At 37.7% G+C, this 70,338-nt stretch overlaps 3 protein-coding genes and 1 pseudogene across 4 annotated transcripts; 2 read left to right on the plus strand and 2 right to left on the minus strand.

Annotated features, from left to right (window-relative positions):
• The first annotated feature begins 1,642 nt into the window (after window positions 1-1,642).
• Window positions 1,643-7,541, plus strand: LOC143547311 (protein TIME FOR COFFEE-like). The gene is made up of 12 exons (XM_077038766.1): window positions 1,643-1,845; window positions 1,937-2,374; window positions 2,466-2,596; window positions 2,676-2,949; window positions 3,059-3,437; window positions 3,545-3,605; window positions 3,685-3,765; window positions 3,872-4,136; window positions 4,231-4,285; window positions 4,366-4,432; window positions 4,537-4,896; window positions 4,971-7,541. The coding sequence occupies exons 1-12, from the start codon at window positions 1,710-1,712 to the stop codon at window positions 7,359-7,361; spliced, it is 4,638 nt and encodes a 1,545-aa protein (XP_076894881.1). The 5' UTR covers window positions 1,643-1,709; the 3' UTR covers window positions 7,362-7,541.
• An 11,815-nt stretch (window positions 7,542-19,356) lies between these two features.
• Window positions 19,357-24,076, minus strand: LOC143547296 (vacuole membrane protein KMS1-like). The gene is made up of 6 exons (XM_077038755.1): window positions 23,968-24,076; window positions 21,513-21,733; window positions 20,681-20,759; window positions 20,278-20,577; window positions 20,050-20,204; window positions 19,357-19,470 (listed from the first exon to the last, which is right to left on the minus strand). The coding sequence occupies exons 1-6, from the start codon at window positions 24,074-24,076 to the stop codon at window positions 19,357-19,359; spliced, it is 978 nt and encodes a 325-aa protein (XP_076894870.1).
• Window positions 24,077-25,294: 1,218 nt separating this feature from the next.
• On the minus strand, window positions 25,295-27,643 carry LOC143547297 (prefoldin subunit 5-like; annotated as a pseudogene). The gene is made up of 5 exons (XR_013137750.1): window positions 27,639-27,643; window positions 26,854-27,057; window positions 26,755-26,818; window positions 25,795-25,872; window positions 25,295-25,413 (listed from the first exon to the last, which is right to left on the minus strand). The product of XR_013137750.1 is annotated as a prefoldin subunit 5-like (transcript).
• An 18,331-nt stretch (window positions 27,644-45,974) lies between these two features.
• LOC143547289 (uncharacterized) lies at window positions 45,975-48,887 on the plus strand. The gene is made up of 5 exons (XM_077038750.1): window positions 45,975-46,068; window positions 46,224-46,270; window positions 46,658-46,746; window positions 47,916-48,049; window positions 48,164-48,887. Exons 1-5 carry the CDS (start codon window positions 46,024-46,026, stop codon window positions 48,833-48,835), a joined length of 987 nt encoding a protein of 328 aa, XP_076894865.1. The 5' UTR covers window positions 45,975-46,023; the 3' UTR covers window positions 48,836-48,887.
• The last annotated feature ends 21,451 nt before the right edge of the window (window positions 48,888-70,338 follow it).

The raw sequence follows: 70,338 nt of genomic DNA on the forward strand, positions 1-70,338 counted from the left end.
GTATGGTAACGAAGAGGGAATCGAACCCTACTAATATTCGAGAACTAGGGAACCGAACCCTACTAATATTCGAGGAAAGAGAGTACCGAACCCTAATAATACTCGAGGAAAGAGGGTACCGAGCCCTAATAATACTCGAGGAAGGAGGGTACCGAGCCCTAATAATACTCGAGGAATGTAGGGCGTAATGCTCTTTATAACGTAAGATATGAAAGTAAGTTAATACAAAAGAAAGTATGAAAGTATGAATGAAAGAATATAAGTTTATGTGTATTGTATAGTGTATGATTAACTAGAACTCACTCAGCGTAGCTGACTTTTAGTATGCACGCAGGTGAGTAGAATGAGACAGCTAGCTTGAGCGGGCACATGGTGGGCGAATATGAGAATGACATTTGAAGACTCAAGATATTTTAATGTAATTGACGTTTATTTTGAAAGACAAGAATGTTTAAATAAGGCAAGTTTTGGATTGTTGTAACGTTTCATGAAAGTTTTTATATTCCGCGAAAGTTTTAATGAACTCTGATTTGTAAGAACTGTGTTTATGAGTAAATCCGACGCTAAAGTAGGGCTACCGGGTTCGGGGCCTTACATAAACTTTTTCATCTATTTAAATATTTTTAGTAATACGGTCAAAAGTGTATAGCTGTCACTGATGCATATGATATTACTAACCTTTTATTTTTTTTTCTCAAAATGAAAAAAAAAAGTCAAAAGATTAACCATATCTTCGCTATAAAAACTAGAAAATTCAAAGGGATCATTATGTCTAATTTAATAAATGTCTAATCATCAACTAATAACACAAAAATGTACATACTAGTATACTACACAATAAAGTTAGAGGAAACTATTTTTAAACTTTAGTTAAAACAAGAACAATAAAACAAACATTTAAACATAATTTATTCAAAAAATCTTAAAAAATAACACGTGGCACTGTTTTTATCTTCACGTGAAATCACATTTGTTTCTACATGTAATTAAAAATCCAAAATAAAAAAAATTATTAGATGATTTTTCCTCTGTCATCTGGTTTCTGATTTGATATTAATAAAATAATAAAAATATTTCAAAAATAAAAAGTACTTTATAATATACAGAAAAAGTATAATATATATATATAATATATATATAAAGTAACGTAAATTACCTTGTTGAATAATAATGGAAACTCACACTAGTCTGATCATTTATGTCTGATAGAGAGGAAGTGCATGTCTTTACATTAATTACTTTTTTAATAATAATATTATTTTAGTTAAAAAATCATGAAAGCTTGTCGAGTAAGCAAGGACTGCCACGTGTAGTTTCAATATCGGACGGATGAAATTAGGCCATGTCGGATGGAAGGTAAAGTAGAGCCGTGAGATCTTGAAGTGGCAACCAACGGTGAAGATTAACGCACATGTGGACATTGAACAGATTGTGGCCGTCCGTTAGGCTTCGTGGAGACTGAAATACCGAAAAGATGATGAGATAGGGTACTTGTGTGTGAGAAAAAGAAGGTAGAGAGAGAAAGTGTTTAGAGAGAGAAAGTAGGAAGGTAGATAGAAGAAGAAGAAGAAGAACAAGAGATCTGTTGTTAGACTACTGAATCATTCATCATTTTATATTTCATAGTTTCATTACATAATAATAATATTATTGTTCCGGTAGGGTTCCGGCGAGTTATGATATATCTGACGGCGGAGATTAATTGATTGATGGATAGGAATAGAGAAGGAAGACGAGTTAGTAGTAGTAATAATAATAATAATAATAATAATAATAATATGGCTGCACCTCCTAACGGATTATCCAGACGGAGACATCGAAGTAGCAGTTTAAGAGATTCACCTGGTAGGTTTAATTATAATTAAAGTTATAATTATAATTAAGTCAGATCTACCGTTAATTTTCCGTTAATTCTAACGATTTGAGTTTGTTACAGAACAAGACGGAACGGTGGAGGTACCGGAACCGGGTCGGTTACGAGACCGGGGTTTGGTGAAGAAGGACCGGGAGCGGGATCGAGACCGGGAACGGGACCGGTCGAGCCGGAGTAAGAGGAGAAGAGAGAACCGGATGGTGATGAGTAATAGAGATGACGGAGATGACACGTCGGAGGAGAGTGTGAACGATGAGGATGAAGAGGATGACGTGGATGCCGGAAATGGAGGTGGTTTAAGGATGTTACCGCCGGCGTCGGCGAATCCGTCGACGTCAGGTGGTCATAATTCTCATCCGCCGCAGCTTCACCACCGGAAGAGTTTTCCGCCGGTTAATAATAATAATAAAGTGTTTAGAGCTGCGGCGGCGGCGCCGGTGCCGGCGTGGAAGGCGGCTGATGAGATGATTGGTGTATCGGTGCCCAGAAAAGCCCGGTCAGGTAACCGGTGGAAAATAATAATTTATTTTATTAATTTTCTTTACAAAAATCATATCTTTTTATTAATTAATTTTGTTTTTAATCTTTTTAGCATCTACAAAGAGGTCTCATGAATGGATATCTGGTGTTGCTAATTCGACTTCACCGTCGCCGGCGACGGTGACCACGACGGCGAATCCTCCGTCTCCGTCATCTTCAAATATTTCACTTCGAAAGAAGATGGTTTGTTTTGTGTTTTGTTTTTGTTTGCTAATTAATTTTAAAATCTTGTGTTAGTTTTTAATATTTTTTTGTGTTGTAGAAATCGATTGGAGGAGGTGGGGGATCGAATTCGAGACCGAAGCCGCCGAAGTCATCCTCTTCGAACCCGGAGGAGCTGGAAATCGAGATAGCCGAGGTTTTATACGGTCTGATGACTCAGTCACAAGCTCCATCGAAGAAAGAAGTTATATCGAACGATTCGTCGATGAAGTTCGATTCGAATAAATCGAGTAGTGAAGCGAAATCTAGAGTTTCGTCTCCTGTGTCAAATTCGACTAATGTTCCTCAAAATTCGACGTCTTTGTCAGCAGCTGGTAGGATAGATTCATCTGTCTATTACATCATTTCATCATAAATTCATCATATTAATTGTTATTAATATTATTAATATTGATTTTAATGTTTAATTTGATGAATTTGCAGCACCGAAGAGGAAAAGACCACGCCCGGTATCCGAAACGAACCCGGTTAATGCACGGAACAGTCCGGTCGAAGTCGATCATAATCAGCATCATCAATCTCATCAGTCTCCCAAGACAGATAATAGTTCAGCATCTGCTGCTGTTGAAAATGGTGGTTCTTCTTTTGGTTTCACCACTTTACCGGGTCAAAAGGCTTCTCCGTCTCCAACATCGGAGCAACCGACAGCGGTTTTACCGCCGGAGGAAGAGCGGAAATGTGGTGTGAATGTGTTGACCAAAGAAGAGGTTGAAAAGGAATCTAAAGTGGTGAAATTAAATGATGGAAATAGTAAAGTTGAAGGTGTGATTAAGACAGCTGCATCTACTACAGTGACCAATATGTGAGTAAATTTAGGGATTTTATGCTTCATATAATAATAATAATTGCTAATCTTCATCATGGTCTTTGCTTATCTGTTGATCTTTTTTTTAATTACCTTTTTTACAGAAAAGTTGCAAATTTGGATACACAAAGTCAAAAGGATGAAAAATTTGAAATAGATCTGATGGTGAGACAAATAACAAGCTCTGGTTTCTTGATTTCGGTATCTTGTGTTCTTATCGGGTTCTTTCTGCTTCCAATTTTAGGCTCCACCTCCTCAATCAAGAACATTTCATGGAAATGATCAAGATAATGATTTCTCTGATCATAAGCAGATAGCAAATCAGGTGATTATTTAACTTTTCTTCAAACTTTCATGTGTTTATCTTCTTGTTTCATTTAGATCTGAGTTTTTTATATATTTTTTTAAATTTTTTCTAAACAACTTTGCAGGAAATAAGCAAAATTAAGGATGATGACAAACTCAGGAGGAGTGAAAAGGAGGAGTCATTAAAGTTGTCCGTTGACCAGAAGGCTGGGACGATCCGAGAAGCTGGAGAATCATTAAAGCAAGCGGTTAATGAAGAAATTAATATCCAACTTAATATTGATTCGGAAAAATCGAACAAGGGTAGTGGTAGTGGTAACCGGTCACTGCATCAAGCTCTTAAACATCAGCAGTTATCAGCTAAATCTGAATCTCACTCGGATAAGACCGGTAATTTACTGTCAGAAGTTCCATTTCTATCATCTAATTCTACACCCAAATTTCTAATCATCTTGGTTTTGAATGCTTAATGTTTTATTAACAGCTCAATCTGGTTCTATGCCAATGCCAATGTCAATGGCCAACTGGCCTCAGATGGGGTAAGTTATTAAATTTTCAATTTTTTTTTATTTATTTTAACATATTAAAAATCGAGTCTTGATTGTGAAACAAATAGCAGGTATGTGGCCCCTTTGCAGGGAGTCATATCCATGGATGGGAACCCAATGGCTTCAGCTCCAATTCAGGTAATATTATTATTATTATTATTATTATTATTATTATTATCCTTCAGTTACCGTGTTTTGCTGTATATTTTATTAGCTACTAAATGATATGGTAAATTTTACAGCCATTATTAACACACCCGAGGCCGAAAAGATGTGCAACACATTGCTACATTGCAAGAAACATTCACTACAACCAGCAATTTATGAAGATAAACCCGTTCTGGCCAGCCGCATCCGGATCTGCTCCACCGATGTTTGGAGCCAAGCCTAGTAATTTTAATGTGATGCCTGGAACCGAGCTACATGCAAACATCCCGCAGTCGGTGCATGAAAAGGGTCCGCCAGCTGGCATATTTCCAAGTCACATTACAGGAAAGGACTCCAAGTCTTCCCAACCCACAACTGTCACTGAACCGGCTCAGAGAAAGCAACAGGTTTTGCTTCAACAAGCAATGCCGCCAGTCGCTCCTAATAACATTCTTGTAAGTCGATTCTGTTTCACTTTTATTAAGTATTTACCAAAAATTGATTTGTTTTGTTTGTTTTTAATTTGCAGCACGGGCCCGCTTTTATCTTTCCATTTAACCAGCAACAGGCAGTGGCGGCTTCGGCTTCTGTAAGACACGGTTCTTCTAAGGTTACAACCACTACTGCAGGTGGTTCAGGTGCAGCCAGCTCAGCGACTGTGAGCTCATCAACTACAGCTGCTGCACCTGCATTGAGCTTCAATTACCCAAACATCAGTGCCAATGAAACCCAGTACTTGGCAATTTTACAAAACAACCCCTACACTTTCCCAATACCTGCAGCAGTTGGAGCCCCTCCTAATTATAGACCGAGCCCTCATGCGCAAGCAATGCCTTTGTTTAATGGTTCGTTCTATTCTTCACAAATGATACACCCGTCTCAAATGCCACAACCGCAGGCGCCACCAGTAGCCCAATCTCAAACCCACCAGAACAGTAGTGGGTCCACATCATCTTCACAAAAGCATTTACAAGGTCAACAGAGGCAGCAAGTGAGCGGTGCTGCTGCTGTAAACTGTGGCGGGAGTTTGCACAACACCACCTATCATGCCGCTCAGAAAAGTCGATCACAACCACCCACTAAGCAGCAGAATCAACACATGAACCCTTCGACTGGCGGTGAGGATAGCCCGTCAACTGCTGACAGTAGAGGTTCACGGGCGGGAAACCCGATGGGTGTTTACAATCATAATTTTCCCATGCCGGTTCGTTCTAAAGGCCTTGGTCAAATGGACCACTCTAATGGTGCACTGAAGGCGGCTGCCGCCAATAATGCTGCCGCTAGTGCCAACTCAAATGACAAGAAACAACCGAGTCAGTTACAGCAGCAAGGGGTAAAAAGAAGCGGTGCAGAGTCGTCTTTGCCACCTCAGACGTTTGCAATGTCGTTTGCTCCTATGAACGGTACTATTGGTACTCCTCAAAACCATGCGATTTTCCAAAGCTTGCCGGAATCGTTAAAACCGAGTTTTCATATGATGTCAGCACCTACATCTTCAACAGCTCACCATTCTCAACAGAAGGATTTCAGAATAACCGAAGAAGCTTCTAGAACAACAGTAACAGGTCATGATGCTTCCAATGCTGATGAGGACAGAAAGGCTGGTGCAGGTCCGACCGCGAAATCCGGGCAGTCTATTGCGTTTTCAAGACCAGATCTTACTACAGATGGTTCGTCCGGTTCTAATAACCGGTCTTCACGGGCTCCTATCTCAACCTCCAATGCAACCGCCGCTCAATCTTCACATTCTTTAAATGCACAATTTCAACAAACACAACAACAAGCCATTGAGCGTGCAAGGCAACATCATCAGCAACAAGCCCTTCAGATTCAAAAGGGGCAACAACTGAGTCAGGCCATCAATGCATATGCAATGGGTGGTCATGCTCGATCTAAGAACCCGCCATCAAGTAATGGAAGTGCATACCCGGAGCATACAATAACTTCATCTTCAATGACTGCCAAGTTTCCAAACTCAGTCTCTTCTTTCCCACTTCAAACCGGCAACCCGAGTGGCTCGCAGGTTCAGTCTCCTCAGTGGAGAAATTCGGTGAGAGGGCCGACTACTTCTCAAGTCCCATCTTCTCTTGCTTCCGCCACCTTATCGTCTGCCAAGAACCTTCACCAATCCCAACAGTCAAGTAGGTCCCACCCACAATCTCACACACAGATTTCTTTCGGTTCAGCTGCAAGTCAGAAATTGCAACCCACAACATCAGTACAGATGCAGCAGCAGCAGCAGCAGCAACAACAAAATCCCGGGAGTAATAGTGGTAACCGGTGCTCGTCTCCGCCAATGCTGGTCGGCTCTCCGACAACATCAATGTCTAAAGGCGGTAGCAGTGGTGGTGGAAGTCCTAGAACAAACGCAGCAGCATCAACAAGTGGTAGACCTGGTCAGGCGTCGTCCTTATCTTCATCCCAACAGGCGAAGAACTCGCCTGTACCTCAGAGATCATCTTCACCGTCCATTCTTGGTAACCCTAACAACTCAAATTCAACTAAATCTCAACAACAGTTGCAGAAGCAAGCATTGCAACAACAGCAGCAGAAAGTCCAAGCCATGATGATGTACAATCATCCTTACATGCAAGCTCAGGCTCAGGCTCAGGTTCAGGTTCAACAACATGCCGCCAACTCAATGGCACTTTATAGACTGCAGCAGCAACAATCATCAACGTCATCTTCTACCGCCACACTGTCACTTTGCCCGCCCGTGACACATGCGAGTGCTGCCACTTCTGACCCTGCTAAAGCAATTGCAGCCGCCACTAGCATGATGAACCACCCTCAGTACAGCGGTCCACCACCGTCGATGCCTGCTGGTTTCCCTCAGTATGTTCACAATGCCCCCGTTGCAGCAGCTGAAGCAGCGGTTCAGGTTAAACCTGCAGAGCAGAAACAACCAGCCGGTGAGTAGGCATGATTTCCCGTGTTTTTAGCCAGGGTGGTTCGGTTCGGTTATGTTTTTATGTACACCGAAAAGTTAGTTGATGATTCAGTTTTAAGAGTAGTTGAAAATTTAATATTCTTTTGTTATCTTAAATGTGAATGAGGGAATTATTTTCATTTGCATATGTGGCAGCCTGAGAAGAAGTAGAAGTTACACATGGTCGCTGGTTTAAGCGTTTGTCTCGTGTTCCATGTGAGGAAAACGAAACGTTACAGGTCAACGTTTGTCGATGCATCTCGCTGCTGAAAACCTTCAAGCCTATGAAGTTGGCTCTAAATGTTTTTTAAAAATGGGGCTTGGGTTGTTGATTACTTGATTATTTAGGTTTTTAGTTTCTTTTATGGTGAATGGTATCTTTTGAAGAAATGGTTTTAAGACAATGATAATGTTGTTGGACAGATACTATTATTAATATTATAAGACAAAATGGAGGGGGGTTGCATATATTTTATATTTTATGAGCACATAGAAAAGAGTTAGTTCAATGTATATTTTTTAAATAATTTTTATTATTATTATTTGGTTGATGCTCTACTATGTTTCATTTTCGAATCTTGTGGTGAATATTGATGCATGTGATGCTGCTCTTTTGTGCTCACCAAACCAAAGTCGTTTTGGTATATTCATATTTCCATGGTATTCTCCAATACTTTAATATCTTTCAGACAAAGTAAACCGTACGTTCCTTTTTTATTCAGCTTTTAAACTAGCTTTACATATCAGTTAAAAGATTTGTTATGAGATGCCAGAAGGCGAATGAATCATAGGGATCCAGACGCCTTTCTAGCCTAGGCAAGCCAACTTTTCAAGCCCGCCCTGATATGGCGACTAGGCTATGACAGTGTATGGCGAAACGAGATGTGCTAAAACGGTGCTTGACTGGTTAGCCTCCTTTAGTGCTTGAAGTTTAGCGTCTCGGCTGAAATGATCCCAGCTAGTTAGGCTCCCTTGGTTCACATATCTAATCCAAATTAATCTACTATTATTGGATAGATCTTTAAAATCAATGGTTAATATTGAGTTTTTAAGGTTTTCCTAACATAAGTTTTCATTTATCTATTCACAGTTCACACACATATCTTAAATATATATAAACGAAACCTTTAAAAGCTTTATGGTTACTCCTCACCACCTCTCAAGCCATCAGATTGCTTTATTTGTAAATGGTGGTTTCTCATGCATTTGATCCGAATTCACGGGTATAAGTCTCATCAAACCTAAATAACTTTTAAACGACTTCTAACTTCTAGCATCTCATTAAATTAAAAATTAATTTTACCAAATATTTGATATGAAAACCCATAAAATAGAAATATATATTAAAAATTAATATCCATTTTTTTTGAAAAAAAAATATTTATAATTAAGAAACAATTTTGTTGTAAAAAAATATAAGCGGGTCATGAGACTCATCAAACCCATATAACATTTAAACAGGTTATAACATCTTATTTATTTGTGAAACCATTTCATCAATGACGAAGCTTGGACTGATGCACCAGGGGGGGATCTCAAAATGTGTATAAAATTAAAAATTTCATAAACGAGGGGGCCGGACTCAAATTTTCGGCCAAAAAAGGCTAAACTTACACTACGTATAAATTTTTTCGGCCGAAAACGGGTAAATTTACACTACTGTGCAAAAAAACAGGTGAGGCAGGGGCCAGGGGCAATGAAGATTCTTCCCTGCATTTTATTATCAAACCCAAAGTATATTATTAATTTCTTACGATTAATAAACTTTAAATCTAAAAAAATATATGAATATTAAAAAAACAAAAATATAAAACAATCCTCGTAACAATGGAAGAAAATCAGTATCTTATATGAATAGAGACACTTTTTTAATCTTGCGGTGAACATAAATGTGCATGTGAGGTTGCTCCTTTGGTGAGCTCACCGAAGTACAAGGGTGTTGGTCAACAGTCAACACTTTCATGTATATATTTATATTACTTATTATGAAATTTTCTAGTCAAAACAATCATGTTGTCGTTCTAAGAGCACGTGAACTAATTGGCCTTTTTTAATATTTGATATTTTCGCTTATAATTAGAAGAAATAAAACTAAAATTACAAGTATTTTTATAAATATAAAAGGGTTTTAAAATAGGGAATATTATCATACTCTAAACTACAAAATGTGAATTTGCATATTATTCTCATAACACAAGTTTTTTTATTCATAATGTATAATGGAGTGATTTGAATATGAAATTTCCCTTAGAATAAATAAAAGTTAAAACTTTTGACACAACTAGTTTTTTTATATAATTTTAATATTCTATAGTTTTAAAAAATATGGATACATATAAGAAAATAGGTTTCAAACATGCTAAAATAAAGGGAAAAAAAACTATAATCTACAGAATTGATAATCCAAATCTAATGCATAATTGCTACAGTATATATTAAGCTTATTTGAAGTATATTAAATATTGAACTTTAAATTAAAGTTTGGGCATTGAGCCAAACAATCGAGTTAGCTAATAAGCGAGCCAACAAGGGAGCTTACATTGTCTCGGGCTCGGCTACTTACAAATGAGCCGATTTTAAGCAGACATTTTGTTTAAGTCTCAAGCTTTTTGAAATTAGATTTCAAAGCGCATTTTACAATCAAATAAAAACCGTATCTAGCAACAAGTGTTCACTGATTTAAGGTACCGTATATCCAAGTAGAAATAAAATAAAATACGAATAAAAATCTTATATTTGTAGGCTACGCCCAAGCTAGTTAGTAGTTACGTGTGTGGCCATTGATATGTTACGTACACATGTAACATCCTCCCTTGTAACATTTACACTTGACACAACCAACCCACCTACATTTTCATGTCCATTCTAAGTTTCTTTAGTGCTTACTATTTTAAAATCAAATTCGGTTACAAACTACTAAGGCTCAAGTATGTAAATGTATCTAAATAAAATTGTATAGTGGATAGTAAGAAAAAAGATTGTTAATCATAATGATACTAATATTTTTGCTGAGGAAACTATGGCTAAAAAATGATTTAAAATTAATAATAAGAAACATATCACAAAGGATCGAAAAACCTTGATGCAGTTATAGTGATTTGTTAAAAGAAAATAGACCAGGGTATGTGTTGTGGAGTTGTGAAATAGGGCGCGAAGCCCATCACGTGAGTTGCAAGAGAGAACATTTTTACGGGTCGGACGCGAAGGGGCTGGGTGTTGAGAGCTGAAGTGAGCGCGATATATTGATTTGAAATTTGAAAACGTAAAACCATGCCAACGCATTTTGGCATGCTAATTCACAATTCAATCGAATTTGAATAAATACAGTATATAATAATAATAATAATAATAATAATAATAATAGTGTAATAATTAATAAAGTTTTGGGTTTATTAAAATTAAAAGCAAACTATAAGAATTATTTTATAGTTTTATTAAAACTTCAAGGGAAGAATTGTAATTATGTTAGACAACCGAAATCGTTAATACCGAAAAAACTGGCATTATACTTATTTTATACCAATACTTAATTTTTAAAACTAATACTTTATAAGTTTATATAAAGAGCATGTCACATATTAAAGACGGTTAGGAAAGAAAACATAGATATTTTATATGTAATAGTGACTTGAAAACATAGCATTAACACTTATACACACAGAAAAAATTAAATAAATAAATAGTGGATGCCACATGACCTACACCTATTGGCCTATACATACAATCGAATGATCGATCAAATAGTAAACAAGAAATTGGATAGCGAACTTACCTCATAAAGTTGTAAACACAACATTAACACTTGTACATATTGAAAAAATTAAGGAAAAAACATAGTGGATGCAACATAACATCTACTTATTGTCCTACACAAACAATCTACGAATCAAAAGACAATAAATTAAAGTATTTCTTCTAGTTAATATATAGATATAGGCATTATTTCACAATAATAGTTAACATAACAGTCAAGAGTAAAATAAATAACATAAAGTATAATGACATAAAGTACCGTTCAAAAAAATATAATGACATAAATGATAATGTTGAATGATGTGAACCGATTTTAAAATTTATTAATCAAATAGAGTTATGTTTATGCAATATGTACATTAGAACTTTAGAATAGTATGTACAATGCACCAATAATATGTACAATAATACAATACCCCTTTTGAACATTCTGATTCTGATTCTGGATTCTTGATGTTTCTTTTTCTAACCTCCTTTTATAAAAAATTATTGAGTTGTGAACTCGTGATTGGTTCAAAAACATTAAACCTTTATTCCTTGGAACCCATCATTCGACATTATAGAAATGCAAAACCCCACAAATAACCTATCAACGTCTCTCTCCTCTTCAATCACGGTTTCTTTTCCTCTTCTCCGCGGAAGGTTCTTCAAGAAGGACTTTGACGTTAGAAATTAACGCGCGACATTTTTAAGATTTGATGTCGCCTTAGCGCCAGCTTGGCGACGAACGAGTCCACATACCTGCATTGTGGGTGCTCAAAGTGAACATTTGTACTAAGGATCGCCAGTTATCCTCTTCGTTATTAAGAACTTTAAAGTGTTAATGGAATACCACCATTGAGTCACCTATACAACACTTATATATTATACATTTTTTATATCGAAGACTCACTTAGCGTAACTGATTTTTAATAGCCGGATTATAACAATCATCCCTCTAGGATTATGTTTAATTTTGTTATGTTTTGAATGGTTAAAGACTTATGTAAGTTTTATGCTGTGTTTGATTAATGAATTTTTTACTTTCAGAACTGTGTCTTATGGGCATGTCCAATTGCTAAGACACCTCAATTCTTGGTGAGTTTCAATTTGTTATAGTAATGGAAACACGTATGAGATAGAATGAAGGCACAATATACCAAAATGAGAGTGCATAGTTTTTAAGGTAGATGCTAAGAAACTTTAGATAACATGGGTATTCAATATTCTTTCTATTAGTGATAATCTTGGCTTCTCCCTTGTCATCATCATCATCATCATCATCATCATCATCATCGTACTCAGTATATCCCACCAATAGCAATGCTATGGTAGGGTCTGAGGAGGGTAAGATGTAGACAGCCTTACCTCTATCCCATAGGGATAGAGAGGCTGCTTCCGGTGAGACCCCCGGCTCGATAGTAGTTTTGCATCAAGCCTTGGACATAAGGCACATAGCACTCAATCATCAGGGACACCGGCTGATTGGTGCATGTGCCCTTGTCTTTCGGCTATCAACGCCACCACATGATGCCTGATTAACCTTCCGCCACTTTTAACGTTATTTTCACGAGATTAGTAAAATAACGTCAAAATTAGTGCACTTTTACTTTTGCCCACCCGAGGGTTCACACATATATACATTATATGTGCGCACCGCAAGCAGGGGCATGTCCAACTAGAATTCAACTATTATTAATGAAGTGATCATCCTTACACATTGAATTCAAAGTATCTAGGAATTCTTTCACTACACTACTACAAAAGCTCCTTATATGAAGCGGGCTAGCTTACGTTAAGAAATGTTATATAACCCTAAGTATTTCATCGATAACTGAAAAAAAAACGTTATTTCAAAAGACGGAAGTTCTATCTCCGTAGTAATGTTAGAACTTCTTAAGTTTCCTCTACAGACTTCTATAGTATTCTTCAGGAGGCTGCATGGCTAACTCAAATTTGTAACATCAAGCCCCTCTTATAACCAATATTGTTTGCTTTATCGAGAAGGAACTCGGAAAATTTGTTTTTGGTTGCCTAAGTGGAAACTTTCCAAAATGTCACCAATCTTGGTACTATTCTCACACGCGTATGCTTAAATGTGGAGTTCTCATTTCGTCCACAACCATTAAACCCAAAACGTGTTACCGCTATTTGTAGTACCACATTATTTATGAACCAAATAGATGTGATATTTTCCTTGGAGAGGGCCACTAAAGTAGGAAGGATGATGGACTAGGTATTGGATCTTCTTCGAGACATCAACTTTAATATTCTTGTCAAATGGTGTTGGCGTTATAAATCAGAGCTGGAAAATCTGTGGAGAAAAGATATCAATGGATTACACTACAATGCTCGTGGCCTAAATCCTATTTCGTGCAAGGCTATTTTATTCGGGTTTTGGAACAACATTATTAAAAGTGATGGTATTCTAGCTGGTAAAAACGTTGCTTTATTTTCGTTGTTAAAAGTTGTTGTGGGTTATGATAATAGTTTCATGTTTTGGCTTGATGATTGGGATGAAGATACTCCATTACGCTTAAATACGCGTTTCTTTTCTGGTTGGAAAGAAATAATTGGTGCTTAGTTCAGGAGAAGTTTTTCAACGGATCAATTTTAACAAAAGGTGGAATCGGTCATGTGTACGGCCGCTACTTAAGTCGCGCGAGATTGCTCCTCCTTAATTTTTCGGTTCTCTTTGTATTCAACTAATGATTCTTGGAAATGTTTGGGGTGATGGTAGCAGGTTGTTCTCTACAAGATTTATCTGTTCTTTATGTTGTAAGTGGGCCCAGGATAACTCAACTTTTCTTATACCATGGAATCAGTGAGTGCTTGTTTGAGGGCAAAAATGAGTAAAATATCTACTTGATGTGCTTCTACAAATGAATATGATCAATATCTCGAGATGGTGTCATTTTGTAATGATGTTTTAGAATCAGTTAAGTACATATTGATTTCTTGATATGTTACGACTGTCTTATGTCAGTTAGTTGTTGGTGCAATATCCCTCTAATCAGTGTTTCAAAAATCACGACTAGGCGTTGATTAATCGCTAGTCCTCACTTCACTGATTAATGTTGGGCTAATCGGTCAATGGTCTGTTCCAGCCAAAATCGACGATTTCCGACGCGATTCCAACCAAAACCAACGGTTTCCGGTGAGATTCCGACCAAAATTAGCGGGTTTCAGCGAGATTCCATAAAAAAACCAGCGGTTCCGACGAGATTCAAGCCAATTTTCGGCCAAAATGTATTTATGTATGTATAAAACCAGAAAATTACATATAAAAATGTATTGTTGTATATATAAATTGAAAACTGTACATTAAAGTCCGATCCGATTAATCCCGATTAATCGCTAGTCCCCACCCCACCGCCCGACTAGCGATTTTTACAACACTGCCTTTAATATATATTTTTCTGTTTACGAGATCTATTAGAGCTTCATGATAATCTAAAAGCATAAAAGGTAAGTGAAAAAGACGATCCAACTTGTAGTTCTTACTGTGTGTTGGGTTTTATACTTTTATTGAAGTCAATAAATGAGCCCGTTAATCGGATCATCATCAAAGATGTAAAAAGACTTAACTTTCTTATAGGTAAAAAAATAAGAAAATTTTGATGGGTTTAAATTGAGGTGTTTTGTATCATTTTAGTTTGGGAAAATCCCCAAAATGGTCCATTTATATAATGTTGTTTCAACTTTGTCCCCTCAAATTTAAGTTTCTAAATTTGTTTTTTTGGTATCTCGTCGTCGGCGACATGTTAGCGAACACCGACGATGTGTTAACATAACATAGGGTTGACAATGCGTTATGTTGCTAACATATGGTAGCAGCGATGCGTTAATGTTTAAAGCAGGGGTTCCACGACGCGTTAGTTGATAACGCATCGCTGCTACCCTATGTTGCTAACATAACACAGGGTTGACGATGCGTTTATGTTGCTAACATAGGGTAGCAGCGATGCGTTATTAACTAACGCGTCGTGGAACCTCTGCTTGAACATTAACGCATCGCTGCTACCCTATGTTAGCAACATAATGCATTGTCAACCCTATGTTATGTTAGCACATCGTCGGTGTTCGCTAACATGTTGCCGGCGACGAGATACCAAATAGACAAAGTTGGAAACTTAAATTTGAGAGACAAACTTGAAACTACATTATATAAATGGACTATTTTAGGAATTTCCCCTTTAAATTGAGGTGTTTGGTGTCATTTTAGTTTTTGACTTGTTGTCCTGTTTGCAAATTGCAATTGGGTTTGGTGTATGGTCTAGCACATTGCTAGTCTAAAGAGTTCCTTGCTAGTTTCTAAATATATTTGGCCATTCAAAACAGACATTAACCTATTTTATATTTTTGTCTTTTTCTTTGAAATAAAAGTAAATAAAAAAGAAAAAGAAAAGAGAATGTGAGGGGTGGAGTAATAATAATCATGAATCATGATAGTATCTAAATCAACAACTCCCTTTTAATATTTAGTGGCCCACTTTCATGAAGGTGGGTCACACTTCAGGATGTGATTTCACATGGTAGCATCAAAGTTAGGACTTTTCTTTTTTTCTTTAAAAAGGATTTTGGGTCTCAATTCTACGCCACGGCTACATTTCGGATAATATTTTGATAGAAAAGATTTTACAACTATTTAAATAAAATCCACAACTTTAAATTTTGGTTATGATGGTGACACTTTCTGCTGTGATTTCAAACCTAATTTATTTGTAGTTTCTGCTGATTAGTGGTCTTCGTTATGGCCCATATATGTTTTATCAAATATAGAAAAAAAAACTTTTCTTGTGTGTTTTATATAGATTATTTTAGTAACTTGTTTATTATTTATTTATTTTTCTTTGGTTTGTATCGGGTTTTCGAAATGCAGCCCAATTAATAAAATTGTCAAATTATTTATCACATAATAAAAAATGTGATTTTAAGGGGACCTTTTTTACTCACACCAAGCCCTGAAATTTTAAAGAATTCACGAATGCGGACAAAAGAGCAGTAATTTGAATAACATAATACATACGTCAAAATATTCTATAAAAATGTCATCATAGAAGTGAATAAATTGGTGTGTAAATTACATGGGATAAGATATTTATTTATTATTAAAACTATAACTCAAAACCAAAAAGATACCAACTTTTGTCACAAGACACCAAAACTACTTTATTATATTTTAAGACAACATAACAAGGATACTAACTACTTTATTATTTATATATATTTTTTTAACAACAAACCCAATTTAAACCCATATGCTTGAACCTTTTAAACCATCTGTATCCAAAGCCCAATACAACATCGTCAAACAAATTGCTAGTAGGCTTAGTAAACTGCAAGAACCCATCAATATGTTCGGTATGGGCTTGTGTGGACCATATATTGTTGGTAGGATTAATGTAATGAAAATGCTAAAATTTTCAATCACAAGTATAACACTAGAATTATCAAAATGTATTTCAATCACAATTTTATCAGCATGCACGCATATAGGACTCTTCGGAGAATTAACAATGTGTCGCGTGCACATTTGAAATATTATGCGAGAATGTATGCTCGCACGCAGGTGTTGAGATTTGTGGAAAAGGTGTCAAAATCTTCACTAGTGAGTAGTGATCCATATGCTTGTAACTTAAAAACAAAAAGCGTATACATAGGATGTATAGAACCACATCCTGTGAAGCATTCTTTCAACAAGTTAATGAAAGAAAACGTATACATAGGATGTATAGAACCACATCCTGTGTCGTTGTGAGTATACCAAAAAAAACCATTTTGTTATTCCTTTTTGACAAATTCACAAATATTTAGTAGCTAAACCATTTGGCGCTTCTTATAATTTTTATGGCCAAATAAGAAAACAAAACCCAATAGCTAATGTGATTTTCACTTGACACTTATTACCTATCAGTTGCCAGTTTTGAACTATATTCCACTCACCAAATGAGAATTCAAAACCAATTTCTTTTGAAGACAAAAGTGAACCAATGAAGTGACAATGGCAACCCATGCTTTTTTTGTGTACCCCTCAAAAGGGCCCTTTAAAAAATTGTTTTCAATCTTGTTTGGTTGATTTTGGTCACTCCAAAGATCCTTGGCTAATTTTGGTCACTCACCTCTACCCCCACCCCTAAAATTTATATTTTTATATACTGTATAACGACCTGGGCAAAAGATCCAATACAATAATATCTTAACGTACGCAAATCCCTTTTTTCACGAATTGATCCATGAAATCACATCCCAACATCTCGGAATCATCAATACATACCCAATTAATCATCGATTCACCGAAAAAAAAAAAGATTTGGATCGTTAATCGATCAATATTTTACTTTTTTTTTCACGAAACCCGTTTTTGAGCGTTTTAGTTTTGGCTGAGCGTTTTAGGTTTTTGGCTGAACGTTTTTTGAGTGTTTTAGTATTTTTGCCTTTTTTTTTGCCTTTAAGCGTCTCGCGTACCCATCGTACGTTAAGGCATTATTGTACAGTATCTCGACCCTAATGACCTGTTTGAAAACTTATATAAAAATGACCATATAGATATTTACATTTATTAATTTAATTATAATACAAGGAACTTGGAATTTAAATTTCCAAATTATTAACCATCGGCCAATATTAATTTCTACCAACAATCTAACTAGTGGCAATCCTAGATTTCAATTTTGTCACCAACAACAGTCCCATTCTAACGGATCATTAACTCTGTTAATTTTCGATGACATGCGTGTGATGTGGATAAATATAATACAAAGTTAAAATATATAAGAAATAAGTTAAATGTCAAATGATTATTAAATTCAAGGGAGTAAAACACATGAAAGTCATAGAGACCCTTTTTGACCTTGAAAGTCATATAACTTGATAATATTTTGAAAGCGTACTTACTTTTCAAAACAACCCGTATTAACCCGAACTCATGTTATTTTCAAAACCTGCTCTGACCTGAACCGCCCGACCTGACTTAGTTCGCATAGCATAAATTTATTCATTTTCCCCGCATGCTGCTGTACATGTTAGACTTCTTACCGATAAAAAACAACCAAAAATGTTAACATTAAGATCATCAAACAACGATACCATAAGATGACGAAAAAACTAACCAAAATGTGAAATAGAAACGAAACACTAACACTAAGCTTATATATACATGTATCCCCTTTGAAGGTCCAGAAACTGAAGGCCTGCTACAATTAAAAGACGTACGTATAGTCGGTTTAGACATTTAGAACCCCCCCACAACAATATGTATATGCACGCTTGTGCGTGCTCACTTACTTTTGACTAGCTATATTATGAAAGAGAAATAATTAAGATCAACTGCTGTTGTTTTTAAAGTTTCCACAACGCTTAATTCGTATGATCGTTTGGTTTCTGCAGTTTCTTTTTCATAAGAGATATTTCTGTTTCCTGATCATTCTTGAGATAACTCTGCGCAGTTGAAGTTACAATCGTCGAAAAAAAATTCAACAGCATCAGCCATATGATCGAGTTCCAAACCGAAGCAAATGAAAATTTCCATGATTCCACCTGACAAGCATGAAAATTAAATAAAATACAACTTAATTAAGAAATCATGGTCTGCTTTTGATCTTATTGAATTTGACACATGTTTTGTAAGTTCTGAAATGTATTTAAATTTAATGAGTTCTTATTATACTAATAACGATTATAATAAGATACGGAAATCAATTAACCAACAAAATATATTATAACAAATCTAATTTAAAAAAATAACATGACTTGTGTAGAGAATTTGAAGTTGTTTTATACTTTTAGCCCGAGTCGTATCGGAAATAGTTTATATGCTCATCATTGTATGTAACTTTTTATCTTAAAATATATATTATTAAAATTTTGGCGAGCAGACGCAGGAAAATAATATTTCTCAAATATTTACTCTTCAAATTTTACATCGTCTTTTTATTTGTGATCCATGTTAAGTATGTTTATGTTTTGTAAACGAGCAAGCAGCATCATAAACTAAAAAAACATGTTACCTTGATTTTTGATGACTGTGAGGGCGGGGCTGCCATATATTTATTCTTTACCATATGCAACTTAGCTATGATTCCCGATAGGACAGAAGCAACACCGGGGATGAAACTAAGTGTCCATATCAACTCACTTTCAATCCAGTTAAGAAGTTGATTGTTGCATACTGAGATCACAAATACAGTCTGCAAAAACACGTTAAAAGTGGTTAGTCATAGCTTGGTCAAAATGACTCGTATAAGGTTTAATATTAGAAAACCTGTATGTGAGCTTTGATCCCGATAACTGTTGCGAAAAAGAACTCCCAAAATGGAATCCCGAATTGGCCACACATTATTCCAGCAAGGTCAAATAGAGGAGGTACCTATAGATTGGTTCATCTAATTAATGAAGTTCAAACTAAATAATATAACTTTTACATAAAGCAGTTAATCAACAAAAGAAGCTAACAGAGGAACTAAACCAGGATATCGTTAATTATCTCCGTCGATTTGAAATATAAAATTATTCTTTCTTTTTCCTTTTTCTTTTCCAATTTTCACAAAAGATATAGTTAAATAGTTTGTAATGCAATATTTAATATAAATCTATATACACAGTTTTGTTCAGTTTTTTTGTCTGCATTTTGATACAAACATAAAGTATTCTTTGGTCTTGTAATATCAAAAGAATATTATGTTGAGTGCAATGCTGTTTTCAAATATTTATGTCAAAATGTAGAAAAAAAAAGCTGAATAAAGATGTGTATTTAGCTTTATATTAAATATTGAAAATTATTAGAGAAAAACAAGTTACATATTAAATGAATTTTGAAAAAAGGAAGAAAAAATGTATTCAAATTGAACATTAGTACAATGGTTTTATTTTATTTTTCTTTTTTATAAAATGTACCATAGTTATATATTTTAAAGTTAGAGATAAAATGACTGAATTTGAAACTAACCGAAGCAAGCAGTAGAATCGTGAAGAAATTCAAATACTGCGCATGCGAAAGGAACCATCGCTTCAACTTATTCATATTTGAAGAAACACCATTATTATCTCCAGTAGAACTATTAATCTCTTCAAGTTCATCCGCTTTACCACCAGAAAGACTTGCTGCACAATAACATATACAACTTTGTAACATATAAATATCCAATAATACATGGTTATTTAACTTCTAGCAAACCTGCTCTTGAAATAAAATATGGCGGGAGCTCGCCGATTGCAGTTCCCAAGCCCCAAAGAATAGATTCCATCTGAACTTGTGAGATAATGCTACTAAGCGAAACTTGAGGACCGTGTGGAGGTGAAAATAAAGGGGGACCAAATTCTGTGCAGTTCTTGTTAAGCCACGTAGGACTTCGGTTTAATGATATTGTATCGTATGGTGCACTTTTAATATCAACTCGGCCGCATTGCATTACTTTCATTGTGAAGAAAGCAATGTGTGGGCCGAGATACAGGACGAAGGTGTGCAGGCCCGACCCTGAGAATAAGTATATTATAAGAAATGTGGAATAACTTCGTTTTGAAATAATCGTAGTTTGTTAGAACATGAATAAAGTGCAAAAAAGCCAAAAGGTGCTTACCGAGACCGATAGAAGATGCAACGCCAAGAGCCATCCACCACAGTCCAAATCTTAGATATTCTACAAGCACTTCAACATGCTGCACATACAGATACACCACATGCAACCATTCAAAATTAGCATAAAAATTAGGGATGTGAATTTCTGACACGAGCACAAAACAAACATGAAAATTTTCAAGTTTGAACTTAGTAAAAATGAGTTTGGGTTTAGTAAAAATGGGTTAGGGTCAGTTTTGGGTCGAACCCGCAAGCTCATTTAGCTAAACAGGTCGTGTTCGTGTAACATGGCAGGTTTGCGGGCTGACCCGTTTAACCCTTTTATACTTTATATTTTTATTTTAAAAATGTGTCATAAATATTTTATATTTTTATTTTAAAAATGTGTTATATTTTTATATTTTTAACTTAAAGACAAACTGACATCAGATTTTATAACTAAAATTTAATTCTTTTATATACATTTGTATACTTTGTTTTCAAAGTTGTCATTTGAAAGTATTAATATGCAATAATAAAAAATAACAAAATGTCCGGTAAAACGACTCGTGTTCGTGTCAAACTGCGAGTATTCTTGTAGTGTTTGTGTCGGGTTGGGCCCACCAGCCCGTAAACATGACCCATTTCGCACCTCTAAAAATGCTGAATAAATTATAATTTTTTGCATTATTTTGTGTAAAGAAATCGTTTATGTCATGTCTTGACCTCTACATTTTAAGCATGAACAAAATGAATATCTTTTCCAGCTTATAAAAGTGAACAAACTTATTCTGCAATAACAACTGTAAACTGTAATATTACAATAAATGGGTCAAAAACACAATATGAAGTACCTTTGTATGTGGACTGTCATCAGTCACAAGCAATACTCCCACTGCTACGACCGCTATGACCGCCACTACCAAAAGCACAAGCAAGAAACCATGTGTGACAATATACACCGATGATCTATGTATGTGTTGAAGAATAGCCAAATTAAAAAACTTGAGTGTTTTTAACGGTTGTGATGTTAGTGTCAGCTTCTCCAATTCCCGTTTATGCTTCTCACGCAACTCTACAAAAAATTGGCAATCAGTTAGCTCATGAAAAATAGGCCATAAACGTTAACGGACCAGATATTCATTTCATAAAGCAGAGTTATTAAAACTAAAAATCAAAATAATTAAAACTAATAAGATACAACATTCACCAGCAAAGTAGATCATCAGAAATCCATTTACCATTTATTTTCCGTTTAAATTTAGAAACAATTTGCAAGTGAGATGTTTAATATTTGCAATACTAGTCACTTGCAAGCAGTTATATAATCTTTTTTTAATATTAACTCTCTATATATATCTTAAATCTTGATGGTTTTAACTTGGAGGCATTTAACCTAATGCTACGTAAAACAAATACGAAAAGGATAACAAAACTAATGGAATAAGAGAACGCGCCAACATAATGATCATACCTAATATTATAAACTCATCTTTAATAACAACAAATTATCTACAAATTATTCATACGGTTGTTGTGCATATACAACAACCGTAACTCCCAATAACATGACGGTGAGAAGACGATTGGCGTGAAAACGAAGGAACCAGAAAAAAACTTGCCTGAAATAGACATAATGGCTGAAACAAAAGGTTACATGCTAATGGCATAATAATAAATTAGAAGCAATGGGCGGCATGTTGTGTTGTTTGATCAAATTCAAATGCATTAGTAATCCTCCTCATGTAAATGTTGAAATTGTGATTGATTGATCGTATGAGGAAATGGAAGATGAATTTTTAACCACTGCTTTTACGCTCTCCCTTTGCTTTTCATGTTGCTATCATTCATTTTTCTTTCTTTCTTTCTAACCATATTATTATTATTATTATATAATTCGGCTCTATATATATTTATTTATTTATTTTTTACAAATTATTATTATTAATTATTTTAATTTCTAGAAATGGTGGGTATCTAACTTTATGGTGACCATGGCGTTGATATCATAGCAATAATAATACGTTAGGTGGTCATATATATTATCACGCTACTTATCTTATCACTTTTATCAAACTTTATTATTATTATTATTATTATTCGAATATACTTTTATTCTCAATGTCACTTACTATACTATATTATGTTCACTTGATAGATAGATATTTGTTTTGGTATATAAGTATGTACAAATACTTTGATGTAGACGATACTTGTTTTAGTATGTGTACGTCAAAATACTTTGATGTAGAATACAAGATAACATATGCATGTAACGTGAGAGACAAAGAACATATAACTAGGGAATAAAAACCAGTCACGTTACGTCCATACACGAATAAGGGGGTGTTTGGGATTGCTTATTTTTACCAACTTATAACTTATAAACTTTTTGAAAAGTAATAAGGTGTTTGGGATTGCTTATATTGTGAGAGGAAAAGTTTCATAAGTTATAAAAGTGTAACTTATTAACTTAATGAAAAGTTATAAGGAAGTAAAATAAGGAATCCTAAACACCCCTTAAAGGTATTGACACGGGTACAATGCATGACCAAAGTGAAACGAACAATGTGTGTATCGGCTAGGTTGGTTACACTACCAACACTAAACCCGAAAAATAAAGTAGCAAACACCCATAATAGTAATGACGCTCCTATAGCTTACAATACAATATATTAAATATTTCAAACACTTATTCGGTCAGTAAGACCCTTCTGTTGTGGCAGAAAGTCGACGCGAATTCAACAATATTGGTTAGGTTCGCCACATAACGAAAGTAGATATAAATAAATAAATTTGTCAACACCCAAAAACAAAAATAAATTAGAATGTTAAAAAAAAGCATAAAACCCACGAGTTGAGGCGGCAAATCAACACAAATTCGCCAGTATCGGTTAGGTTCGTTATGTTACCGAAGTATACAAAATAAATAATAAATTCATCACCACTCGAATACAAGAAATTAACATATTAGAAAGGGATGTTGGTTTTTAATCCTCCAAACTTTAATCCTTTGGTAAGAAACACTTCCAACTTTCGATTTGCAACCACCGCTCCCAACTTTCAACTTATTTTCTTCTATCACCCCTTAACTAACGGAGCACTAATTCCGTTAGTTTTTTTGCTGACATGGACTATTTTTACACGTGTGGCATGCTTATGTGGAAAATGGTTATTATTATTTTATATAAAAAAACCCCAATTACATATACCACCACCTTCATCCCTACAAAATATAGAGTCAACTCGCCGGAAAAGCTTGAAACACAACCAACGGAACCCTAGCCATAAATGCACCTCACTATTAACGCTTCCTGAAGAACAAGAATGCAGGTGAAAGCTCGTCGGAACCCCTCGCCGGAATAGCGAGGTTCGCCGGAAAAGCTTGAACCACAACCAACGGAAGCCAATCCGTCATAGCATCTCACTATAAACATTTCCCGAAGAACAAGAATGCGGGTGGGAGCTCGTTGGAACCCTTAGCCGGAATAGCGAGGTTCGTCGGAAAACTTAACAAACTACTGGAGCTGCATTTCAGAACACTGGAATGCTTCCTACCAACTCAATGCTTCTGTAGTAATCGCCGGAGACCAAGAGTCGTCTGAACTTCCGAGCCACCACCGACTCCTTTGCCGGAGCATCATTAGCGGTTGGTAGTTGCACAGAAACGATAACCGTTGTCGGCTTTACTACAACAGAGGGTGGATATTAGTCTAGGACAAATGGTTGTTTGAGGTGGAAGGAGAGGTGGGTGATGGTGGGTTGGGTGGAGGAATTAATGGAGTTAGGGTTTTTTTAAGAAAAAGAAGAGATGATGTTGTGTGTGGGGCCCATAAATTTTATTATTATTTTATTTAAAAAATTGGCACGTCAGCAAATAACTAACGGAGTTAGTGGTTAGGGAGTGATAGAAGAGCATAAGGTGAAAATTGGGAGCGGTGGGTAGCAAATCGAAAGTCGGGAGTGTTCCCTACCAAAGGATTAAAGTTGGGAGTATTAAAAACCAATATCCCTATTAGAAAAACCACAAATATAAGAAAAGAAAAATGATTTGATTACACAAAACTCTTAACCAAAATAAATTTTAAAATTATATACTTACACTAACATGTTAGATTTTGAAATAGGTAACAGGTTTGGGATTTTCTGATGAATCACATATCCAATTTCATGTCTTGACTGTGTAATGTTGCAGCACAAAGAAAATTATTTTCAACAACTGGAACAGTGGGAGCTGTTTGTAACCAGGAGCCAAAGCCAATACTGAAACCTCTTTGGAACCGACCTGGCCCGTAGGGTTGAAACCGAGGTTGAAACCCTATCCATTGAAACAGACTTGAACTCGGTCAAGCCCAAACAGAAAAGCTTAAACCCAGTTTCAAACCTGATCCTTTCCCCCCTCAAAAACCGGTTCCAAACTGCCTTGTTGGGCCAGAACCCGTTTTTTTTTTCACTTTTGTTGACCCAACTCGGAACTAGTTTGGCCTAAATCCCGATTTGTGCACCTCTAGTTGATGAATATGTAATAACTTGAAACATTATATATTGTAAATTTTCTTGGTAAAAACTACAAAAACAGGTAATATTCATACCTGCATGAACAATTTAAAATCAAATAAAAAGGCTAAAAGGTGTCAAAACCATTACAAGATGCCATGAAGCAGGTATCATCTATGATTGAGTAGCTAGTTGTTTCAGTTTGGCTTGCAACACCAGTCCTGCCTCATCTGCTATGCTTTTCTTCTTGCTTGTCACCTGCATAAATAATAATCACATTATCGTCGTTACCAATTCAAAGCTTGTCCCCGAATTCATATCTTTCATGTAAGATTGACGAATCAATTAATAAAACCAGAACAATAAACACATACACCACTTTTTGAAGAAGCAGGTGAAGATATTCTAATTCCATTATAATCCAGCATAGAATAGAATCAAATATTGTTCAAAATTAGAGAGTGCAAAACGCGGATATGTGAAAACAGCCAAAGAGATGAAGAAACTGGGATGACTTGTTTAGATTTTATCAATGCATTTGCCTAGCTTATAGAGATATATCTTTCAATAATAATTTGAATGCAGTATTTCAACATAACAAGTTACAAATAACATGTGATTCACTGAAAGAAAACATACCTCTAAAAGTTGGTCATAGTTTGATTTCAGCAAGTTGATTTTACGTTCACAATAGTCCTTCCCTTCCTCCATAGTTTTCTGTTTGACACACATACACAAAGATATTAAGAGAAGATACATTATTCAGCATTTTCCATTTAGGTTAAAGGGTTAGTTTCTGATCTGTCATATAAACAATGGTAACTTTGATATATTCGTCGACATCCTCAAAATCAAAATTTTTAAAATCAATGTCAATGCTTAGATGGTCATGTATTGCAGATTATCAGCTTTGACTCTTCAATGGCTGTTTCTTATGTGCTTAAAAGGTAACCACTTTGTTTTTGCTTTGTAAAACAAATCCTAACAATAAAACAGACGTGGGCAATAACCGAACCGAAAACCGACAAAACCAAACCTTTATTAACTGATAACCAAATTGACCAAAAATCAGTTATCGGTTATTTTTTGTACCCTTGGTTAACTGAAATGAACCGAACCATTCATATTTTCATATATTTCTAGCTTTTATACCTCCATTTCATGTATTTATATCAACATTAAATGTATCTATACCTTCATTTCATGTATTAGCAAGTAAAAATAAAATTTTTAGCCCAAATTTGATTATGGTTATTAACTGAACCGAGAATAAAAAAATTAACCGAATAAACACAAAAACTGATTGGTTCGTTTGGCTGAGGCTAACAACCGAACCGACCCGATAAAACATTCTATGTGGTTTTCACTTTCTTTTTTTTGGCTTATAGAGCATTTGTTTTTTAGTAAGATTCGAGCATAAGCTGCATGATCATCATTTGATTTGTTAATACCTCATAATTTCACAACTTATCGAAACCAATTAACTTGACATCCTAACTCACAATCAAATTACCTATCTTTCCAAACAAACTATCAAATATCAATATTCATATATGCAATATGCAAACCCTAAATCATTAAAAAAAAACACTTAATTACCTCAATGAAATAACCAGTACCAACATCCACAAGTACTTTCTCAGCATCATCTAGGGTTCCAGCATTTTCTTCCCTGTTTTACAATCAAAAGTCAAATTAATAATTGAATTGCATGATATTATTATTATTAATAAAAGACCTGTAGGTCGGAGAGATAGATCTTGGAGAGCTGCAGAAGCTAGATCGAGACGAGTGTTGGCTGTTATTGAGGCTGTCTTGAAGAAGATTAACCTCTTGATCGCTTTGATTGCTTTCAGCTGTTCCACACTCATCTTCTCCAGTTCTTGCTTGCTTATGAAGAATCTGCGGACCACTTGTTTGTTTTATATGGTGAATAAATTAATCTAAACAAATATGCAACAACATATTAAATCGAAACTTACAAGAAAAGATTAATTATTGTCTTTAAATTTCACAACCCAAAACTCCTGGTTGAATTGTATTGTTTTCTTTTTATTTGAACCGAGCTTTTGTCATCCAATGGTGTGGAGGTGTTAAGAAAACCGGCTTGGGACCAGTTCAATGTAAACCGAACCGAACTGGTTTGAGCGCTTTTAAAACCGGTTAAAACAGTTCTAAACTGAATCGATTGAGCTGGATTAAACCGACCTCACTTGTTCCTAAACCGAACCGGTTTGGGTCAAACCGGCTTTGACCAAACCATTCCGGTTTGGAAAAAAACCGGTTTTGATATGGTGAGTTCATTTGAGCCCATCCTTAATTAGCCCAATTGCTTTCAAAACTTTTGTTTTTCACAAACAGCCCACTAACGAGCAGTTATGGCTCCCCAGACTAAAGGGTTTTTGTTGGTCAATTCTTTTTTATTTTGCCTTTTGTTTTCATCGTCCTTTTCTTAAAGATGTTTCACCATTAAACTTTTGCACCTCATTTCCTTTCATTCTATTATATTAAATTTAATTGTCCGGAAAGTTAATATAATTCAAGACAAAATAACAACTCTCATACTTTCTAAAAAGTTAATGTGTTTTTACAAATTCTTAATTAACATGCCAAAAGTAGAATCGATGTAGTTTAGGTTAATCAGATCAAGTTATTCGTATATGAAAAGTAATTAGTATCTTAAATTCTTAACAACAAATAATTAATGCCATACATCTAACAAGTAACTTAACTTACCATAATTTCACTAGCACTCAGCTACCCAAGGCATATCAAATATATCATGCTTATTGATACCATATTTCTTTTTGGAAAATTGGTTTTTATTGGTCCTAACTATCGTCTTTTGGTCACTGTCGATGCCAACAAACAAATTGGCTGCTGACGGTCCTAACTTTTAATTTATTTGTTTCTAACGGTTCACGACTAACAGAATTCTAACGTCGTTAGTTTCACGTCGCCGGAAAAACGTTTTTGCTGGAAAAAACATTTTTTTCTCGAAAATTTAACAGTTTTGTCCCAAACATCATGGTAACTTTGTATCGTATCTTTAGGAACCGTTTTCTAGTAAAAGCCCCAATTATTGAGTACGACGGAACCCTAGACCATCGTCGGAATCAGTTGATGGTGCTTAAGTGATGGTGGTTGGCTAGCGGTGAGTCAATTGGTGGTGGTGGCGGTGTTAAGGTGGTGTTTTCTGGCAAAAAAATTGACTTTACCGACCAAAAACGTTTTTCCAACGACCTGAAACTAACGGCGTTAGGACTCTGTTAGCCGCAGACCGTTAGAAACATATACATTAAAAGTTGGGACCATCAGTGACCAATTCGTTAGTTGGGACCGACAATGACCAAAAGACAATAGTTGAGACCAATAAAAACCAATTTTCCTTTCTTTTTTTTTATAACCAGTGACCCATTACACCTAGACATTATCAAAGGTACCGGGCCCTTAGTCATATATGGCTGAAAAAGAATAATTCAATGGGTAATCTTTAAAATCCTGTTTAGTTACTCTTTTGTGAGAAAGGTGGTGGATGGTACAATTATACATATATATTGATAGTTTGGAAGGATACATAACTTGGCACCACTGATTTGTAGATATGAATCTAGTCAAGGAGTTCAAATTAAATTCGTGGTTCCTCTAGGGGTTGGTCACACCGTGAGCAGTCTTCATGTTGAGGCTACACTAAAAACAAAGCATCATCGACAGTTTAACCCGTCGATGAAGCATGTGTTAGTTTACCAATAGAATTTCGACAGTAATTTGTTGGTGATTAGCAAACCGCTTAATTAATTTACCTTTTTTACCTTTTCTTTATCGGTGATGGTATATGCGGACAACTTATATGTTATTTTGTTATGCAAATGATCTATATGTTATTTTTATACTACGAATTATTTGTAATTATGTTATAATGTGAATCGTTTACTGACATTCGGTATGATTTCAATTTCTTTTGAATTGAATGATACGTTTTGGACCCTAATGCGATAAATAGTTTTGATTTTGGATTTCATTACATGTTTGTAGATACAACTCTATGTATCTGACAGCTTCATTGCATCAATGTTTTAACAAGTACACTTAAAATTTCAAACTTTAAATGTGCAAAAGTGTAAGGCATGATTACCAAAGATGGGTGTGCAATTGATGGAAATGTATATACAGCTTTACATTATTAGGTCAGGTATAATTAGGCCCCCATACCACAGGGTAGTCAGAACCTCCTATCTTTGTAAATTAAATGCCATGCATATCGTTACACCTCAAAATGTGTCACTGGTACTATATAAGAAAAGAAGTGAGTGAAGGACTTAGGAAGTTGTTTAAACTTTTAGCATGAGTTAATTAAGTCAGGATGTTTTATATGACTATCATTATGTGTGTGTGTATCTATATGTTATTTTTAAGTTCTTGTTATTAATGAATTTTATATTAGTTTGGTTAACCCGTAATCGGATACCCATAAAAAATTTCAGGATCCATCATTACACAACATATGTATATTACATATGCATTATGATTTGTTTAAAGAATATGTTCGGTTTCAAACCACTGGATTGTAAAGGTTATGGTGCTAGTTAGATGTTTATATGGACAGACATTTTGAAAGGATGCAATATTATATAATCTAAATCATATATTTCACAGGTTATTTTTAAGTACAACTTTAAACAACCATATATTCCTTTTTTTTCCAACTTAATTATATTAAACTGGTCAGTTAGTTACGGGAATATCAACGCGGAAATGTAACGGCTATCACTTAATTCAACCAAGGAATTTGAGTTTATTGCTTTTAAGTTGTATAATAGTCAAATATTAAATAAAAATCTTAGGAGTAAGGATACATGCATATTCAAAATAATGAAAAAACACACACATATATATATATATATTTGTGTGTTGAGTAAGGATACATCCGTACATGATAGGTGAAGAAACACTAAGTTACCCCGACAGATTAAGGATAATCTTAGGGTTAAGTAGATGTTTCCCACGAGGGTTAGTTCCGGCAAAGATGGCTATTCTTCTCAACCTGCAAAACAGACACCGTAAGCTCGCCACTGAGAAAGGGGGGGGGGGTTCCTCCTTGTGACCACCCTCCGACGTGAGAATCAGACTAGGTTGCTCTGAATATAAGTGTATATAGAGAGAAATAGCTAGAGAGAAGATGATGATACCGTTCCAGGGTGTTGGAGTATTTATAGCCGAAGGTAGGTTTCCAAGCAGGTACGGCCAGCTGTATATAATATTCCTTTTCCACCAACTATGGACTACGTTCGTGCCATGATGGGAGTTGGTGGGTAGGCAGCGGCTGATAGTGACATTTTGTACTGGAGCGTGCTCCTCCTCGTACTATTGTCAGTGAGCTGTCACCCTGTGATTGGTTCATGGGTTGCTTTTGTCAGATCTTGTCTATTTGTCGATACCTTGGTAGGTATAGTACAAAAGATCTTCTAGAAGCGTACAGACTGGCTCTTTTGGGCGGGAATATTCCCGCCCTGCTCATTCCTTCTTCAGGTGACATTACTGAAGTATTAAGAGTTAGTGCCTTATGCGTGTAGCCTTACTGTTAGTGCGGGTAGCCTTCCTTCTTGGCTTGTACCCACAGCTGCGGGAACAGGCAGGGTACTGTACCAAGGGAGGCTTTCCTGCGGGGACAGCTGGCTTACTGCGTGTAAGGTCTTCATCTCTCTGAGCATGGTGGGTCCTGCAGATCCAGTTGGTCTTTTCGTAGACGTACCTCTTCAAGGTGAGTCTTGTGGGTCCAACTGGGCTTTGCGGGGACCTACCTCTTCAAGTCCCCCCAGTCCATTGTTCTTCTCATGAATTTTTAATAAGTGAGGGGAACATTTGGACTTCAAGCAAGGGGCTTTAAAAAGGGGTTTTCGTTTTTTAAGGTTCTCTGTGGGGATTCTTCCCGCAGTTTTCCTAATGTCACTTGCAGAAAATTCCTGACTTTTCTGCCTGATCTTTGGGTATGATCCGGGTAGGTATGTAACCTCTTCGCAAGTCGGGAGCGTTGAGTTTCACTTGTGTAGATTCTCCACGAGGTTTTGGTAGTTTTAGACATAGTGATTAGTTATGTTAAACAACCAATTCCACCTTGGAGCTTCAAACAATCTAGTTCTCAACGTTCCCGCCATGCGGGGGTGTTATTTCTCTTTCCGCAAGCATGGCTCATAAGATCGATCTTCTTGGCTTCAATTCCCTGCAAGTGCTAAGTATGTGAAGGGTTTCGCCTTGACACTGTACCCGCACTTGTCTTATGGTTTCTTACTTTCCAAGGTAAGGGGGTATATTCCCTCTTATTTTTGAATCTTTTTGAATCTTTTTGAATTCGGAGGGTTGGTGAAAGGATAAGGACAGTCCAAACGGTTGAAAGGACGTTGGCGTCTTCTGACGGTTTCAGGATGTGCAGGAAGTTATGACGACGTGACAGCATGTGGTCAATCTCAACGCTTTTTCAGGCGCGTGGGGCGCGAGTTTCATGGCACGCGCCATTCTGACATCTGTTGCCAGCTTGCTTTATCCACACGTGTCGCCGTGTCATTGCTCCTACGCTCTCTCTCATTCGCATTAAATTCATCGCATTCATTGCGATGAGTATATAAGGTGGAGAGGGTGTATTTCGTCCATTATCTTCACTTCACTCTTCTTTTTCTTTTAAGCGATTTCCGGCGAATTCTCATCTTTCCGGCGAGCAACCCTGAAACCGCTTTCTTTCAACCTTAACATTAAAAAATGTCTTCTTCTTCTCATGACCCAGAGGTTAACGTCGAAGAGTCCGATAAGGACGATAAGAGTACTGTTGGCGAGTGTCAGTGTACTTTTCTCTCGATGTATACAATTACATCGTCAAGAAATTCAAGCTGGAGCCGTATGAGCCGGAGTTGCCGGAGGCCAACCAGACGGTATACGACGCCCCTAAGGGCAAGATAGGGGTTTACGCTTCGTTCTTCATATATGGGAATCTAAGATTCCCATTAACGAAGTTCGTATACCGTTTTTTGGAGAAACACGGTGTTCATTTGACAGAGGTGCACCCAATGGCAATTGCTAAAGTTCGCCATTTCGAATGGGTGTGCTGTATTTTGGATATCGAGCCTCGAGTCGACCGTCTGATGACCTTCTATACTTGGAGGTGCGTCCAGGGTTGGTATACCCTTGTCACTCGGATCAAGGGTTTAAAGATCTGTACTACTGAGCGTAGTCTTCGTCCTTGGAAGCGTGAATTTTTCTATATTTCCGCTCGTGTCGTTCCCATTGCGATGACGTTCAAGAATGGGAGGGCACTTCCTAATCTTCCGGCTTCCAATTACCAGGAGACGGAGTGGTTCACCAAGATTTCTCAGATTCAGACTCCTGTTTATCGCTTCTCGGAATCTGGGATGGTCATGCCTGGGATGAGTTGCGTGTGGAAGGACGCCGGGTCTGGGACGCCGCAAATACCCATCGTTCTTGAATACGGTTTGAACTCTATTCCTTATGGTACGCCCCGTCCTTTGTGTTGGTTTAGGGTTTTCCTTCTAACATTGTTATTATTTTTATTTCAGAAGGGAACGACGTACAGTCGCTTTTGCACCCGCGGGAGACTGGTGGTCCAACGCGGTTGGGTAATCGTGATCTTGATGAGAACGAGTTGCCCGTTTTGGAGAAAACTGCGGATAGGTTCGCAGAGGTCTATCCGCCAGGCCATGAGATTTTAAGCGCCACTCGGCCAGGTAATGAGTTCTTTAATCCTTGTCCTCTTGATGCTCACACTTCTGTTGGAATTCCTCTGATCTTGTCATCTTCTGATGAGGGATCCGCAGATGGGCCCTTTGTTGTAAGGAAAAAGAAGGCGGCTAGCGTGAAGGGCAAAACGAAGGTTGCTACCTTCGTTGACTTGGGGGATCAGTCTGATTCCGAGACTGAGAGTGAGGAGGCGGCGAGGAACCTTAGTGGTGGTGACGAGACCATTGTCTCAGAGGTTGAGACAACGACTGTCACTTCCGAGCCGCTAAGCATTGCGAAGATAACTGGCGTGAAGAGACCATTTTCATCGGGTCCATCTCTGCCTAACAGGACTTTCAAGATCAAGAAAACCAGTAAGTGTACTTTTTGTGTACCTTTTCCGCATCTCCTTCCTCTTTCGTTTTTGATATCTTAAGGTTTTTCTTTATACAGAAGTAGACTTATCTGTTTTTGAGGAGAGTGGTGCGGGAGGAGTTGGTTCAGGACCCACGACGATAGGTTTGGTCAACCTATCCGAGGCGATGACCCAGGCGGCTGCGTCTGTTTCTGGTACTGGTTCTGTTGCTTTTACTGTTGAAGCAACTGTTCCGGTTATGACGTCGTCTGTCATGGCTGCTGTGCCGACGATGGCGTCCAGTTTCGTTGCTGCGTTGAGCAGTTCAACTTCTTCGCCAGCCGTCAGTGCCATATTTACCACGTCATTCACCGGACCGGCGGTGACTTTTTCCATGAGCTCATCTGCGATGAGCTCATCTGCAGCGACTGCAACGGTTATGAGTTCATCTCAAATGAGTTCATCTCTGATGGTCTCTACCTCTGTGACTTCTACGGTGTCACATTCGGCGTCAACGACTACTTCGTCCTTGGCCAGTTCTTCAGGTATGTTTAGAGTTGGGACCTCTAGACTTACCTCTGTTGATGAAGGGGTCCGATCTTTGCCTCCTTCCCATCTCCTTGACCTCTTGGATGGATATCCTTTAGGTTCGGGTGATGGGTTTAGCGGCTATCGGCCTGTTATCGACCCTACAGGTGCGTGGGGTTACTTTGGCCTATTATCCATCCTTAGTCATTTTTTCCTAACTGTTTTCTGTTTTTGCAGTTTTAGATTCCAATGAGGTTTATGCTCCAAGGTGGAATATCCGCCGAGGAACAACTCTCAGGACGACTGCAGACTGTGTCGATTGGACGCACCATGCCGCTCCAAGTGGTGCATTGGGGGGGCAATGGTTAGCTACCAGGAAGGCAGGTTGTCCACCGAGCTCCAAATTCTACTTGACCGGATGCAGCCGCGTGTCGAATTACTTTGTCGTGAAAACGATAAGTTAAGGACTGCGCGTAGCTTGGAGGGGTCTCAGGTGCGATCACTGAGGGAAGAGAACAAGAAGCTTGCCGCCGCCGTCACTGAGAGAGAAAAGGTCTTCAAGGACCTTGAGGCCGAAATGCAAGCTAGGCATGAGGCCCGTTCCAAGGCTTCTCAAACTGTTAACGAACAGCTTAGGTTGGCCAAGGAAACTGCGCGTAATGCGACTGAAAGGGCCACAAAAGCTGAAGCTGTTGCTGAGCCTCTACGCACTGAGAATGAAGAACTGAAAGCTAAACTGGAGAAGCTTCAGCAGGCTCATGAGGCTTTGGCTTTGGAGGATGCCAAGAAACTACAAGAGCTCTTGGATCAGAGGGGTGTGCTTGATCGCACTGAGCGCAAGCTTAAAGACGTTGAGGAAGCTACTGCCAAGGAGGTGTTGCTTGCCAACCTTAATAAGAATGAGGCCGAACGCGCACGCGATCAAGCTCAAGCTACCCTTCAAGAGTCATTGTCCAATAACGATCGGCTTCTGCGAGAAGCGTTGCCGCAGGTACGCATAGCTCAATTATTCTTTGCTTTTTGCTTTTTATACTTAGAAAAGTTTTTTTTTTGTAGGTTGTGCATCGGATTTTCGCGAACACATCCTATGATGATGCCATGAGCACAGCCCTCAACGCTTCTCATGAGGATGGAGAGAAAGTTGGTTTCTTACTTGGCCTAGGATTTGCAGAGAAAGGCATCTCGCCTTCCAGATTTCCTCTACACGATGTTGATACTGAGGCTGCCTATGACCAAGCTGTGAACTAGTATGCTGCTTTCTCTCATCCGGTCGTGGAAAAGGTGAATGAAGTTGCTGCTGCTGATGACGGGCTAGCTGTTCTCAAAGCTTTCCTTGAACAGCCGCAGCCAACTGATGGTGCGGGTTCAAGTGGGTTTGGAGGGAGTGGTCCCGAAGCCTGAATCTTGAGATTCCTCCAAGCCGTTAGGATAGATTTGCACTTTTTGTAGGCGGGTAGATACCTAGCCATTTTGTAATATTTGAACAGCTTTTAGCGTGAATATAAATGTTTTGTTAATGCCTTGCCTTATAAACATTATATGATTTGCTCATGCAATTTTCTAAGTGTTTTGAATAAGTTAACCTTTCGACGCGTGTTAGATAATAGGTTAATGTTCTGTTTCCTCTATCATGATTGTGCGGGTAGGACCGTCACTTTCACTTAGTAGGATGACCAAACTTCATCTATATCTGACCTGCGTGAAGGTTTTCCTCATCTTTTCCTTAGAAATTTTTACTGTTTATTTGTGTTTATGCGGGTTGTGCCGCTTTCCACAAGCAACGACTTACTTCCTCTATCACTTATTTATGCGGTGAATACCGACATATCAGTGTGGTCAGATCATAAGTATAAAGGTAAGGCTATCAGCATCAATGTGATATGGAGAATCATTTCCATTAGAAGTGGCTCTAGGCCTGTTAGTTACAAGTTTGGAATTGATCTACATGTAGCATCTGCGTAATTGAGCTCCATTCCATGTTCTTGGGATGGGGGTGCCATCGAGCCTTTCGAGCCGGTATGCGCCCTTTCCCAGAACTTCTTTAATAATGTATGGCCCTTCCTAGACAGGGGCCAGCTTTCCTGGGCGCTCCTGGTTCGAAGCCTCGTTGTTACGCAGTATGTAGTCTCCGACATTGAAGTTGCAGAGTTTCACCCGCGTGTTGTAGTACTTTTGCATTTGTCGCTTGTAGTTCTCTTCACGCGCTACGGCTAAGTCTCTGCGCTCTTCGGTCAGCATAAGGTCTAACCGTCTTTCCGCCTCATTGTCTTCTGGTTGAGTTATGACTCTTGGTGAGGGTAGACCAATCTCGATTGGAACCATGGCTTCAGTGCCATAGGTGAGGCTGAATGGGGTTTCGCTCGTGCTTGCTTTTTTCAGCGTTCTGTTTGCCCAAAGGACATGTGGAACTTGGTCCACCCAGCCGGATCTATGCTCCAAGAGTCTTTTCTTTATGCCATCGACGATGCTCTTGTTTGCTCTTTCCACCTCACCATTACCCTGCGGGTGTGCCACTGAGGTAAAGGTGTGGGTGATTTGAAGCTCTTTCAGCCACTTTTGTAGCTCCTGGTCAGCAAAGTTGGTGCCGTTATCGCTCACCAGATTCTGTGGAAGTCCAAAACGACAAATAATAAATTCCCAAATAAATTTTTTGATATGTTTTGCGGTTGTTTGGGCTAGGGGTTTTGCTTCTATCCACTTGGTGAAGTAGTCGATAGCTACCACTAGGAACTGAACGTTCCCTACTGCTGTGGGAAATGGGCATGTAACATCGATGGCCCACTTCTGGAATGGCCATGAAGAAGTGACTGGAACAAGTTCATTCTTCGGGCGGTGCGTGTTGGGTGCGTAGAGCTGGCAGGACCTACATTTTCTGATGTAGGCCAGCGCATCCGTGTGCATCCCCGGCCAAAAGTTTCCCGCGTTGTTTAGCTTAGCTACAACTGCGCGTGGACCTGCGTGTACTCCACAGATGCCTTTGTGTACTTCCCTTAGGAGGTAGTCGGCATCTTGGTCGTCAACGCATCTGAGGAGTGGGCCAAGAAAATTACGCCTGTAAAGTATGTCATCAACAAGTTGATAGTTCAGTGATTTACAGCGTATCTTTCTTGCCTGTGCCTTTGACTCTGGTAATACACCCGTCGCAAGGTAATTTATGATTGGCGTCATCCATGTTTCCGTGCCGGTTTGGATGACACAAGTTTCCTTGTGCGGGACTGATGGTGCTCCAAGAAGTTCAACGCAGATGTCCTTTCCCAAGTGGGTGAAGGCTAACGATGCAAGCTCGCTTAGCGCATACGCAGATTTGTTTTCGCTTCGCTTGATGTGCACAACTTTGCAATCGTTGAAATCGCGCATAAGGGTTTTTGCATGTGCGAGGTACAGGGCCATTGTGTCGTTCACGGCCGTGTACGTCCCGTTTATCTGGTTGGCTACTAGCATGGAATCCACGTGGGCTTCCAAGTTTTTCACCCCCATCTTACGCGCAATTCTTAATCCGGCCAAGAATGCTTCGTACTCCGCTTCATTATTCGTACTTGGGAAATCCAGCCGAATAGCGTAAGTGTATTCTTGGCCTGCTGGGTTAGTTAGTTTCAACCCTGCGCCTGAACCCTCGTTGTTGGCTGCTCCATCAGTATAGAGTCGCCAGACATCGTTAATGTCTTGTGCTGGAGAGGGTTGAGCCTCTTCCTGGCACTCTTTTTCCCGCGAAGCGGGTAAGTCGGCCAAGACCTGGCCTTTTATGGCTGGTCTTGGCTTGTACTTTATCGCGTATTCTCCCAACTCAATTGCCCATTTGGCTAGGCGCCCTGACAACTCGGGTTTGCCTAGAACGTTTGCAAGTTTGAAGTTGGTGAGAATGGTGATTGGGTGGCCTTGGAAATATCGTCTTAGCCTGCGTGAAGCCTGTACAAGCGCTAAGACTAATTTTTCCAGGGTGGAGTACCGGGTTTCCACGTCTGTTAAGACACGGCTTACATAGTATATGGGCATCTGGATGCCCTTTCGTTCTACTAGTAAGACTGCCCCAGTTGCTCTATCTGTGGCGGAGAGGTAGAGAATTAATTCCTCCCCCACTTCTGGTGCTGTGAGTGTTGGGAGTTCGATCAAGCGTGACCGAATCTCTTGAAAGGCTGCTTCCGCTTCTGGTGTCCAGCGGAAGTGCGTTTTCTTCAAACAATTTCTCAATGTTGACACGAATGGGAACGACCTTTCCGCATGGTTTGCCAAAAAGCGGTTAAGTGCGACTAGTCATCCATTCAGTGTCTGAGCCTGTTTGATGGTAGTAGGTGATTCCATTTTCATAATGGCTTCAACCTTTTCGGGGTTCGCTCTGAAGCCATCTTTGGTAACGATGACTCCTAAGAACTTCCCATCTTCCATCCAAAGGAACACTTGCTCGGGTTGAGCTTCATGTTTATCTTTCTGAGCGTGTTGAAAGTTTCTTCGATGTCTTTCAACATCGCCTCTGGCTCGAGGCTTTTGATAACCAAGTCATCCATGTAAACTTCCAAGTTCCTTCCGATTTGGGCATGAAACTCTTTGTCCATCAGGCATTGGTATGTGGATCCGGCATTCTTTAGTCCGAATGGCATCATTTGGTAACAAAATGTGCCATCGGGCGTCTGAAATGCGGTTTTATCCTGATCGTCAACAGCCATGTGGATTTGATGGTACCCTTTATACGCATCAAGGAAGCATTTAAGGCGAAACGGTGCTAATGAATCTACCTTAAGGTCAATTTCGGGTAACGCGTAACAATCCTTGGGGCATGCTTTGTTTAGGTCTTTAAAATCTATGCACATGCGCCATTGTTTGTTGGATTTTGGTACCATGACGGGATTTGCAACCCATGTTTGATATTTACTAACGCGTACGATGCCTGCGTCAAGGAGTTCCTTGACTTGGGTTCTACACGCGTTAGCCTGCTCAGCACCCATTACGCGACGCTTTTGTATGACCGGCGCAAACGCCGGGTCACACTTGAGCTTATGCTCAGCCTTACTTCGAGGTACACCAGTCATGTCAGCTGGTGTCCACGCGAAGATGTCGGCATTTTTTTGCAACAAGCGTTTGAGTAGGGTGCGTGTGGGATTAGTGATCGTTGGGCCAATGGTAACGGCCTGGTCAGGGTATTTGTCATTGAAGGCCCATTCTTCTGGCTCAGAGGTGGTTGGTTTAGCCATTTTTGGTTTGGGTTTAGATGAGACAGATGCGATGCATACCTCGGGAATGCCCGTGATCATAGCGACGCCCTCTGCTGTTGGCCATCCCATCATACCATGGACCGAAGACACCACGGCATTAAATCTTGCCATCCTATCTCTCCCGAAGAGAATGTCGTATGTGTGGTGTGGCTTCCTCATTACAACGAATTCCACGTCTTCTGTGCGGGAGTACTTCCCGTCCGTGAGAGTGACGGGGAAAGATAGGATTCCCAAGGGGGTGTTTGTGCTGCCGTCGAGGCGTAAGCTGTTTCTAGGCGTTCTTTGTCTTCGTCGTCTAGCTTGTCGAAGAACTATCTATACATGATCGTTGATGAAGCGCCATTATCAGAAAGGGTGCGGGAGGTGATGTAGTGCCCCAGCTGGCTTTTGATGACTATGGGGCCTTCTTTGTTGGCCCCCCCCTGGCACATGCGGGAAGCGCACTTATGCTTCCTTCCACGCACTTGGCTATGTTGTTAGTCGTTTTCTTTCTCTGATGTTGCCGTGAACCATGTGAATGCTGATGTCGACGGGCTTCCGTCCATTGCCCTTGTACCGATTGTCTTTCCTCCCTCCGTTCTTCATTGACGCCACGAGGTGTGTAAGTTTCCCATCTTTGACGAATGTTTTGACGACATCCTTCAAGGATGTGCATTCCTCCGTGGTGTGGCCTTTTGTCCCGTGGAAGTCACAGGATTTGCTCTGATCAGCGTTTTAACGCTGTCGGATTATTGGAGCCTTTGGCCATGGGAGCTTCTCGGTGGCAAATATCTCGGTGACGCTTTTGGTGAGTGGCGTCCATCTGGGATTCCGGTTCGATGACTGCATGTTGTCCCTTCCGCCTAAGAGAGGGCGAGAGCTGGATGAGGTGTCAAAGTTTACCCTTGACTGCCAAATACCAAGCTTCCTCCTTTTGTTTTGTCGGGCGGTACGGACGTTATTTTCTCTTGTTCTCTGGGTGTAGAGGTTTGTGCTCTGGGGAAGATTTCTACCCAGTTGCTTCTCCGTTTCGGCAAAGCGTTTAGCTGCCGTCATGATGGCATCCCATGTGGGTGGCATGCCGTCTTTATCTATCAACGTGCGGATGAGCTCTGGGTACTCAGCGCCCTGGATGAAAGCGGCGCGAACAAGATCTTCGCTAATAGTGCCCAGACTTAGCTTCTTTGAGTTGAAGCGAGTGATGAAGTCTAGCAAAGATTCGTCTTCTTCTCGGATGCAGTTGAGGATCGTCCATTGCTCTTCAGTATATTTTCTTTGTTGACTGAAGTGCTGGCTGAATTTGTGCTGGAAGTCTGCCCAATCGTAGATGTGGTGGACCGGTAGACGATCAAACCACGCTCTGGCTGCCCCGACGAGCGTCATTTGGAACATGTAACACCATGTGGGTTCCGTCCAATTACTGACGGTTGCCCCCGCTATAAATCTGTTCATGTGATCGTCCGGGTCAGATATGCCATCGTAAGTGCCTATGTTGGACATCTGTTTGGCACTCTTTGGAGCGATTGCTTCCGCAATGTCCCTTGCCAATTTGGACGTTCCCGCATTCGCAACAGTTGGTCTGAAAGTTTTGGAGAAGTCACGTGGGTTTCCCCCCGTGTTCTTTGGTTTGAAAGTTTCTTCGAAATTTCTTTTGGAGTGGAAGTATGTTTCTTTACGCTTCCCTTTCGCCTTATGACGTGGGTTTGCGTCACTGTCAGATTCTTCCCAATCTTCATCATCCAAATACTCGCAATCATTGCTCATGTTGAGCTGTTGTCGAGTGCTTCCGAATTTGTCATTGGCCTGTTGGATTGAACGTAAACGTTCGTCCAACTCGGCTTGAAATTCTTTCTGACGTGCTTCCGCCCAAGCTTTAACTTGTTCTGGTGTTTGTCGGGGAAGTCTCGTCTGTTGTTTCCCCAACTGGGTATCAATGAATCCCAGGAGAGGATTGTTTACTGCACTTGCCCCAGTAGCTGGGGTTGTGGTTACCGGAGGTTCTTGGTTACCCGGTGCCTTTGGCATCGGAGTAACCTTAACCATCTTTCCAGAAGTTTGAAAAAACTGAGAAAAAGAAGAGTAAGTTCTAGCTTAATGCACGGATGGCGCCAATGAAGAAATACTAAGTGACCCCGACAGATTAAGGATAATCTTAGGGTTAAGTAGATGTTTCCCACGAGGGTTAGGTCCGGCAAAGATGGCTATTCTTCTCAACCTGCAAAACAGACACCGTAAGCTCGCTACTGAGAAGGGGGGGGGGGTTCTTCCTTGTGACCACCCTCCGGCGTGAGAATCAGACTAGGTTGCTCTTAATATAAGTGTATATAGAGAGAAATAGCTAGAGAGAAGATGATGATACTGTTCCAGGGTGTTGGAGTATTTATAGCCGAAGGTAGGTTTCCAAGCAGGTACGGCCAGCTGTATATAATATTCCTTTTCCACCAACTATGGGCTACGTTCGTGCCATGATGGGAGTTGGTGGGTAGGCAGCGGCTGATAGTGACATTTTGTACTGGAGCGTGCTCCTCCTCGTACTATTGTCAGTGAGCTGTCACCCTGTGATTGGTTCATGGGTTGCTTTTGTCAGATCTTGTCTATTTGTCCATACCTTGGTAGGTATAGTACAAAAGATCTTCTAGAAGCGTACAGACTGGCTCTTTTGGGCGGGAATATTCCCGCCCTGCTCATTCCTTCTTCAGGTGACATTACTGAAGTATTAAGAGTTAGTGCCTTATGCGTGTAGCCTTACTGTTAGTGCGGGTAGCCTTCCTTCTTGGCTTGTACCCACAGCTACGGGAACAGGCAGGGTACTGTACCAAGGGAGACTTTCCTGCGGTGACAGCTGGCTTACTGCGTGTAAGGTCTTCATCTCTCTGAGCATGGTGGGTCCTGCGGAACCAGTTGGTCTTTGCGTAGACGTACCTCTTCAAGGTGAGTCTTGTGGGTCCAACTGGGCTTTGCGGGGACCTACCTCTTCAATAGGGATGACCTCGGTACTGCTAGTACTAGTACTACGTAATGAAGTATCGGAACCGAAAAGGCTCGCCACAGTACTGAAGGCGAAATACCAGTGTTATATATACCGAACAATATTTATACAATTACACATAATGTTTAACTATACAAAAGTAGAATTCACCATGAATGGAAGTGGAACCCAATCATGATTACCTTTATGGATTTTGAATAATGTTGACCTCCTTCAATGATCAACAAAAGCCATAATCATCACCACTCATGATCTAGATTGACACTCGTGCTTTCTGTAGTCACAAAAGACCTGACGACATCTTCCACTACATGCTAATTTCCCTTAAAAATACATATATATTAGCAGAAGGGTGTAGCTGAAAAGGAAAGAAAAATATCAAAAGGGTGTATTACCAATACGGTGGGTTAGGGGCTCAAAATTTTCAGACGAAAACAAGTAAATTAACATTATATTTAAAAAATTTCGGATGAAAACGTATATATACACACTATTGAACAAAAAAACACGGGAGTATAGAAGCCATAGGCCATATGTGTTTGCTAATTTGCATGTTACCAGAAAGGTGTTATGTTGTCATTTCATACGAACCACGTAGAGGATTGATGTTTGGGAAACTTGGACATTTTTTCTTCTTACGAAAATCTTTAGTCTTAGTTGGGGTTCGATTCAAAACGCACACCAATCGAAAATATTTAGTTTAATACGTACCTATATGTTTCAATCATAAGGTGCCTTCTCGATCTGTGATGTTGTTTCCTTGATCAATCGTGTAACTGATTGAGTCGATAGATTACCACCATCCACATCGAGGGCCCACTTCCAAGTGTCTTGTGTGTTCGAGAGTGTGACAACGGATAAAAGATTTTGGCATTAATGCCAATCTTGGATCTCAATATGCGAGGTGGGAATCCTTGATCATTCCACATCCCAAACCAAAACATTGCCGATGTTATAGAGATGAATTCGAGATGGTACAGGTACGTACCGACCTACCGATCCCGAAAATCCTGATCCCCAAAAATTGAAATATTTGGTACCGATATTGGTACCGAAATGCTCGGTTCGGTTCCGGTATTTCGTACAAAATTCGGGAAAATACGGGTACCGTATCGATACCGAAAACTCAAAACTTGGTACCGATTCAAAACTGATGGCACCAAATTGGTACCGAAACGCTCATCCCTACGACATTAGCACCTAACTCCGAAATAAGACATTGTTTCCTTTTCACCATGGAGAAAAACCTTGGAAATTTCTTGCATACGAGAACTAAAATGTGTCAAGCCGAACTTACGTCTTTTACTAACAAAATAATATGTAACTGTGGTGGCCAGACTTAATACGTGCAAAAAATTTTATAAACCGGTGTGATCGGACTCAAGATGTGATCGGGCTCAAAATTTTCGGACGGATTCAAATTAATTTGCACTATGTATAAAAGTTTTTGGATGAAGACACGTAAATTTGCAATAATGAGCAAAAAAACAGGGGTGACCAAAACTATCCCGGGCCACAATACAAGCTCCCCCCTAAATTAACGATTCACTGGCCCTCGATCCAACCAAGCAACGATTCGTTTTGAGATTGTATTACTTCTTCCAACGCAAAATCAATAATTAGACAAGACAAAATTTCTCAAAGAAGGAGACCAAATGATTTCTTATATAGGGGATTAACAATTGCAATGAGCCATCTTAAGCCTTCATGAAACTTTATAACAATTAGTAGTTTTGACAACCATAATCACTATAATTACAATAACTTTTGTACTAAAAAACAAAATTGATTCTAATCAACAACTTTGGTTCTGAAGACGCAAATTACTTGGTTCTAATCAACAACTTTGTTTCTAGACACCAAATTCAGTTTTGAAGACCAGTTTTGATGCTAAAGAATAAAGTTAATCATGATGATCAAAATTAAGTAACTTAAACAACTTTATGATTTCAAAGCAACTTCGAAATGCATAACAAGAAGAAAAATAAAGTTGAGGCATTTCACAAAAACCCAACGAGCATAAACTACTTTTATTTAAGGGCCAGTTTTATTTAAACCAAAAGAAGCACCACTTACAAGATAAAAGAAACCCAAAAAACAAACAAAAGTATAAACTACATATCTTTAATCATCCAGTTCCTTATATTATCTAGTTATCCATTCTTTTACACCAGTTCACGTCACACTTGATCTTTTATGCTATTCATCAAAATTAGTCCTAGTTTCTTATTAAATCATCATACTCATTTTGACAGCCTTCATACATTTAACATAAAAACTATGAATCAACCCGATAAAATCACCTTCCATGCTTTAAAAAAATCGATGACCCGACACATTAAAAAAGTTTAAAACCCTGACTAGCTAAAAAAAAACCTTATTCTTATGCATTCAATATCCAAAAAAAAATTGAACCTTTAAAAAAAATTTCTTCATAGACATATTATTATAAGAATCAATGTTTCTAAGACTTTCCTTTATCGAAGCTTCAACAAGGGCGCGATATGGGTAGCTTTTTGCCACGTCACTATCGAACACCGCAACAAGTGTTGGGGGGGGGGGGCACCGAAGGAGAAAGCGCAAGCCCACTCGCGAACATTAACTGGCAAATTGGAGGGGAATGTTTGGGAAAGTGGCTCGTGAGCATGAGTTTAATCTATAAAAGGGTCAAGTGAGCGAAAATGGGCTTTATCTGAATCCTAGCCAGTTTCCAGTCAGCAATAATGTGACGTAATATTAGAGGATGAATCCATGACCAACGAAGCTTCACAACATATAGTTTATCAAATAAATTTCTTATTAAATATACAAATTAAAGAAAAAAAATAAAAATGCCCAAACTACAATCTAACTATTTAGACATTTGAAGTTTCAAGGTAAAAGTGAAAACAAGTCCCAACATTGCCGTTATGAATCTACCATTTTGACCCCTTCACACTATTGACGTGTTTCAGTTCACACAACCAAACTCCGTTACGGCTATATTATATATACGTACATCACCCACACCACCCACCAATACACACACACATTGTCACACACACACACACACTCTCTCTCTCTCACACACACACACACACCATCTGTAACTGCATTTGAAGTAAAACATCATAGAAAGATTAAAATGAATGCGTGAAATTGAAGTCACATTACACAATCTTTGTTCAGTTCCGCCTTGTGTTTCTTCCAATATTAATTAATCACACTTCTGTCAATTCTCCACATTTAAAGATGACTAACAAAGACAACAATTCTACTCGTTCTGCGTTTGCTCAAATCCAGCAAACGCAGAACGAGAAGAACCGAGTTGAAGCTGTTCTTCAACTCGTTAAAAAACCTTCTCCACTCACTCTCAAACAGGTATGTATATTATCATTCATCATAATCTTTGATACGATGTCGTCTTAGATCTCTAATGTGTATTCATTTACAGGAAAAATTTTGTAACGAAGCTTGTGTTAGGAGGTTTTTGAAAGCCAAAGGCGAAAATGTGAAGAAAGCTGCGAAGCAGCTTCGAGCTTCACTCGCTTGGCGAGAACACCTCAGCGTTGGTATAGTTTTTTTCTTCTTTTCTTCATTGATTCGTGTTCTTTAATTTTGAACTATCATAATTAAAGGATACGAATCAGTCTTTTTTGAAAAATAAATTATTACATGTAACTAGACGGAAGAATATTTAGTTTATTTTTTTTAATTAGATTACGTTATGCTTTTTAGAGGAAAAAAATAGTTTTACAGATAATTTCCAAAAGTAACCCCTGCTTTTGGAGTTTGAAGATTGAAAAATAAGGATATACTATTGAACTTGTGGTTGTGATTATAATATCATTACACATGATATGTAATTACTTTTCTGTAAAGTTATGAATTCACCTTTTTAATAATTGAATATTTGAATCTCTCCTTTTTATACATGAATTTTTTGCTTTATTTGTTCAAATACTCGACAGAATCTTACCTTCAGTTAATTGCTTTCGCTTTTATCATGACTAAAGTAGATTTTAATCTATGTTTCTTACTTTTGGCTATGGTAAATTGCAGATGCTCTTATTGCTGATGAGTTTGCTGGAGAGATAGCTGATGGTATGGCTTATGTAGCTGGTCATGATGACCAATCTCGACCTGTTGTGGTAAGCATATCGTACTTAAGCTATATTTAATGACATGTTTAAGACGTTTATGCGACGTTATTAATGTTTATACATGTGTATACTGCTATTCAAATTTATAATTTTTTCCTTACAAACGATTCCTAATTCTCTACTAATTCATGTTTTTGTTGTAGATTTTCCGGATCAAACAAGATTATCTCAAATTTCGCTCACAAAAGCAGTATGTAACCAATCTAATATTTGTGTACACATTTAACATGTTTATCTAAACAATTAACATGTTGCGAATGAGTTGTAGACGGGTTGTAATAAAGTTTGCTGAGGGTTAAACACATAAAATTCTATACATTTTTTTTTTCATTTCTAACTTTTAAATGTGTAACTTTGTTTAGTTTTAGTACAACACTCCAATACAATTTTACATAAAACAGATAATGACATACGGAAGACAATATGGATTTTAAACTGATTACACTAACCAACCCAAAGCTACTAATTATATTCATGACTTGACTTAATTCCATGTTAACTTATATATATATATATATATATATATTAGTTATGTATTTATTCTCAATGTTATTATTTTTGAAATGTACATACATAGGTTCACCCGTTTGTTGGTTTTCACTTTGGAGGTTGCAATTCAAACAATGGCAAAATCAGTGGAACAGTTGGTTGTCTTATTTGATGCAAGTAAGTCTATACATTTGAATAAAAGTAATTTTACCATTTGAATTTGACACTTTGTCACATATTTTAAATTTAGATTCCACCAACTTAATATTTAAATATTATATTTTCCAACATGTCAAACATATATCATATACTACAATATGTAAAATAATGAAATTGCTAGGGGCAAAAATGTAATATCCAACGACAAAACATGTGGATGAACTTTACGTCAGTTGGATGTTGGAAACTAATGTACATTCTCCCAACGTTGTCCTTCCCAAAACCCCTCTTTTTCACTGTCTGAAATGCTTTTTTGTCCATTCCTTCATTTTTATAAAATCTTTTTTTAAACTTTAATTGCATAATTAATGTCACGCCGGATGACATAATTAATGTCTAATTAAATTCTAACTTTGATAACGATTTATGTGTCGGAAAACCGGTAAGCTTTCTCAGACTTGTTTCAGAAATTGCCGGAATTGCCCTTATTATCTCAGATTGAGTTATACAAAAGTAGCATATGTCACAAATGCATGTTTCAATATGATTTTTTAAGTATGTCTAAAAGTTTAATACTGAGGGCACCTGTTATATAAATTTATTTTTTTAAATCTTTGTAACTACTACGAAGTTCAAGTTTAGTTAAGCTAATTATATCTTAGGTTTTTTGAATTCATTTTAAAGTTTAATTTTAAATCATAATTAAAATCTTGAATAATATTGTATTTATATAATAAACCTCACACATTTAATTATATTTATTTAAGTTCAGTGTAAGAGTTTGAAGTGTAATCAAAATTCAAAACAATCAAACAAGTCAAAATTTTTCTATAGGAAATTTGAAGTGTTTTAGATATGAATTTGATATTTATTTTTGGTTCCATTAGAATCTTAGAAAATATACCTGAAATGACATACAACTTACAATATTTTAACATATGCATTCGAAAAAGAGAATCAAATAATCCAGAAGTGACTTTAGTGTCCCTGTAAATTATTGATTTTAAAGTCAATGACTTTTAGGTGGCCAATTTTTTACTATAGCAGTATTGGATAATTGCCACATTTCAAAATTTTCATTCAAAGTTTTTATATTTAATAGAAAAATCTAAAGTGGAAACATAAATAATTTTGAAAATAATTTCATAAAAAAACAAAATAATTAATGGTGAGGAAAATGCACACAGGCTTTTTCAGGTCAGCATCAGGGTTTATGAACATAATGGTGGCAGCACTGAAGACCATAGGAGAGCACTATCCTGGTCGTCTACACAAAGCTTTTGTCATTGACCCTCCTTCACTTTTTCCATATCTTTGGAAGGTACATAATATTAATATTAATATTAATATATGTAACATTTAGATCTTATTATAATATAATCAATATATGTTGTTTATATTGTTTAAATTTATGATACTATGTTGTTAATTGTAGGGTGTCAAGACATTTATTGAGTTATCATCGGTCACAACAATGATCTCTTCAGTAGATTTTGATGATTTTCAAGAGTTCAATAACTTCACTTCATACCCTCGAGCTGCATCTCTTCGCTTTAATCCTTCATCTGGTCCAACGAAGCCTAAAGTTGGTGCATGCTCTTCTTCACGGTTTGCGTTCAGTGTTTCCCCTCATTTGGACACACTTAAACCATGGTATCTAACTTTGTCAGACAAGTCATCCTTCAAAGTGAGTCCCACGTCCACGCCTGTACTAGGGTCTGCTCTCATCTCGCCTATCAATGCTCGATCCTACTCATTTGCATCACCAACCACAAGAAACATGAACACTATGAGAAAAAGCTTCTTCCCAACAACACCGTTACCACAAAAAACTCAAGTCATGGACCACTCAGGTGTAAACCACCCGAGAACCCCTAAACCATCGTTCCTACACTCACCAGCCTTGTTTTCTAAAAAAGAGTGTCATTTAAGTATAAGTAAAACTGATAAGTGTAAGGAATGTTTTATTCCATTTTTAAGATTCTATAGACGACCGTATGATGAAATGATTTATAGATCAAAGATGAAGCCACCACTTGGAGGTCTTATCTCGATTGTATCTCCGCATAGTAGACACCACCACATGTCCGTCTCTCAACGGTTTTGAGAGCATCAAAAGAGTATATATAAGATATTATGACATTTACAATGACAGTGTAATAACTTATATTATTTATATTGTAGAACTCCTAGTTTGAAAATGGAAATTAAATGATGCTTTGATATGTGTCTTGTATATTAAATGTGGTACGAATGTCATGTAGAAATTTGTGTAAAAAGAAATAGATGACGTGCAAAGTGGGATGTGAATTGGCGTGCAGTGAAGACTAATATATATAAACAATTTGTATATATATAATTCAAAATTGACGATTTTTAAGTGATATTTTTAATTGCTGATTACAAAGGTGCATCTAAACACCAAACCAGTTATTATAACACTGTGGAATGCTTAAGTTGTTCGAGCCAAACACGTGAACGATCTATAATGATATGTTCATATTGTTACGACTATGTATCTAAACCAATATTTATAAGCTTAAATGACGCGTTTGTTCTAACTATAAATTTTTGGCAAATTGGAAATTAATAATCCAAATGTTTGTATATTGACCGATAATAATTTTAATTTTATAAATCACTATCAGCGGTCCCAACTTTCAACTATTTTTGTCACAATGTACATATGTTAAAAAACATTTAACGCCGTTAAGTTTTTTTCTGAGTTTCAATCCGATGTTTTAGGTCTTTTGATCGAAATGAACGATACAAGTCAACTAATATAAAAGTTATCTCGAAACGATGATACAAGCGACGAAATAATGTTTCAATTCGAGTGTTTGAATTTTCAAATAACAAAAATTAAGTTATTTGAATCTCCGTTTCGAGATAAGTTTTACATCAGTCAAATGGTATTGTTCTTCCGATCAAAAGCCCTAAAACATCAGTTTGAAACTTGGAAAGAAACTTAACGGCGTTAAGTGTTTTTTAACGAATATCCATTGAGACAAAAATAATTAAAAGTTAGGACTGATGGTTGTGATTTTAAAGTTGAGATTATTATCGGTCAATACACAAAAGTTGATATTATTTATTTTCAGTTTACCTAATTTTTTCTTAGGATCCTCACACAAATCCACTAGGGCTGTTTGGTTCATTCAGATTTGAATGAGTTAGATCTGAATGAGTCTCTGTCCAATTTAGCAACAACAATATGCCTGAATGATTCACACCTAACTTTAGCCATTCAAATGTTTTTCTATTTGAAACAAAACAATCTGAAGTCTGAATGAATCAGATGTTTACATCTAAATAGTTCAATTCAGATATAAACAAACAACCCCTTAGTTTAATAGATACATGCATGTGCTCGCACCATAAATGTTTTGTACGATCCTTACACCAAAGTTGTTTTGTAAAATATTCCACTCAAGTATATAAATGTGGGATGGCAAAATTCATGGTACATGGCGTGGTCGAAACGGTGAAGACATGCATTGGAAATCATTTATTGCTTCCAAATAAACAAGTTATTCAACAAGACAAAACTCAATTTTTTCCTTGGTCAGTTTCCCCTTGTTTCATATCTTGGTTTTAGTAAATAAATATAAATTATATATCATTTATGCTTTTATGTAACATCTCGACCAAAGGCGGCGGAATATGCCGGGGTGCAACGCGATTGAACAAATACACAAGACACTATTAAAGTGACAATATTTAATCAACTGATTAATTTCATTCAAACATCAAAGTGACACATATTGTTCATACAAATAAACACCAAAATATAAAAGATAGATATTGTTCATTCTTCTAATAACCTAGCGGTATCAAATAGAATGACGTCTTCGCACTCCAACTCAAGAAATAATCAAACCTGTAACAATGCATAAAATAACATTTGTCAACACGTACGTTGGTGAGCAATTTCATAGTTTTGAGTATATATAATATGAGCGAAATCCACAAACGTATATGAGACTATAAATAAAAGCATCAATCGTGGCATATAAAACATATGTAAATGACGATCCTTTCTACTCGGTAACAACCGACATACTCGGATAATGAGGCTCTATTCTACTAGCACAAGGCTAAGTAGTTAGGGGAGCGTATAATCATACTTAATGAGGCTCAACAACAACATAAAAATAAACACTCGCGCAAGTAAAGCATATGAGACATATAACACACAATAGAGCAAGTATTCTAGCATCATACACCCTAAAGTTTGTGGTTTGAGAAATGAGTATAATATAAATCATTTTTGTTGAATAAGTATGCATGTTACCCCCAAAAGATAAAAGTGAAAACGGGGGATGAAATGTACTCACGTTAACTAAATAACTTGAAAGATTGATTCGTGAATAATCGGAGATCGGGTTTAGCGAGCAAGACCTAGATTAAATGGGTCTTAAGTTAGTAGGTAGTCTTGGAAGGGTTTAAAGTAAAGTATGACAAGTAAAGTAAATAAATGAAGTTTATGGTTTAAAAATGTAAATATTTGGGAAATTAAAGATATGTTCTAAAAAGTAAGTTTACTCGAAACCGGGTCTTGGTATTTCATTCATAATTATTACTCAACCTATGTTAAGTAACTTATGTGGGTTATAATGCACTAATACAAGACCCTTTGGGTATATGAACACCAAAACAAGGTTTTAATCGAGTGTTTGGATTTGTTAACTTGGGTCTAGATAATTAACTAAACTCAAAAGTTAACTTTCCAAAATGTTTTGAGATAACTCAATAAAATCGAAAGACTTAACAAAGTATATAGTTCTATTATGAAGAACCTTAATGTCCGTTAAGTGAGTATTTGGTTTCACCGGCCCAAGCTTGTTATAAGATCAAGTTGGATACCGACACACCAGGTAAGTTGATAAAATACTTAAAATTAGTTTAAAATATATTCTTGAAGAAAAGATGAGTTTCGATTGCCAAAAACACACTTGTGTGTCTTAGGCAAGTGAACTCGGTTAGTTCGGTTTTGGTTCGGTCCTTGACTCGGAATGATACCGAGGATAGTTGCCACATACCCATATACCATAGAACTATCAAAATGGTTTTAGAAGTTACAAGGTCCAAATCTTTCATAAGCATGTTTATTTAACTATTTTAAACAAAACTAGTAAACAAACTATTTTAAACAAAGGCTAGTAAACAAGAGTTCGGTCTTGGTTCGGTCTTGATTCGGGTATAATCTCGGGATAAAACCGAGACTAGTGACTTCATACCCAAGACCATGAAACTCTTTAAACATGAATTAAAACTAAACTATTTTAACTATTTTAAACAAAACTAGTAAACAAAACTATTTAAAACAAAAGCTAGTAAACAAGAGTTCGGTCTTGGTTCGGTCTTGATTCGGGTCTAATCTCGGGATAAAACCGAGACTAGTGACTTCATACCCAAGACCAAGAAACTCTTTAAACATGAATTAAAACTAAACTACTTACAATATAAACAAGACTTGTAAAGCATTAAAAGAAAATAGTATAATCAAAAACAACAAAGAGTTCTTCATGAAGCCTTGCCTTGTAGCATATCACCTCCCGAAGAAGATGAAAGCCGAAGGAAACAATGGGTGCATATTATATATATGTTGTACCACAAGATATGAATTAGTAAGTAACAAAACAAAAATTAAAGAAGGTTGTTGTTTGATAATTATGAACCTTGAAGGTTAGAGATAGTGTTCTTAGTTTGAGAGAGAAAGAAGATGAATGAGCAAGAAGAAATGAAGGGGATGGGGTTGTTTATATAGGGAATGAGTCAAACTTGTTTTCCTTGTTTTATATCAATACTTGCATGTGTTTTTTTTTTTTTAAAAGTTTAAACAAGTCAAATAATACAAACTAGTAACAAATCCAAAAAGTAAGAGATGATTATGAAACATAAAAATCCAATATTTTATATTAGTGAAAGATTTTGTTTACAAATCGGGTCGGGTTTTGATAAAAATACAAATACAAAAAAGACCGAAAATGACGAATGTTACAGTCTTCCCTACTTTAGGAAATTCCGTCCCGAAATTAAGAAGAATCCGTAATAAATAAGTGCGGGTACTTTTCCTTCATCTCGTCTTGTCGTTCCCAAGTAAATTCAGCGCCACGCCGTGATTCCCAACGGACGTTAACTAAACGGATGCGGCTACGTTTGGTTCGTTTCTCATTGCGGTCCACAATTTCAACGGGTTTTTCGATCAATTGCATGGTTTCATCGATACGTACTTCGTCGAGAGGTATATGGTGATTACCTTTGGCTAAGCACTTTTTGAGGTTTGAGACATGAAAGGTGGGATGAACACCGGAAAGCTCTTGCGGTAAATCGAGCTTATAAGCCACTTTTCCAATCCTTTCGAGGATCTTGAATGGGCCTACAAAACGGCGTGCTAATTTTCCTTTCTTTCCAAAACGGACTACCCCCTTCCAAGGGGATACTTTGAGAAGGACAAGGTCACCAACATTAAACTCTAGAGGTTTTCGCCGTTTGTCGGCATAGCTCTTTTGGCGACTTCTAGCAGTGAGGAGATTTTTGCGGATTTGATCGATACGATCGCTAGTGTCTTGAACCATCTTGGGACCGGTGATTTGGGCTTCACCAATCTCGTTCCAACAAATCGGAGAACGACACTTACGACCATAAAGAGCTTGGAAAGGAGCCATCTCAATGCTAGAATGATAGCTATTATTGTATGAGAATTCAATAAGTGGGAGATGAGCATCCCAGTTTCCACCAAAATCAAGAACACAAGATCGAAGCATATCCTCGAGAGTTTGGATTGTACGTTCGGATTGACCATCAGTTTGAGGATGGTAAGCGGTACTAAGATCGAGGCGAGTGCCCAAAGCTTTTTGAAGTGATTTCCAAAAACGGGATGTGAAACGAGCGTCACGATCAGAAATGATGGTCAAAAGAATACCATGGCGGCATACAATCTCACGAACATAGATTTGAGCGAGTTGTTCAACGGAGTACTTCTCGTGGATCGGGATGAAGTGATCCGATTTGGTTAATCGATCAACAATGACCCAAATGCTATCATTTTGCTTTTGAGTGGGAGGCAATTTGGTGATAAAGTCCATAGCGATGCCTTCCCATTTCCAAACGGGGATAGGAGGTTGCTCGAGTAAACCAAAAGGTTTTTGATGTTCGGCTTTAACCTTTGAGCATGTTGGTGCATTTTGTGACCGTCGCTATGCAATTCTGATCAGCGGAAACGATGTACGAAGTTAGGACAACTTCGCCATAGGCGAAGTTAGAACAACTTTGCCTTAGGCGAAGTTGTAACATCAAAAACCCGTGAAGTTGTAACAAGACACATATATATAAACAACTTCGTACATCAAAAACGATGTACGAAGTTAGTACCCGCCTTAGGCGAAGTTGTAACAACTTCGCCTACAGGCCCAAGCCCGTGAAGTTGTTTATATATATGTGTCTTGTTTAGGTTTGTGTATCCAGAAAGTTAGAGAGTTTTGTGTTACAGTTCAATTGTCTAGAGAGAAACCGAGAGGGAGAGCCGTGTGGGACGGCCCGAGGTAGAGCTCACCTCGGGTCGGCCGTGTTTCTGTTTATGTTCGGTATGTAACGTGTTTGGTTATTATATAAAAGATCTGCAGATGTGTTTATCCCGTTTGTGTGTTTGTTCGTGTGTTTGTATGTGTGTAATCGTGTTCTTCGTCTTCTACACCAATAAACGAGTCTAGGAGGATTCCGCACTCCTAGACCTCGTGCGGATCTCGTATCGATCGGCGACGCCCCGCGCGGGAACTTACAAGTGGTATCAGAGCCTTAGGCTCTTATGCTATGGTTCGAGATCTACGTTTTGGTGTTTCTGGCACGTTTCTGATGCGTTTCTGGCCGAACAGCCGCCGCAGGCGAAGTTTTGGGGTTCAGGCGAAGTTGTCGCTTAAATTTTAGGGTTTAGGCGAATATATAAGGTTAAGCGAAGTTATTCACAACTTCGCCTACCTCACAAGTTCGCTTATCTCAGGCGAAGTTATTTGTCAGGCGAAGTTATGACCAGGCGAAGTTATGGCCAGGCGAAGTTAAGGAGGAGCGAAGTTGACTTTAGGCGAAGTTAAAAAAAAAAAAAAAGAGTTTTCGTCTGTATGGCCAGGTGTACACGATTATTGTGAGACCGAAGACGTTGTTCCGTCAACGAGTGAAACTTGTTATCTATTGGTCTTACGTGTGAACAAATACGTGTCAACTCTGGATATGGAGTTGAGGTTGTGAATGGGATATTGATTGAAACTGGATATTGACACATATTTGGGTGTTTGTGGGCAATGAAATTATTGTTGTTCGAGGTTGACCAACTGAAGAAAGTCAAATTGAACTGAAGGTTTTCGTCATTACTGGATTGCGGTCAGAGCATATTATTTATGTTATTTTCAAGGCGTTCGAGAATTGGATCCTGAAACGTGATGCTTATTTATTAAAGTGAAAATTCTGGAACAAGTTGGATTTAATCGGGAATTAAAGTGTTTATGTTCTTAATCGTTATCCCTGGTGATTGAAGATGCTTCGGATTAATTAATGGTCATGTGTGTTAGATTCTGTCAAGGTGGTTTTGTGATGAAATTGATCACTTGATGTTGAGTAGTTGAAGATTAAACCTTATCGTATGCCGACGTGTTGGTGAAGTTGTGGAGGGAGCCCAACTTCACGTGTTGGTGAAGTCAGAAGGACTCACGTGATTGGTTGAGATGATCAATTAGGCACGGGGATGCATGCATTTCAAAGACCTCAATCTATTTAGTCGGAGAAGCTTACACTGAAGAGGAGATCTGATATGGAAGACGCTGGGTGATTGGTAGATTTGTGAAGCTACACGACAGTTTTAGACACGGCTGGTTGATGAGCAAACAGAAGATCATCAGTTAAGAGGGAGTCTGTTGGTGCATGTTTTGTAACAGATGATCTTTTGTGTTTGTTAGAATTGAGAGCAACGGTCAAAGGGGAGTCTGTTGGTGCATTTTGTGACCGTCGCTATGCAATTCTGATCAGCGGAAACGATGTACGAAGTTAGGACAACTTCGCCATAGGCGAAGTTAGAACAACTTCGCCATAGGCGAAGTTGTAACAATTTCTGCCATAGGCGAAGTTAGAACAACTTCGCCTTAGGCGAAGTTGTAACAACTTCGCCTACAGGCCCAAGCCCGTGAAGTTGTTTATATATATGTGTCTTGTTTAGGTTTGTGTATCCAGAAAGTTAGAGAGTTTTGTGTTACAGTTCAATTGTCTAGAGAGAAACCGAGAGGGAGAGTCGTGTGGGACGGCCCGAGGTAGAGCTCACCTCGGGTCGGCCGTGTTTCTGTTTATGTTCGGTATGTAACGTGTTTGGTTATTATATAAAAGATCTGCAGATGTGTTTATCCCATTCGTGTGTTTGTTCGTGTATGTGTTTGTGTGTAATCGTGTTCTTCGTCTTCTACACCATTAAACGAGTCTAGGAGGATTCCGCACTCCTAGACCTCGTGCGGATCTCGTATCGATCGGCGACGCCCCAAGGGGACTTACAGAGCAAGTAAGACATTTCGAGACATAAAGTGCTACGTCCTTTTTCATACCCGGCCGCCAATAAATAGATCGAAGATCTAAGTACATTTTATCCACACCGGGATGTACGGAATATCGTGACATATGAGCTTCGTCGAGAATGAAAGTACGATGTTCATCATGATCGGGAACCCACAAACGATTGAGAAAATAAAGCAAGCCATCGGGTTTGGTTTCAAGTTGAAGTTCGGCTCCACATGACATTTCATAATACATATTGCCTTCATCAATGGAGGTGCATTGGGCTCGGTAGATGCGGTCTTGGAGATCGGTTTGAATGATGATGCTATGAAGCAGAATGGATTTAACATTAACTTTACGACTAAGGGCATCGGCTACAACATTTGCTTTACCGGGGTGGTAGCGAATTTCGCAATCGTAATCACTAAGTAATTCGGCCCATCGACGTTGTCTCATGTTGAGATCTTTTTGGTCAAAGATGTGTTGTAGACTTTTGTGATCGGTGAATACAACACATTTTGTGCCATAAAGATATTGTCTCCAGATTTTGAGAGCGAAAACGACGGCACCAAGTTCGAGATATTGAGTCGTATAATTCTTTTCGTGATCCTTGAGTTGCCTTGAGGCATATGCGATAACTTGACCTCGTTGCATGAGAACGCAACCGAGACCTTGGTTGGATGCATCGCAAAATACCACAAAGTCGTCGTTTCTATCGGGAAGGGTTAGAACAGGAGCGTTTCAAAGCATATGCTTTAGAGTTTGGAAAGCTTCTTCTTGTTTCGATCCCCAAACATAAGGTTCTCCTTTATGAGTTAGTGCGGTGAGGGGTAACGCGATTTTAGAGAAGTTTAGAATGAATCGTCGATAATACCCGGCCAAACCAAGGAAAGATCGGATTTCCGTGGGTGTGGATGGAGTCTTCCAATCTTTTACGGCCTCGATTTTGGCGGGATCGACATGAATACCTTTATCGTCGACGACGTGACCCAAAAATTGAACTTCTTTTAACCAAAATTCACATTTGGAGAACTTGGCATAAAGTTGTTCTTTTTGTAGGAGGTCGAGAATGGAACGTAAATGATGTTCATGTTCGGCTTGGGTCTTGGAGAAGATAAGAATGTCATCGATAAAAACAATTACTAATTTGTCCAATAATGGTTTGCAAACACGGTTCATGAGGTCCATGAATACCGCGGGTGCATTGGTTAATCCGAAAGGCATAACCAAGAATTCGTAATGTCCATACCGAGTACGAAAAGCGGTTTTAGGAATGTCGTCTTCATGAACACGCAATTGATGATAACCCGATCGAAGATCGATTTTGGAAAAACAAGTTGCGCCTTAAAGTTGATCAAAGAGGTCGTCGATGCGAGGCAAGGGGTAACGATTTTTAATGGTGAGTTTATTGAGTTCATGGTAATCGATACACATGAGAAACGAGCCATCTTTCTTTTTCATGAAGAGGACGGGAGCGCCCCAAGGAGAAGAGCTTGGACGGATAAAGCTCTTATCGGAGAGTTCTTGGAGTTGGTTCGATAACTCTTGCAATTCTGAAGGAGCTAAGCGGTAAGGAGCCTGGCTACGGGAGTCGCGCGGGCATAAGGTCGATTCGAAATTCAACAGGACGAACGGGTGGAAGACCAAAGACGTCTTCGGGAAAAACGCCGGGAAATTCACAAACAACGGGAATGTCTTGAATTTTCTTTTCTTTTGGATCTTCACCACCGCTTGGGCTAGGAATGGAACGTACTTTTGGCGCAAGTACTTACGAGATTGAGAGCAAGACATGAGGTTGAGTTTCTTGGGGATTGTTTTGCCAAAGACTTTGAGAATTTTGCCATTGACGAGCGGGATACGAATGAATTTGTCATAACAAACGACTTTGGCACGGTGCAAAGCTAACCAATCCATGCCTACTATGATGTCGAAGCTTCCCATTTGCATCAGGATGAGGTCGATCGAGAACTCGTGCTTGCAAAGTGTGAGGATACAATTGCGAATGACCGAATCGATGATGATGGAATTACCATTGGCGACTTTGACAGAAAAGGGGCGAGAAAGTTTAGTGCGAGATACGCCAAGAATATATTCAAATTTAAAAGAAACAAAACTCCTATCTGCTCCGGTATCAAATAAAATTGAAGCTAAATGCTCATTTACTAAAAACGTACCGTTCACCACGTCGTTGGCAACTTGAGCTTGGTTGGCTTTCATCATAAAGGCACGCCCTTGGTTGCCGTGGTTGAATTGTTGAGCCGAAGGAGGTGGGAGAGCTTGCATGGCTTGCAGGTGTGGTGGAGGAGGAAGGGCTTGCATGGCTTGGATCGATTGAGCGGGAGGAGCCAAAAGTTGCGGGATTTGGGGTTGGTAAGTTTGAACTTGGTAGGCTTGGGTTTGATAGTAGGGTGTGGGTATGATTTGGGCTTGGTTAACAAGAGCAAGTCGAGGACAAGCATTGCGGAAGTGATTCGGGTCTCCACAATTGAAACAAGCTCTAGGTTGAGAAGGAGGGTTTTGAGTAAAAGGAGCGGGACGATTTTGGTTGGATGGGGCAAACCTTGGTGGAGCGGGTTACCCACGAGAGGCTTCTCGACACACGTTGTAAGTGTGACCATAGCGGTTACACTTGGTGCAGTGGCGACAAGCAGAGTAGCGGGATGATGACGTTGACAAGTGTTACATAATGGGTGCGGGCCGGAATACGGTTTTCGGTTTTGGAGTGCTTGGGATTGAGATTGAGGTTGTGATGGGTGGGTGACATCATAGTTTCGGTAGTTTGGTTTGGTTTTCTTTTTGGTGTGGTGGGTGGAATTGGAGTAGTTGATGGCTTGAGGTTGTGGGTCGGCTTTAGCTTGAGGGGTTGGTTCGGGCTTACTCTTGTCACTCGCTTTCTTGATGGAGAGGGTACCGTCTTTGACATGGTTTTCAGAAAGAGCACCGGCGAAGGTAATAGCATCATGAAGGGTTTGCGGTTTGCGACTCATCACCGAGTCGCGGATTTGCATAGGCAAACCTCCGACATACTTGTCAATAGCCCTTTCGAGGGGAGTGACCAAGTGAGGAACCAAGAGACTAAGCTCGTGAAAGCGGTTGGAGTAGGTGGAGTTGTCACAACTCTCTTGCTTGAGTTCCCAAAATTCGGATTCGAGTTTTTGAAGTTCATGTTTTGGGCAAAACTTTTTCATCATGACTTCTTTGAGCTTGGTCCATGAGTAGGCCATAGCTACTTCCGCTCCATGGGTGAAAATCTCGATATTCCACCAAGTTCGGGCGGTATTCTCAAACATGCTAGAGGCATACGTGGTCTTTTTGAGTTCGGGGCACTCACAAAGAGTAAACACACTTTCCATTTTCTCGAACCATTGTAACAAAGTGGTGGCACAATTCGTACCAAAGAATTGAGATGGGTTGGCACTAGTGAAGTTTTTCAAAGCGAAAGGTATGGGGTTGGGTGTGGTTTGAGCAACGGTGGGTTGGGTGGCTTGGATTTGAGTTATGTGTCCCGGAATCACAGCGGCGATTTCTTTAGCTACCATTGCGGCCATCCGACGACCGGAGCTCGGCTTGCGTAGTTGGCGACGGATTGGAGGCATTCTAAAATAATAAAAGAAAAATGGTATTAAGTTTGGGGTAATTGATATAAGTATGAGGGATAAATGAGTAAATGTAGGGTTTAATGATTGTGAATCCTAGAGTTATGAGAATGAGAATGTTAGTAAAAACCATTTTATACTTGCATCAAAAGATAAAAATGTATATATATTTATAAGTTTCAAACTTTTTCCATTCAAAAATTTGGAGGTTTTGAGATTTTGAAATTTATATATATAGTCGGGAAAATCGTAAATGAAATCACCAGGGTTTGATATCCCGACAAATAAAGTTGTATAAAATAATAGGTGGAGTCGAACATGTGCACGTACCACTGCGTCTTAATTATGTTGTTGTGACTCAAATAACGTTAATAACATATAATAAAACGGAGATACAACGAGATGTTAAAAACAACTTGTATTTTTAACACCAAAAAAATATAAGGAGACAACCGGAACGCTTGCATTCGACAACTTAAAGTATCGAAATGTATAACATGATTCGTAGGCCTAGAAAACACACACTATAATTCAACCATCCCAGGTAAGTATATCACCTTCGATTCTTGGAATCTTTTTATCAAATGGTCGTTTCATAGTGTTTCGCTTTCCATGATGGCTACAAACCCGATATAAATGCAACCTTTAAGGATATCTTAAATAACGGGGATCCAAATTAAGTTTGTGATCCATAAAACACAATATAAAAACTAATGTTTTTGTGTTTTAAACTAAGGATACCTTGGAATACTATGAGAGTGTGTGCATGTGTATATTTTTGAAGATTAAATGAAATAAATAAGCAATTAAATGTATAAGTGTAATGAACAATCAAGTAGGGTAACACGTATAAGCAACACGTATAAGGACCCTAAAGCAAAACTATACTAGGCCGTCACGTCTAACCACATATCTTATAGTCTTGGCTCTGATACCAATCTGTAACACCCCGACCAAAGGTGACGGAACATGCCGGGGTGCAACGTGATTGGACAAAAACACAAGACACTATTAAAGTGACAATATTTAATCAACTCATTAATTTCATTCAAATATCAAAGTGACACATATTAATCATACAAATAAACACCAAAATATAAAAGATAGATATTGTTCATTCTTCTAATAACCTAGCGGTATCAATAGAATGACGTCTTCGCACTCCAACTCAAGAAATAATCAAACCTGTAACAATGCATAAAATAACATTTGTCAACACGTATGTTGGTGAGCAATTTCATAGTTTTGAGTATATATAATATGAGCGAAATCCACAAACGTATATGAGACTATAAATAAAAGCATCAATCATGGCATATAAAACATATGTAAATGAGGATCCTTTCTACTCGGTAACAACCGACATACTCGGATAATGAGGCCCTATTCTACTAGCACAAGGCTAAGTAGTTAGGGGAGCGCATGATCATACTTAATGAGGCTCAACAACAACACAAAAATAAACACTTGCGCAAGTAAAGCATATGAGACATATAACACACAATAGAGCAAGTATTCTAGCATCATACACCCTAAAGTTTGTGGTTTGAGAAATGAGTATAATAAATCATTTTTGTTGAATAAGTATGCATGTTACCCCCAAAAGATAAAAGTGAAAACAGGGGATGAAATGTACTCACGTTAACTAAATAACTTGAAAGATTGATTCGTGAATAATCGGAGATCGGGTTTAGCGAGCAAGACCTAGATTAAATGGGTCTTAAGTTAATAGGTAGTCTTGGAAGGGTTTAAAGTAAAGTATGACAAGTAAAGTAAATAAATGAAGTTTATGGTTTAAAAATGTAAATAATTGGGAAATTAAAGATATATTCTAAAAAGTAAGTTTACTCGAAACCGGGTCTTGGTATTTCATTCATAATTATTACTCAACATATGTTAAGTAACTTATGTGGGTTATAATGCACTAATGCAAGACCCTTTGGGTATATGAACACCAAAACAAGGTTTTAATCGAGTGTTCGGATTTGTTAACTTGGGTCTAGATAATTAACTAAACTCAAAAGTTAACTTTCCAAAATGTTTTGAGATAACTCAATAAAATCGAAAGACTTAACCAAGTATATAGTTCTATTGTGAAGAACCTTAACGTCCGTTAAGTGAGTATTTGGTTTCACCGGTCCAAGCTTGTTATAAGATCAAGTTGGATACCGACACACCAAGTAAGTTGATAAAATACTTAAAATTAGTTTAAAATATATTCTTGAAGAAAAGATGAGTTTCGATGGCCAAAAACACACTTGTGTGTCTTAGGCAAGTGAGCTCGGTTAGTTCGGTTTTGGTTCGGTCCTTGACTCGGAATGATACCGAGGATGGTTGCCACATACCCATATACCATAGAACTATCAAAATGGTTTTAGAAGTTACAAGGTTCAAATCTTTCATAAGCATGTTTATTTAACTATTTTAAACAAAACTAGTAAACAAACTATTTTAAACAAAGGCTAGTAAACAAGAGTTCGGTCTTGGTTCGGTCTTGATTCGGGTCTAATCTCGGGATAAAACCGAGACTAGTGACTTCATACCCAAGACCATGAAACTCTTTATACATGAATTAAAACTAAACTATTTTAACTATTTTAAACAAAACTAGTAAACAAAACTATTTAAAACAAAAGCTAGTAAACAAGAGTTCGGTCTTGGTTCGGTCTTGATTCGGGTCTAATCTCGGGATAAAACCGAGACTAGTGACTTCATACCCAAGACCATGAAACTCTTTAAACATGAATTAAAACTAAACTACTTACAATATAAACAAGATTAGTAAAGCATTAAAGGAAAATAGTATAATCAAAAACTACAAAGAGTTCTCCATGAAGCCTTGCCTTGTAGCATATCACCTCCTGAAGAAGATGAATGCCGAAGGAAACAAGGGGTGCGTATTATATATATGTTGTACCACAAGATATGAATTAGTAAGTAACAAAACAAAAATTAAAGAATGTTGTTGTTTGATAATTATGAACCTTGAAGGTTAGAGATAGTGTTCTTAGTTTGAGAGAGAAAGAAGATGAATGAGCAAGAAGAAATGAAGGGGATGGGGTTGTTTATATAGGGAATGAGTCAAACTTGTTTTCCTTGTTTTATATCAATACTTGCATGTGTTTTTTTTTAAAAAAAATTTAAACAGGTCAAATAATACAACCTAGTAACAAATCCAAAAAATAAGAGATGATTATGAAACATAAAAATCTAATATTTTATATTAGTGAAAGATTTGGTTTACAAATCGGGTTGGGTTTTGATAAAAATACAAATACAAAAAACACCGAAAATAACGAATGTTACATTTTACTTTTGTTTTATTTTGCAAATTTTATAAACAAAAGCCCCACCAACAGCAGGCTGCAAGCAAACACAAAAGTCAAACAAAATTACAACACAAATTAACCATAGAAATTCTTGTGTCTTGATGTCTTAAATAATATTCACTATCTTGACTTCTTTCTATTTGAGAGCTGACAATTGTATCTGAATATAGCTCAATATTAAGTAATATAACATATATAGAGTAAAATTTATCGTTTAGTTCAAACACAAATAATAATAATAATAAATTATATTTTATTACGTATAAAATTTCAAAAATCTTTTACGAACTCGTAAAAATCTTATCTTTCAGTAAAGGGATTCCGATACAGCAATTTATATTTTTTTGTTATGTCCGTCCGACTTAACCACTGTCCTTTTGTGCAATTGTTTTTATCATAATTAGAAAACCTATTTTTATTAGATTATTCTTTACGAAATCAAAATGTTGCATTATTAAACGTGGTCTACGGAAAACACACACTGCATTTGCTTTTGAAGAAAAAACGAACATTGTGGTTCACAAAGGGTACTCTAAATGGCCAGTGATATTAACTTGTTTAGATAAAGCCTTTTTTTTTATGAACGCTCAAATTTCGTGAGTAACAGAAGTAAAATAAACAAAAATCGCTGCTAAAAAAGGCGCCTACCAAAAACTAACTAGTTATGCCGTTATATATTCGAAACCATTTTAGATTTTAACCAGAAAACGAAATAGCAAAGTGGGCTTAGCGTAAGTTTTTAGTTGCATTAACATGTGCAATAGGTCCAAAATAAACCAATCTAATAAACACATGTGTAGAGTGTCGGCGCCTAAAATTTAGCTGCATTTTTTAGCAGCCAACTAAAATTTAGCCCATGTTTTTAAGCACCGACTAAAATTATCCACGCTATTTAGCCGCCAGCTGGCTTTTACATCGTGCTTTTTAGTGTCTTTAGCGCAAGTTGAAAAACTAGCCTCCTTAATTGATCTTGCTTATCTAACATTGTTTAATTCCTCGGTTTTGAATATATCTATTTTTGAATGAATATAGATCAATGCTCATTCTCCGTGAAAAAGATTCAACAAAAGACGGAAACAAGTCCTTGAAAAAGATTCAACGAAAGTCAGAAACCAATTTACGATATGTTTTAAGTCAAGGAATACATGGGCACATGGATCTTGCATTTTCATAACCTTATTTGACACTTAGATTTACGATTTGGTCCATGATTTAAAAAGACTTTTATACAAAAGTTTTATTTATTTTTTCTTTGAAATCTGACTTTTGGGTAAGATGGTAGGAATATGGGTCGTGACACGTGATGGTTTTTGAATAAGATGACAAAGTCAATATGGAGCTCGTACGTCCCACCCGTTTCTACTTGTCTTTTGCTCCCATGTGTCGGTTGAGTTTGAGATTCAAAACTCTACTTTATTCCCTAAATATATTTAACACTTCAAGTGACACTTGAACCTAACACACGTAGTGAAGAAACACTAACCGGACCCCAGGCAGATTACGGGTAACCTGGGGGTTAGATAGATGTTTCCCACGAGGGGTTAGACCCAGAAAAGATGGTTCTTCTGATAACCTGCAAAACAGACACCGTGAGCTTGTCACTGAGAAGGGGGGGGGGGGTTCCTCCTTGTGACCACCCTCCGGCGTGAGAATCAGACTAGATTGCTCTTTAAATATAAATGTATATTATGAGATTACTAGAGCAGATATCAGGTATAATATGATAAGATATGTTAAGATGAGATGATAATACCATTTGTGGTATTTATAGCCGAAGGTAGGTTTCCAAGGAGGTGTGGCCGGCTGCAATAGTATTCCTGTTCTACCAACAGTGGCCTACGCACGTGCCCTGCTGGTAGTTGGTGGGTAGGCAGCGGCTGATAGTGACCAGGCCTGCTGTGTACTATTCCTTTTCCACCAACTGCCGGCTATGCACGTGGTATGACAGGAGTTGGTGAGTAGGCAGCGGCTAATAGTGACATACAGTACAGGAGCATGCTGCTCGCCATACTGTTGTCAATAAGCTGTCGTATCTTTAGTCAGATCTTTTGCCCATACCTCGTCAGGTACAGTACAGAAGATCTTCCCGTATCGTACGGACTGGCTTATTTGGGCGGGAGTATTCCCCCTCCCGCCCTTGTGCGGGATTGTTCCCGGCTTTGCTCATTCCTTCAGGTGACACTGAGTGATTGAGAGCTAAGTGCCTTGTGCGTGTAGCCTTGCTGCGCGGGTGGCCTTCCCTGATGGCTTGTATCCGCAGCTGCGGGAACAGGCAGAGTCCTTCACCATTGGGAGGCATTTCCTGCGGGAACAGCTTGCGTACTGCGCGTAAGGACGTCACGTCTCTGAGCATGGTTGGTCCTGCGGATCCAGTTGGTTTCTGCGCAGACGTCCCTCTTCAAGGTGAGTCTTGCGGGTCCAACTGGGCTCTGCTGGGACATACCTCTTCACGTAGATAAGCTTCATACACCTTTGCCACTATGCCATTGCCCGTAGTTATTAATGACCATTTGGCATGTCCCATGGCTATACACATGATAGCAATACAACCGTTGCACGTTAGTTCGTAAACGTGACTGGACATGAGAGATATTATCATGTTTCAGTGGCGTTGGTCTAGTTATAGCTAAAATCAACCTATTTTCAGTAGTCCATATATTCTCAAAACCATAATCACTTCCTAGACCTATGGCTGCCCGTAGTGGGCGAGAAATATGATGGTTTTGGGGTGATTTTCATTTTCAACACCCCCCTTCACTAGCGATAAACGGGGTGATAAAAGGGGGGGGGGGTGAGTTTTCCTTGCCTTGCTTGTGTTTGTATATATTAATATTATAGTATATATTTGTGAGTGTGATATATTATTATATATGTTTGTGAGTGATATATATATGTGTGTGTGTGTAGAGCTACAACACCATTACACCCCAAAAGAAAAATCTACCCTTTACTGACTGGAAGCCACATGACGCAAATCGCCCAATTTTATAGCCCTCCACTACACATAGCCTAACACCAACCACGAACCATGACTCCCATCCACACGGCTGGATCACATAAACTTAATTATGCAAGTTCGCTTGTCCAACTCATTCTACATCATGAGCATGCTACCGAAACAAATTCAACAACCCTTCTTACATAACTTTATCAACGTAACCTTGTCGAGGCGAATATACTTGCGCAACTTCATTTACACAACCAAACTCATGCAAATGTATCCAAAAACACACAAATAGCACGGGCGCACATAATCACATAATTAAACACACATAATACACTTAGTCTCGTGGTTTAACAATTAATTCCTAAGATGCCCAAATCAAATAAAACCATTCAAGATACAAAATAAAATTAGAAAAATAGTCAGGATATAATAATTAGTAGCTAATAGCTATACCTGTGCATGGCAAGTAGGATGAAGCCAATTTGAACCCTTCATTGTGTCATGAAAGGCTACAAAACATGTTTTGTTCCTATGCTGATAGTGATCTGATTTAGGGTTTTGATGGTACGTACAGCTGGTGGCTGTTTATAAGAAAGACAATGAGACATTACAACATGAAGAGGTTAAAAACAATAAGAATCTCAAAGCGTTTTCTCAGCTGCTTGCTGTCACCACAGTAATTATATTTATACCCATCCATGCAAAATCAAATTATTGGCGCATGATATTGAAAAGACATATTTTCATGATTTCATATCCACTCAAACTCATGCATGGTAAATTTAAACTTTGGGTACAGAACAAATTTTGTCATGTTGCATGTATTTATATAAATTGCTTGATATGATTAAATGTATATCATGATTCTTGTATAAGCATAATACCCATATGATTAGCTGTCACGACTCGTATGATATACAAAGGCTTTGTAAAAGGGGGCGGATAATCTATAGCAGTACCCTTTGAAAAAAAAGAGTGTATTTTATGATATGATATATATAGGGAGTGGTTCAGGAGAGAAATCATCATAGTGCGAGAAATAAAATTTAATCATAGATTAATATTGATCAATGGACTCCATTGGTTATGGCATATTTGTAATTATTGTTAACTGATTTAAAAGACTTTTAATTAAAATTGACAATGTTGTAAATTCCATAGTATGTTAAATAAAGAAACTCAAGTGTTGTCAATCAATATCCCTTTTTCATTCTTGCTTCCCCTCTTCCCAAAAAAAAAACGTAAAAAGAATTAAATCAAGACAAATATTGATAAATTGTGGTTCATAGAAATCGTGACTGAGTTTGTTGAAGATTTGTCAATTTTTATGTAAAAGGGGTCTTTTCTTAGTTTGATGGTTTAAAATTGCTTGTCCAATTACAAACTCTTTTTCAATATTATGTGAGTAACCATATTTTATTTAGTTTTTTATTTCAATATTTATAGATATGGTTATGATAGAACCGGTTCATAATTAATGTTGATGCGTTGTGTATGATAAATGTGGTGTGAGGATATGAGCATCGATAAACTTGAAAGTGTAGTACTCTACATCATTTGTTTTTGTATGGCATTAGGTAGAAGCTATTTTGAGAATTGTGTAAGCCAAAAATACTTTTTGTGTAGTTTTAGTGCACGTAAAAAATGTATTGTGTGTTTTTTAGTGTAGGTAAAAAATGTGTCATGTGCAGTTCAGTGTAGGTAAAAGAAATGTATATTGTGTAGTTTAGTGTAGGTAAAAAAATGTATTGTGTGTAGTTCAGTGTAGGAAAAAAAATGTGTCATGTGTAGTTTAGTGTAGGTAAAAAAATGTATAGCGTGTAGTTTCGTGTAGGTAAAAAAATGCACCGTGTAGGTAAGTGTAGGTAAATATGTCTGTTAGTGTAGCGAACATGAAAAATTAAAGCTAATTTCAATATATGATGAAGGTTGATAAGTACCTATGCATGAACAAATTTGGGATAATGAATTTGCTAATCAATCTTATATTGATATAAAAACCTTGAACTGTTAAAGAATTATAGGATCATGGAAAGTTACAATGATATGCAAAATAGAAATGAAAATAATGATTTGATAACTTCCTAACATATTTATTAGTTATCAAAAATACAAAATATGAAAATTTTACCAACATACCCTTATAATTAATAAATCATAAATGAAAAGGAAAATTATATGATTGGTTGTAAGAATTTCTCACACTTCTCACAGTAAAATGATCTCTCTCATGAATTTAAACGCGCGCGCACGCACGCACACACACACATATATATATGGGAAAATTAACGTACAAATGAAATTAATGTGCTAAACAATAGAGTAATTATGTAATTAAATTATAGAGTAATTATCTTAGAGTAATTACATAATTATTCTACTTAATTCTCACGTTTAGCACGTTAATTTTATTTGTATTTGATCCATACCATATATTTATTTATTTATTTTATAAAGCAAGCTCAAGCGGAACACGCTTTTATTATACATGTCTTAAGTTGTAGATGTGACCCGTCAAACCATAAGTAAATATGCACACTTCACTTTAAGATATACCAAGTGAAAGAAAACATTTAGGACTCATTTGGTTCAAATAATCTGATGAAATTAAGATTGTAAAATATTTGACTAAAAATCATGTTTGATTGACCAGGAATTAATGAAAATGACATTAATTTAATCAAGCTCCATCGTCAAAAGGAATCTCACTTTTCTTCAATGTTCATGGAAAATTTCGACTCCTTTAAAGTACATCAAATATTCAAATGACTAATATGTACCATGATTTTTTCGTTCATTACTCATTTCCAAACTTTTTAGCAGCTTTATAATCTCAATTGAAGAATGTAATCATGATTAAACATATGAACAAGGTTAAATATGAATAACCGAGAAGTTGAATGGGTGAATCGAAAGAGTTTATAGGTAAAAAAAATATAAAGATTAGAGAATAAATTAAATGGTTAATTTATTGTTAGGAGATAATTATTAGAGTTAGAGATTAAGTTTATTTTAGTTAGTTTATTTATTTTTCTAGTTTGAGTCTAGCTAGAAGTCTTGGTAAGCAAGTTAGAGTATTTGTATAAGTAGAGAGTTTAGGGTAATCGTAAAGTGTTGTTTTCGTTCTTAATAATATTGAAAGAGTCGTGACGAGTTACCACAAAATTTGGTCGATCCAATTAAGTGATTAAGTCCAACGCCAATTTATCCAATTCTAACCCGTTTTCATTTAAAATTGGTGTCAATATTCGAGCTAGCTATTATTTTGAATGATTACCCCTTTTTATAAAACTAGATTTATAAAGATGCAAAATTATCTCTCTTGAGAATGTCACACTACATTATGAAACTTGATAAAAATTTCCGACCTTGCTACCATCACCAAATTGTCTTCTGCAACCAATTGATTTCCCCGTACGTATCGATAAAAAAGTTACACAAACAAATTTAATTAACTTTAAAATGAAATGATCATGCAAGAACAACCAACAAGATAATCTTTACATAAAGAGAGACTTGTTTTGAATTGAAAAGGGCATGTTGTGTGCGTTGCCAATTATGACGGAAAGATAGTGTTAAAATAAGGACAAGATATCGCCTTATGCGGCGCTTATCGAATGGATAGAAGGACAATGTTGTGATCATTGATTGTACAATGAGAGGGAGTATGTTACATGTACTATGTTTTAATGAATGGGAAGTCAAACAACAAAAACACAAGGTCATCCACATATGGCTCATTCTAAGCAGGGTGAGTTGGTAAAGTGAAGGGTTTGGTCAGTGGAGTTTATATGCAAGAACATCTAAAACCGACAACCTACGTAAGGGAAGAGAGAAAATGTTGTTTTAGATGAGAAAGTAAGTTTGTGAGCGGAACAAGAGAGACAAAGAGTCAGACAACTGGCGCATTTTCTTTAACCAACTAACAAACACACAAATACACAACTCTAAATCCACCTTTGATATTTACATGTTTGTTTTCCATAAGACAAAACCTCTTGACGATTAAACAAGCTTTTTCACACACTTTGATACCGCAAAAGTACAAAACTGCTTGCGAATAATATTGTATTTTCTTAGGTAGTATGAGATAATGAACAAAGAAATGGAATGATCCACTTAATTTTATTTACTATTATTTTAAACAGAATCCAATTAATTCAATTGTCCTGTCAATTGTCCCGAGAAGTGGGTCCAGTGGTAA

The sequence above is a fragment of the Bidens hawaiensis genome, unplaced genomic scaffold (assembly GCF_021521415.1).
Source record: "Bidens hawaiensis isolate Kalapana, Puna unplaced genomic scaffold, B.hawaiensis_p1.1 tig00014709_1, whole genome shotgun sequence".
Taxonomy (NCBI): Eukaryota; Viridiplantae; Streptophyta; class Magnoliopsida; order Asterales; family Asteraceae; genus Bidens; species Bidens hawaiensis.

Bases quoted from the DNA above. Each gene is read 5' to 3' on its own strand.
- LOC143547296 (XM_077038755.1), bottom strand. From the start codon at position 24,076: ATGACGGATTGGCTTCCGTTGGTTGTGGTTCAAGCTTTTCCGGCGAAC. The intron at 20,760-21,512 runs GTACTTCATATT...CTGTATGTGCAG, and splicing joins ATGACAGTCCACATACAAAG to CATGTTGAAGTGCTTGTAGA. The intron at 20,205-20,277 runs GTTTGCTAGAAG...GTTATTGTGCAG, and splicing joins ATATTTTATTTCAAGAGCAG to CAAGTCTTTCTGGTGGTAAA.
- LOC143547311 (XM_077038766.1), top strand. From the start codon at position 1,710: ATGGATAGGAATAGAGAAGGAAGACGAGTTAGTAGTAGTAATAATAAT. The intron at 3,606-3,684 runs GTGAGACAAATA...TTCCAATTTTAG, and splicing joins AATTTGAAATAGATCTGATG to GCTCCACCTCCTCAATCAAG. The intron at 3,766-3,871 runs GTGATTATTTAA...ACAACTTTGCAG, and splicing joins ATAAGCAGATAGCAAATCAG to GAAATAAGCAAAATTAAGGA.
- LOC143547289 (XM_077038750.1), top strand. From the start codon at position 46,024: ATGGCTTATGTAGCTGGTCATGATGACCAATCTCGACCTGTTGTG. The intron at 46,069-46,223 runs GTAAGCATATCG...TTTTTGTTGTAG, and splicing joins ACCAATCTCGACCTGTTGTG to ATTTTCCGGATCAAACAAGA. The intron at 46,271-46,657 runs GTATGTAACCAA...GTACATACATAG, and splicing joins AAATTTCGCTCACAAAAGCA to GTTCACCCGTTTGTTGGTTT.